Below are 54,975 nucleotides of genomic sequence, written 5' to 3' on the forward strand. Positions count from 1 at the left end.
GTGGACTAGGGAAGTTTAATTACCCAATGATGCTAATGATGAGACAGGAAACACCATATCATCTGAGGAGGGCTCCCAGCTGATGCCAAGCTTATTGAGAAGTCCATTTAAATAGTCCTCCAAGGGCAGGGACAGCATCAGGAAGCATCTATTATAATGTATATAGCTAACATCAAGTGATTCTATTGATTCAAGCATTACCTAAACAACTCTAGGTCACTAGGCAGAGTCCTCAGCCCAGGCATGGGCCTACTCAAAGCTTAAGCCACACCTGAGGCCATGGTAAACAATAGTAGCCCTACTGGCAGTTAACAATACAATGGTGAGCTGGAGCTTTCTGGTGCTCCATGTTTTCAGGAGCTGGAGGCTGGGCCCCAAAATATTCCATAACAGAATTATTTGGTCCCCCACAACAATTGTAGAACTTTAGGCACAAAACTCTACTTCCAGGAAAGTTTCTCCAAGGTCAGAACCCAGAGACAAAGGAAACCTTGCTATGGGGTCTGGCACTGTCCCAAGATTGAAGCAGAGCTTGATGGCACTGTCCACTTTTTACTACTTTAGCAGACACTTAGTTGCAACATGTAGGACAACATGGAGCTTTGCAGCAGGGTTAAAGTGAATCAACTCATAATGAAATGTGCATAGACAGCTTTGGCTGTCTTCTAAGTATTAGAGTCTAAAGGGACATAGAGAAGGGGTTGCCTTTCCTAGTAAGAGATGAAGGTGAAACCTTCAGAGGCTGCCCTGGTAGAGAGTATGGTATTTGATTGTCAGATTCCAAACACTGTAATATAGTTGTGTTGCAAACCCATCATATCCCCATGACTGGAACATAGCAAAGTCTAGACAAAGGCTATCTCCTCTTCAGAGCACAAAGATGAAAGTTGGAGTTGACACAATTCTTGGAGTCCAGGCACATCAGTCAGGATCGTCAGGTGCCACACATGTGATATTGTAGGATTTCTGTTTTCCATTGTATATCTGTCTTAGACATTCTTATCTTTCCTTGCTGGAGGTCTACTCCTCCCTTCTAGAATGGCAGGTGACCACTGTTCCATGACATGTTGAAGTCATAAACATGTAAACACTGTGGGATAAGCAATTGTTTGAATTACAAAGTCAAGAGACGTTGGGCTTGAAGAGTAAAAATTACTACCTGTCTATAAGAACATGGGCTTGTCACCTTGGGGGCTCCCTCCCCTGCAGGCGGCCGCTCCTGGAACTCTCATAAAAACAACAACAAAAAAAAACCGCTCCTGGGATAACCACAGGATGTCTCAACGACCTCTGTGAAAAGTTCAAACGCCCCAGGTGTGTCCACATAGTTTAACTGATGAGTAAATGTGTAACTTTGGGCTTCCCCTATTTCCTCCCTGGTCCTCCCCTCCTCCTTTGTGGTTTTTGCCTTTATGAGTGAATGTGTAACTTTGGGCTTCCTCTATTTCCCTCCCTAGTCCCCCTCCCCTCCTTTATGCTTTTTGCCTTTATAAGCTTGTCACAAGTTTGGGTCGGGGTTGAACTCCTCTGAGCCTCGACCCCAGCATGCTGGCTTGAGATCTCATTCAATTCCTTTTTCAATAAACTTCCTCGTGTGATTGCAGCAAGTCCGGTCTCGGTGCCTCACTGGGTGCTCGCTATTCCCGAGATTTGAGCGAGGGTCTCCCTTCGGGGGTCTTTCATTTGGGGGCTCATCCCAGGATTTGCGCGACCACCCAGGGGTCCTAGACCCACTTGGAGGTAAGAATTTTTGTTCTGTTGTGACTCTTTGTTTGTGGCCTGTTCAAAAATCTGGTGCGATCGCAGTTACGTTTTCGCAAACGCTCTTTAGAGGCCGCTCTCCAGGGGGAGGAGCGGAGTAGACGGGGGATAGACGTGTCCAGGTGTCCACCGTTTGTTCGCCCTGGGAGACGTCCCGGGAGGACAGGAGGAGGACCAGGGACGCCTGGTGGACCTCCACGGAGGTCGGGAGATAAGTTTTCTCCTTGACGATCTGTGTCATAGGGCCATTTCCCGGCCGCCTGATTCCTTTCGGAATTACTGGTTGACTCGAGGTCGACAGCTCGCTTTGCTTTCTTGTCTTTCTGTCGTGGTGATTGTTTTATCATGTATGTAATAGAGATAGACATGGGACAGACTGTGATGACCCCACTAACACTGACCCTGGACCATTGGACGGACGTTAAGACTCGGGCTCATAATCTTTCTGTCGAGGTCAGAAAAGGACCTTGGCGGACTTTTTGTTCTTCCGAATGGCCAAGTTTCGGTGTAGGATGGCCTTCGGGGGGAACTTTTAATCTATCTGTTATTTCCGCTGTCAAGCGAATTATTTTTCAGGCCACAGGGGGACACCCTGATCAGGTTCCATACATTATCGTGTGGCAGGACCTAGTCCAAAACCCGCCACCCTGGATGAAGCCTTGGACATCGGGAAAGGGACTGCCACAGTTGCCGCGGCAGCACGGAAAGTGCCTCCTTCAGATTCGCCGGCGCCCGCTCCAACAGCTCCTCCACGGATCTATCCTGAAATTGATGATGTCTCCCTTCTTGACCACCCTCCTCCCCCATATCCTTAACCCGTTTCTCATGCAGCCCCACAGGTCCCAATGGACTCCCAGCCGGCCTCCGTTTTTAAAGGGGTTTTTAAAGGAAAAAAAAAAAACCACAGCAGGGTGGTATGTGCCTTGGCTGTTCAGGATTGCATAAGAGTAGGTGATTTTATTCACTGACATGGGGGCTAGGGGAATTTCAAAATTGTTACTAACAGTAGCCCACAAGGACAGTTGTGATGAGCAGATGTTATTTACCAAAATTAGTCATTGCCTGACCACCCAGATGGGGGCACTTTATCCGGAGTATGCACAGTTTGGGTGCTCCTTGGAACTGCTTATGGTTCCTTGGCTGGACCTGAATCAGCCTTGTGCCCTGCAGGGAGTTTCTCAGAGTGGCTTTTTCTGAGGTCCATCCTCTCGAGTTTACCTTGCTCTTACAGTCATCATACACACCTGTTTGACCCAGGAGCTGGGTCAATTCACTTTGGAGAGAAGCAGGAGACATATCAATGAAGGAACCAGCTCCCCATTTTGGCAGCCATAACAGCTGAAACATGTACTTGCCTGACCTTGTCTTGGTCACTAGAAGGTCAGATGCCTGCCCCTTTTGGCAACCATGACAGTAACATGTGCTTGCCATGACCTTGCCTTGGTCACTAGGAGGTCAGATGCCGGCCTCATGACAAGGAACCAATCAGAAGTTAGCTGGTGGTGCTATGCTTCACAGCTCTGGGTGAATGATGTGCAGCAATGATGTGCAGAGCATAGCAACCACCCTGGGAGGGCCTATGGGCCATAACAATCAGTTGACCAATCAACACAGGCCAAACCCTCCAAGCCTGGAGGCACACCAATCCTGAGCCTGTGCGTACCCCTAGGCACTCCCCTTACGCTGCCCTATAAGACCTCTATGCAGGCACTTCGAGCAGTCTTTCCTAGCCATCTGCCATGGTGGATAGATGAAAGACCCGAGCTAACATTGGATTAGCTCATTAAACAACAATAAAGCCTCATGCAGTTTGCATCAAGCTTTCGACTCCGCCTGGTGATTGGGGTGACCGAGGTCCTGGGCTGAGCTCCTGGTGGTCTGAGCTCCTGGGGGTCTGAGCTCCTGGGGGTCTTTCATCATGAGCTGATAGCATACCTGGGGTTATGAAAGACAACAAACAAACAAACAAGGGAATACTGTTGAAATTCTAGTATAGTCCTCCAAAACTTGAAATATTTATGCAGAGTAACTTCATGGGAGTTAATGACAGGTGACAAATACTGAGATGGATTATGGAGTTCTTTGTAAATGTCAGAGTTGAACTTTAACCTTGTTCAGTGACTATAGCTTCTCTTGTGTCCCTGAAGAATCTCCTACCCTGTATGGATTCCAATGTTCACAGGAAAATTGTTTTACAAGCCGTGGAGTTGGATCCATGTGTGGGACATGCAGAGTGTCACTACAGATGAACATGGATTTTTTTTTTTTGAACATGGATTATTTATATGAAGCACTACATATTGAAACAAAGCCCAACTTCTACTCAAACTGTTTTACCACATTTTATTCATTCATGTTGTTTTTTTAAGTTAGTTGTTTCTGTTTTTCCTTTTGCTTTTGCTTTTGCTTTTTCATGTACAGACAAGGTCTTTAAATTTTCCAGTCCAGGTTTGGATTTGGTCTGTTTGTCAGAAGCCTCTGATTACTTAGAATCACATTTAGGCACACGAAAGCTGGTTTCAAAATCATCTTGAAAAGATACTTTTCTCTCCCATATTAGGGGATTGTGCAAATTTTACTTACTTGTCTAGACCCCCAGCCAGAAAATAGTGGCATGATTTTTTTATTAAATTTTATTTAATTAACGTTTTATGCATTTTATATAACAACCACATTTACACCTCCCCCAGGTCCCTATTCCCAGACAAACATCTATTCCCCCCCCCCCCCCCGTCTAATCATCTTCAGTCTCCAAGGGTTTCAACAAAGCATGACACACCAAGTATAGGTAGTACCTAGCTCATCCTCCCCCTGCATAGAGGTGGAAAAGGTAATGCATCATGGAAAACATGTTTAGAAAGACTTCTAAATATTTATGAACTCTTGGCCTTAGCTTAGCCTTTCCTCCAGTTAGTTCTTATAATTTAATTTAATCTTCCATTATTAATCTATGATCTGCCACATGGCATTTTTTTCCTCTCCACCATTCTGTATGCCCAACTTAGCCCCAGTGTAGCTGGTGTCTCTGGGCAGCTAGATTCATCTATTCTGCTCTCTCCCCGGAAACCTAACCTCTCTTCTCCTGCCTAGCTATTGGCCATTCAGCTGTATTAAACCAATCAGAGGGGCCTTGGCAAAGACAGATCTTCACAGTGTACAAAAAGATTACTCCACACATTATTGCTTCATCATTTTAAAGAACAACTGATTTAATGTGATTTTTAATGCTGTAGTAAGGTTAAGTTAGAAAATATGGTCCAGAAATGACCTCTGAGTCTAATATTTATGTCAAAGTCTTCACTGACATTCACACATATCCTGATGTGGATCTGGAGGTGAACACCAGGCTGAGTGCCCATAGCTGTTTGAAATCAAAACAGTAGCCATGTTGTTAAGAAACCACATTTTTTATACATTGTTTTTAAGTTTCCACAGCTTAAAACTATTAAGTTTCTTTTTCCTAAGCCTAATGTACCCTGTAAATCATGTTCCAATCAATAGTGAAGTTGTGACCCTGTGATGTATGGTCACTGTGTGTCTTATAAAAATAACCTGTGATGATTGTGCTTTTGCCTTAACAAAAATGTTTTTCGAGATAGCTTAATGATTCCCTGTCACTGGCCCCAGCACCAGCGACCAAAGAACCAGACCAGGCGAGTGTCTGAGGATTAAGAAGGACACAACTCAGGTCCTCATCGGTTTATTGCAGCCAGCAGCTTATATACAAAGGGAGATGGAAAAACACCACCTGCTAGCAGAACACACTCCCACACCCCCACCATAAACAAGGAAACCACAACCCCCGCCCACGGCCAATGAAACAAGAAGGGGATGGGGGCAAGGCATAATTTTTCAATAACAAGAAAGGTTCATAACAGGATGTTAGTGGGCAAAGCTTAGAAAAACAGGAGGTACTTGTGGTTATGCTAGAAAACAACTCACAGAGACCCTGTGGGGGTTGGGTACCCATAATTCCCCTCACGCATGATGGATTATTGAACATGAGCTTTTTAAAATTTCATCCTAACAGCCAAATATCTAGACAGCTGTTTTCTATGAACCCTAACACTTCCTCAAATGGGACCACAAAAGGCAATGAAGGTCTGCTCTCTGAATACTGACTTTGGAAGAAAAAGCCAACTGGCCACTTCCTGGTGCTCCTGTAAAATAAAGCTTGCTTTGGAAGGGACCAGACCCTCACCCAGCCCCAGGCTGCAGAAAAGATATGTGGGCCTCTGACTCAGCACATGTCACAAAGGAACTACCAACACCACCCCCCTTCAGTCTCCAGGATACCAGTTCCTGAAAACTATTGGTATCTATGTATGACAGGCCACCTGCAAAGAACAAGAAAAGCCATAGAAACCACAGAATGTTCCCTTCTGCAGAGAGCGAATGAGAAGAGCTGATAAACAAGTATTTCATGGGAAAATGAGACTTTAAAAAATTCCCCTAAATGTCAACCAGTCAGGCATCACTCGTACCTTTCCCCTACCGTTGATGTAACCCTGCAGTTTGTTTTTTCTTTTCTTTTTTTTTTTTTCTTTAAAAAGCCTAGCAGAAGAGAAGGAACTCACTCCCTCTGGAGACTGCTGCCTCAGCTTGCCCGACAGGTCCCTTACCCCAGTGGGATAGAAAAATAAACATTGTGCGTTTGCAACGGTCAGTCTGTCTCCCTGGTGTCTTTGGGAGTCTTCCCTACTTGGAAACAACCCTTTAATTAGACATTCCTGCTATTGGTTTTTCTCAGACCAACAGTTATCCAGCGGTATCCATTTCTTCCTCCCATCTTCTACTGCAGGTATCAAGACACAAATCCAGGAAGAGTAACTATCAACAGGCAGGATTACAGGAATTCCTTCGCTCAGACTTCTGGGAAATGTAGTTCCTGCAACTGTGACGTCACAGAGAGCCGTCCAGGAAATCGGGATCCAGTTGTCAGTCTCTACAAGTGGGTCTTCCTCAAAGTTGGGCGTGAGCCCTGCCCTGCTGCATCTCCTGCTGCGTCTCTGACTTGGAGGTTGGTCCAGGGTGCAGCCGCAGCCTGAGGCTCTGTGCGGGGTGCGGGGTGCGGGTTCTGTCTTGGAGGGAGCCGACCTGGGCAGGGGGGAGGGCGGAGAAGCTGCCTGGGAGGTGCTGGGCTGAACTGGCTGGGACATGCAAGTTTGCAGATCAGGACTGGGAGAGGGCGATGGGACTGTGCCCTGAGAGATGTTTCCTTAGGACGTGCAGCCCGAGTCTGCCTTGGGCTTCTGGGACAGGAGAGTTGCCTGGGAGCGTGGTGTAGATGATAGCGCAAGGTCCAGGACTGCAAGCCAGTGATGGTCAGCTGAGGTGACCAGGACTGCAAGCCACTGATGCAAGCTAACGATGGTCAGCTAACAGCCTGCTCCTGAGGTGGAGCTGGGAGCTCACTGAGCAGCTTTGGTGGGTAAGCAGGCTTTACTAGCTGAGCCATTCTCACATGGCTGCTGTCAGATTTTTCAGTATCTTAGAGCAAACGGGGTTTCTGACCCCTCCTGTACTCTATCCTGTCTAGTGTAAGGGTCTTGAGTCTTGATTGTGTTCATTTTCTCTGCCAGTTAAAAAATTAAGAGAGGAAATACCTGAGACCCAAGGTTTCACCGGTGTGGAATTCTGAAGGTGTGGAATGTATGTGTGGTGTATGGGCGGACATATAAATGCATGTTCTGTGGATGCATTCACTTTAAACTTCATCTGTCTTAAAAGGACCCTGTCCAAATGGGCTTATAGGATTTGTGTGTGTGTGTGTGTGTGTGTGTGTGTGTGTGTGTGTGTGTGTGTGTGTGTGTGTGTGTGTGTGTGTGTGGTCTTTCTTGAGCCTGGGTACAGTTTGAAATCATGTGACCACTTCAGACATGTCTGAAGAATCTTACTCAACTATGTAAGAAACATTTTAGCTCTCTTTCATGATGGGCAAAATCTAGATTTGTATCCATAGGCATACAATGCCTGTGTTAGGGTTTTTATTGTTGTGATAAAGACCTTGAAGAAAGACAGCTTGGAGAAGAAGGGGTGTGGGGCTGGAGGGATGGCTCAGAGGTTAAGAGCACTGACTGCTCTTCCAGAGGACCTGAGTTCAATTCCCAACAACCACTTGGTGGCTCACAACCATCCATTATGAGATCTGGTGCCCTCTTCTGGTGTGCAGATGTACATGGAAGCAGAATGTTGTAATAATAGTATTATTATTAATATAATAAATAAAATCTTACAAAAATAAGGGGTTTATTGTAGACTACAACTTCAGGTAACTGTCCATCCCTGAGGGAAGGTACGGCTGTAACCTCAGGCAAGAGCTGGAGCAGAGGCCACAGAAGAACACTGCTTACTGACTTGCCCAGCCTGCTTTCCTATGCCATATAGGATCGCCTGCCCAGGGTGGGTACCACCCATAGTGGACTGTGCTGTCTCATATCAATCACTAATTATAAAATGCCCTCCAGGCTTGTCTACAGGACAGTCTTAGGTAGACATTTTCTCTATTATGTTTCTCTCTTCTCAAATGACCCTAGCTAATGTCAAGTTGACAGAAGAACTATCCAGCCCATTGCATCTTGGTGTTTATATCATTAATAGTTTTAATTACAGTGCGTTATAATCCATTGGTTTTTATTTCAGGAAATGCTGTCCTTCTGGGACGTGGCCATTGAGTTCTCTCCAGAAGAGAGGGAATGCCTGGAGCCTGCTCAGTGGAATCTGTACAGGGATGTGATGTTGGAGAATTACAGCCACCTTAATTTCCTGGGTGAGGATCTCATCCATAATGAATTCTTTTTTCACCATCAACATATATCTTACTAACTTTTACTCTATCTCGTGGAACATTTCAACATCGAGTTTCATATTCTTAATTTTCAGAAAAATTAAGGTTTTTCTTTACTAGGAATACTTTTGGTTCTGGAGAGATGACTTAGTATATAAGAGCACTGACTGCCCTTCTAGAGGACAAGGGTTCAATTCCAGTAGCCACATGGCAGCTTATAGCTGTCTGTAATTCCAAGATCTGACACCTTCACAGAGACATACATGCAGGAGAAACACGAATGCACATTAAAAAATTAAATTATTTTTTTAAAAAAGAATCATTTCATTGTTTTTTTCTTTTTTTGTGTGTTTAACCTTTGTATATTGCATACATATTTCCTTCACTCTAGTGGGACTGTTAGAAATTAAATGTCATGAGACATGGAGTACAGCTGCTAATGAAACTGTTGCCGGGCGTTGGTGGTGCCCACCTTTAATCCCAGCACTCGGGAGGCAGAGGCAGGCGGATCTCTGAGTTTGAGGCCAGCCCGGTCTACAGAGCTAGTGCCAGGATAGGCTCCAAAGCTACACAGAGAAACCCTGTCTCGAAAAACCAAAAAAAAAAAAAAAAAAAAAAAAAAAAAAAAAAAAAAAAACTTTTTAACAATTCAGATTTAATGATTTTCCCCTTTACATGAAACAGAAAATCTGGATGTTGAAAATTCCTTTATGTACTGTAGTGATCCTGTCAGAAAACATTTATGGAACTGTCTGGAGTCATTGATTACATCCTCTCTTTCCTTAGGAGCCATGCAGTGGAAGGAACGTGTCAATTCCCAGTAGAAGAACACTCAAACAATCCTGTTCTCTTTTTCTATTTTTTTTCTATTTTTTAATTTCAGTTAGAAGCAAGATTGTTTTGCCTGTCAATTCCCAGTTCCCTCTCCCTCCCCTCTTCCCCTACCACACCCCCCCCCCAACTAAAAGTCTACCTATCACATACCCTTACTGCTCCCCAGGGAGGATGAGGCCTTCCATAGGGGATCTTCAGAGTCTGTCATATCTTTTGGGATAGGGCCTAGGCCCACCCCCTGTGATAGGCTGAAGGAGTATCCCTCTATGTGGGATGGGCTCCCAAAGTCCACACCTATGCTAGGGATGAGTACTGATCTACTACAGGAGGCCCCATGGATTTCTGAGGTCTGCTCACTGACACCCGAGTTCCTAGGGTCTGGATCAGTCCCATACTGATTTCCCAGCTATCAGTCTGAGGACTTAGAGCTCTCCGTTGTTCAGGTCAGCTGTTTCTGTGGGTTTCACCAGCCTTGTCTGGACCCCTTTGCTTATCACTTGTCCTGTTCCCTTTTTCTACAAACAGGTCTTGCTGTCCCTAAGCCACACCTGGTAAAGTTTCTGGAGCAAGGACATGAGTCTTCAGGAGTGAAGGCACAAGCACGAACCACCATGCCCCCAGGTGTGTAGGAATGAGGGGTCAGGGGCAGAGTTGAGGTCCAAATATCCCACAGAAAGGCAGGCTTTCCCATGTGCCTAGAAACATGATTCTATGGGAATCATTCTTTAGGTCTCCATGTCTTTCTTGTCAAAGCACATCTCTCAGATGTTTATGATGGCTTAAGTATCTTCTGCTTTGTATTTCCCCAACAGAGCTGTTCCTGTATTTACAGTGACCTCCAAGGATTTTCTTTTCATTGAGCCTCCATTGTAGTTTAAGTCTCAGGGAAAGAGAAGTCATTGCTGGTCAGACTGAGCGCCATTTCATCATTTCTTTGCAGAGTTGGACAGCCGACTTATGCTAAGAGGATCTCTATACTAAAGTGAGCATTGTTGGGTTCATGAAACCTAACTCACAATTGCATCACAGAGACCCAGGCATGACAGAGGCTCAACAATTTCAGTTATGAGGATGAGGACAATTTGGGGGTGGGGAGTTGGATAAAATCAGACAAACTGAAGTCACTGTGGATAGTTCATTCCCCATTGATCATAGGGAAGATTCAAAGCATTAACATATTATAGAAGAGGGGGGGCCTGGAGACATGGCTTAGAGGTTGAGAGCACTGGCTCTTCTTCCAGAGGTCCTGAGTTGAATTGCCAGCAACAACATGGTGGCTCACAACCATCTGTAATGAGATCTGGTTCCCTCTTCTGGCCTGTAGACAGAACACTGTATACAAAATAAATAAATAAATCTGAAAAAAAAAAACCCAACATATTGTAGAAGGGCTTTTGTTGGGACACTGGGTACACTAATTTAATGGATACTGTTTCCTTTTTTCAACACTTTTACCACCAGTTCTTCATCAGGGCCTGTCCATTTAACTAGGAAGATTAAGAAAGGATGACCAACAAGGTCCTCTGCTGTTAATTTAGTGATGCCAATCTAACCAGTTTGTGTACAGTGATTGTGTGCTCCTCTTTCATGGCAGTTAGTAGAGTTAGGTCTTTTAGTGAGTCGTAAGGTTCTGTCTACAGTGATTGAAAGCTTTGCTGGGTATAGTAGTCTGTGTTGGCATCCTTACTCTTTTACTGCCTGCAGAACATCTATCCAGGGCCCTCTGTCAATATTTAGAAGGCAGCAATGGCCAAAAACACTTAAGCCATTTGCCTTAGCCATCAGGGAAATGCCAATCAAAACAACTGTGAGATACCATCTTACCCCTGTACTGAAGATGAAAACCACTGATGACAGCTTATGCTAGAGAGGATGTGAAGAAAGGGGAACAGTCCTCCATTGTTGGTGGGACTGCAAACTTGTACAACCTCTGTGAAAATCAGTAGGGCCAATTCCCAGAAAATTGGGACTCAATCTACCTCAAGACCTTGCAATACCACCCTTGGGCATATGCCCAAAGGAGGTGCACACATACCACAAGGACATTTGCACAACTGTGTTCATAGCACCATTATTTCTAATAGCCAGAACCTGGAAACAATATAGATTCCCCCCAACTGAAAAATGGATAAGGAAAATGTATTACATTTACACAATGGAATACTTCTCCCTGGTAAGAAAAAACAAAAACAATGACATCTTGAAATTTGCAGGGAAATGGATCGAACTAGGAAAAAACCATCCTGAGTGAGGTAAGCCAGACCCAGAAAGAAAGACTCTATATACTAACTCATAAGTGGATATTAGACATAAAGCAAAGGATAACCAGCCTATATTCCACAACCCCAGAGAATCTAGGCAAAAAAGGAGAAACCTAAAAGAGACATACATGGGAAGGGGAAATAGACAGAGAAATCTCCTGTATCATGTTGAGAGTCACCTTATATGGGACTGAAGAAAAAACAAATTTATGGACTATTTCATTTCCACTAATATCACTACCGTTTTGTTTGATTTTGAATCTTAAACACTTTTCTTAAGATATATATGTTACTTCAATATATACATATCTATTAAACTTTTGTCATGATATTAATGACATTATAGAGTACTAATTCTAAAAAAAAAACTTCATCTAGCTTCCTGTACATGATTTCAGGTTTGAGTCTCTGCCAAGTTACTAGGAATTAAGTTTTTGTACTTTGCATGTACATAAAAAATGATGGTCCTTTAACCTCTGTGAGATCTGCTGCAAATGACATTTAAAATGTTTAAGTTACTTCCATGGAAGTAAACCTTTTCTAACAGTGACCACAGAGGTCTCCAAATGGATGATGTGGCTCCACAGTGAATGTAGGTGCCCTTGTATTTGGCATTTCATCTTGTTGTATTTTTTTCCTGTGACGAATATGAAATGTCCTTATTCATCTCTTTTGATTAATTTTACTTTGAAGTTAATTTGTTAGCTACACCAGCTTGTTTCTTAGGTTATTTGATTGGAAAATCGTTTCCAACCATTTCTTATGAGGTAATGTCAGTCTTTGAAGTTGAGATGTGTTTCTTTTGTGCAGTAGAAGGATGGGTCCTGTTCTCGAGTCCATTCTGTTAGCCAGGGTCTTTTTATACTTGAACTGAGACCATTTATATTAAGATATATTAATGACCAGTGATTGTTACTGGCCAGACAAGGAGTGTCAGAAAAATTGATAAACTGTAAGGTACAGAACAATAGCGGAGAGAGAAGAGATGGTGTTGATCATGCAGTCACTCATTCAGCATCCACACGAATAATGTAAGGCATGGATTCAACTGGAGAATTCATCCATTACCTCTTCAGTCATCATCTTTACTCTTAGAAGGAGACCCAGGGAAGGAGTCCCTGTCATATTTTTTGCTTTTTTCCCCCCTAGAATCTGGACCAGACAAAAATACCCACACCAACACGTTGGAGGTCCAGAAGGACAAGGTTGGGTTTTGTGTCAGGAAATACATTGGTCATTCCAGCATTCTAACCCTAGTTTAATTGGGTTTAAAAAGGCAAGTCCACAATTACATCATACCATATATACAAGCCAGGGACTTAAAATCTAAACTCAAGCAAAATAGAATTATTTAGGGCAGTTCAGTAACAGACTTTGTACTGAAAAAGTTCACACATTTCTAAATAACTAGGTGTGAAACCATTAGAAGAAACTAAATTCATACATGAGTTTCCCTTATGTCTCTTCCACTCATGTCAATGAAAGTGACTCCATTACAGTAGTTTATCTCTGGTGAAGATATCTTTAAAGTGTTTCTTTCTTAGATACTCAGTAATGAGGATTTAAAATGCATGCCGAGTACGTGTGTGTGTGTGTGTGTGTGTGTGTGTGTGTCCTCAAAGATTAAAACAGTAAGAATGAGTATGCACTTAATAGCTCACCAAGTTCTCAATTTTATGGGTTGAAAACCTTTTTTCTTTCAGATTTTTTTTATTTGAATTAGAAACAAGATTGTTTTACATGACAATCTCAGTTCCCTTCTCCCTCCCCTACCACACCCCCACTAAAACCCTACCTATCACATATTCTTTCTGCTCCCCCTGGATGGTGAGGCCTTCCACAGGGTGTCATCAGAGTCTATCATATCCTTTGGGATAGGGCCTGAGCCCAACACTGTGTGTCTTGGCTCAGGGAGTATTCCTCTATGTGGAATGGGCTCCCACAGTCCACACCTATGCTAGGGATAAGTACTGAACTACTACAGGAAGTCCTATAGATTTCTGAGGTTTCCTCACCAAAACCCATGTTCCTGGGTTCTGGATCAGTCCCATGCTGGTATCTCAGCTATCAGTCTGGGGAGCAAGAGTTCCCTAGTGTTCAGGTCAGTTGTTTCTGTGGGTTTCACCAGCCTGGTCTGGACCCCTTTGCTCTTCACTCGTCATTCTCTGCATCTGCATTCCAGTTCAGTTCAGTGATAAGTTGTAGGTGTTCAAAATCTTTTATTATCTTTATTTGTTTAATTTGGTATTAAGTTTGGAGGTATGTATAGCCTATAATCATTTGTTATACATTCCCTATGAATTCTGGTGGATAGTTAGAACACATTGATAAAGTACATAAGAAGAAAAGACTAGAATTTCTATTAGCTGTGCTCTGCTTTCAAGCTTTGTTCATTGTACCTTTACTTAGTGTTCAATAGCTGTTTTGTCTTATAAATACATAATTTTATTGCCTGGGGATGGTGGGCTACATCATTGGTCAAAGTACTTGGGAGGCAGAAGTAGTTGGATCTCTAATTTGGAGGCCAACCCTGCTTAGATAGTGGGTTGCAGGATAGCAAGGTCTACACAGAGAATCCTTGACTTAAAAAAGCAAAAACAAACAATAAAGGAAATAAGTAATTTTTTTCATCTATTCAGTGACAAATATGTTGCTTCAGCAAAATTTTGGCAATGGACAATTGAACCTGAAGGGTCTTTTTTGTTGTGGTTATGAATCAGTGTTTCAGGTATATATTTTCTTGTCATCCAAATAAAACATAAAATATTGTCTTGAATTTTGAGCTATAAATTTTTTTAGGCCATCTACTTCTTGTGCAGCATATCTTTTGTACTCTCCAAAATAAAACTCTATGTGGAGGACAAAAATTTTGTATTTAGATGGAGGCTGAAATTCAGTCACAATTAACTTTCTCTGGTCCCTGATTTTTTACTTTATAATTTCATGCATGTCGGGCTGTATAAAATCTCTGTTTAATGCACTTATTTCTGTTAGAAAAATGCACTTACAACCTACTTAGCTATTAAACTTCAAGTAGTATGTCATTCTATGTATGTTCCATTTAGTTGTGTCCTTATTCTACTAGAAGTGTATACAATTTTTACTTACAATATTTTATTAATTATGCTTAGTGCCTATAGGGTTGGAAATGTAACTGATGCCTCAATACATATGAGTAAATGTTTCCTTTATAAAAGATTAAGTCTGGAGAATATTTGTGAGCTTTTGTTCATATCTCAACTTTTGCTCAACAGGAGCAACTCCCAATGATTATAATGTTTACAACAAGACCATTGAGTGTAACTCAGTGAGTGTTCAACACCAGAGAATTCATACAAAGGAGAAACCCTACAAGTGCAAAGAATGTGGTAAGGGCCTTAGTTCTTATAAAATACTTTCTAAACACGAGAGACTTCATAGAAGGAAGAAAACTTACAAGTGTGAGGAATGTGGAAAGGTCCTTCGATCTTCTAAAACACTTTCTATACACCAGAGACTTCACACGGGAGAAAAACCCTACAAGTGTAAAGATTGTCATAAGGCCTTCAGTACACGCTCATCACTTTTTATACATGAGAAAAACCATACTGATGAAAAACCCTACAAGTGTGAAGAGTGTGGCAGATCATTTTACTATCCTTCAATGCTGAAGCAACATCAAAGAATACACTGTAAAGACAAGCCCCACAAGTGTGCAGAGTGTGGCAAAATGTTTTACTTCTTTTCACAACTTCAAGAGCATCAGAGAATCCATACTGGAGAGAAACCATACAAGTGTGATGAGTGTGGCAAATGTTTTTTCTCACCTTCATCCCTTAAACGGCATCGAAGAATTCACTGTGATGACAATCCTTACAAGTGTGAAGAGTGTGGCAGGTGTTTTATCTCATGGTCAGCCCTTAGAGTTCATCATACAATCCATTCTGGAGAGAAACCTTACAAGTGTGAAGAATGTCACAAAGCCTTTCGTTACCATGTAAGCCTTAAGGACCACATGGCAACTCATACCACAGAGAAAATCTACAAGTGTGAACTGAGTAGAAAAGGACTTACTAAGCCTGCTCTCCTCATTGAGAACAAGACAGCTCATACTGCAGAGCAAACCCATGAGGGTGAAGAGTGTGGCAAATGTTTTTTCTCATCTTCGTCCCTTAGAAAACATCAAAGGAATCACTTTGAGGACACTCCTTACAAGTGTGCAGAGTGTGGCAGGTGTTATCACTCAAGGTCAGACCTTAGAGAACATCAAACAGTTCACACTGGAGAGAAACCATACAAATGTGAAGAATGTCACAAAGCTTATCGGCATGTATCATCCTTTAGGAAACACAGGAGAGTTCACACCGGAGAGAAATCCTGCAGTAATGACTTCTCTTTGCAGTAACCCCCAACTTGGTTCTATCAATCTTCCTGTTTGTGTATGTCTTGCTGTTTGGCTAGGTTTCTTGCTCCTGATGGCCTCCTTCTATGGCTACTTCTCTCTTCCTCCACCTCCCTTTCTTTCCTTCTATACATCCTCTCTGCCTGCTAGCCCCGCCTATCCTTCTTTCTGCTGCCTTACTATTGACTGTTCTGTTCTTTATGAGACCATCAGGTGTTCTAGACAGAGAATCGCAGCTTCACGGAGTTAAGCAAATGCAACGTAAGGAAAGGGAACATGCCTTAACTTAATATTTCCAAACACATTTGTTCTACAAGGAAATGGTTTATTAGAGCTACAGTCTGTATGAAACAGAGACACACTCTCAAGAGTAGATTCACAAGCCCAGGAGTAAATAATACAGCAAAGACTCACTCTGTGAAGGGCAGATAGTATAGCAGAGAGAGACGCACTCAGGAGTAAACAGTTTAGCAGAAATTCATACTCTGAGGAGTTAATAGCAGACACATACCCACAGGTAATACTATAGCAGAAACACATACTCTCAGGACTAAATAGTACAGAGAGACTACAAACTTAGCTGCATTTCTCATTTCTCTCTTTTTAAACCCTGTTCTTTTGAACGTCAAAAAATTCACATGTGAAAATTAACTACAGTGTTGTGGAATATTTCAACTAGGAAAACATGTGTTTCATCTGTTTATGCCATGGAACATTACTTTAACTGTAAAGATGTGTTGTTGCTGGAGTTTTTCTTTCCATCCTGGTCCTGCAGCCGCTTTGCCCCAAATGAGCACACAGAGATGCTATATTAATTATTGAACTGTTGGCTGATAGCTAGGACTTCTTATTGGCCAGCCCTGTCTTAATTATTAACTCACTGCTAATAATCTAAGTATTTCCAGTTGGTCTAGTTTTACCAGACAAGACCCCTTAATCTTTCTTGGCCACATGGCATCTCTTTCTGCCTCTCCGCCAGCATCCTCCTCCCCTATCACCACCTATCTTCCTGCCTCTACTAGCCAATTAGTGTTTTATTCATCAACCAAGAAGAGCAAGATAGATACAGAAGGACATCCCCCATCAATGTGGTGCATGTATGTCTGCTGCCTTTGTTAATGATGGGAACTTTTAAAGATGTGTTGCATTTGTTTCATCATGCCTGCCTAAGGCACCTGATTGGCCTAATAAAAAGCTGAATGGCTGATCACTAGGCAGGAGACCGATAGGTGGGGCTAGACGGCAGGGACACTGAATAGGAAGAGAAACCTGGGCTGTAGGAAAAGGTGAAGATGACAAGGGAGGGAGGGACAAGGCAGGGCCAGAAGCCAGGCAGCTTCCAGACAGTCACAGAGACAGCAGCAATGCAAGTCTTACAGAGAAAAAGAAGGGTAAAGAGCCCCAAGGCAAAATGTAGATGAAGAGAAACAGGTTAAGTTATAAGAGCTAGCAAGAAACCAGCCTAAGCTAGGCTGAAAATTCATAACTAGTAAGTCTCCCTGCCATGATGTGGGAGCTGGTTGGTGGCCCAAGAGAAAGGCTGTGACACTACAGAGGTCATGCTCTTCTGTATAATTAGAACAGATATTCAGAACAAAACCTGAGACTTTCACAGTGGATTTGACACCGCCCTGCATATATATTACATGTGCCTACATGAAAACTAAAATCCATGATGGTGTTGGAACCTGGCAGTTAGTTGTCTATGCCCTCCTTCACAACCCATGTTTATCACTTGCTTTATATCCTTCCCCACCCCTAATATTCAAACTTGATTCTCTTTTCCATTTTACATGCTGTACCCGCATATACATCTCTTCACATTATGTCCATGTATTAGTGTCTAGATTGCAATATGATGATGAACATGCAGAGTATTTCTTTATATGATTGGGTGCTGTAGAATACTATTAAGGTGTGTTACTGTTGTTTATGCTGTATTTGCTTAACTGTGTGCCTGTCTAGAACACCTGATAGACTAATAACTGAATGGCCAATGGAGAGGCAGGAGAAAGAGTGGGGGAGCCTGCTGGCAGAGAGGATGTATAGAAGGAAAGAAAGGGAGGTGGGAGAAAGAAAAAGGAAGTAGCCAGAGAAGGAGGCTATCAGGGGCCAGCACCTACCTGCTTAAGAAGCCGCAGACGAAGAGTAAGATTGATAGAGAAAGAGAAAGAAAGGCCCATAGGCAAAAAGGTAGACTGGATAATGTAAATTAAGAAAAGTGTCAGGAAGCAGGTCAAAATGAGGCTGGGCTCTGATAGATAATAAGAAGACTCCATGTGTGAATGATTTGAGTGCTGGGTGGTGGGCCTCCCAAAGAGCAAAAATATAGGTTACTTCCATTCACAAGGAAATCTCCCTCTTGTGTTCTGAGGAAATTACTAACAAGGTCTGCAAAGACTCCAAGCAGGACAAAAACATAGACTCACATACACACAGCAAAGTGATCTTTGTTCAAGGTGCTTTGCTGACCACATCTTAGACATTTTTAACAAACAGAAATGTCCTTCACAGCAGCCTTTCTTTGTTGTTATCTATAACAAAATTAAAGCTGGAAGCATACTCTCTTTGCTATGTAATCTTGAGGTTTATTCATGTCTCTGTTTTCTCTAATGTGCATATGGCATTTACATGTTAATAAACTATTTTTAAGAAAACTCAGTGATGGAAGGCATGCGATGTATGGTATTGTTCTTTTGTTTAAGTTTCCGAGTGTGATGGAATATGAACCAAGAGATTTCATTAACCACGTGGAGTTTATTGAAGGGGAAGGGAAGAAGAGAAGGGGTAAGGGAGAGAGAAAGAAGTGGAGAAGAGGGGGGTGAAGAGAGAGTGAGAGGCAAAAGAGAGAGACAAAGAAAGAGAGCAGAAAGAACAGTAAGAGATTAAGAGAGTAAGACAGCATAAGTGGGCGGGGTCTGTCTTTTAAATGGTTCCTTTGCACCTGCTTGCAAACTAGTACTCATGGAACCCTGGGCTGACTAGGGTACTGCCTGAGTGCATTCTGCCAGGTGACAGGAGCAGGCCAGCATAATGCCTGAGTTCTTACATTCCCACCTCTTATGATTATTAAAAATGTGGGGAGTTAGGTGTGGCAGATTAGGGAATAGGGATGTCGAGTTGTCAAGACTACTTTCTGCTGACCTGGGGGGCGTTGACCATCTCTGGAGCACCTGAGAAAGCTGGGGTGATGCCATGTCCTGTGGTAGCTGGTTGTTTCATCACAGTCCAGGCTGTATGGAACTCCCTGGAGCCTCTTAGGCCTGACAAGATGCTGGCAGAGCAGAGTACAAGGTTAAGTTTAGGAAAAAATTTTGTCTTAGGTCGTGGTACTTGAGGGACAGAGGATCATAAGATGAGGGAGGGGTTCCTGAATGGGTCCCAAGATGAGGGAAGGGAGTTGAGTTACTGGGGAAAGATTGAATAATATCAGGAGTGAATCTGACCTGTTTGGGTGGGTCTAATTTGGCTCCCTGGAACTTACAAGAATCCTTTGAGTTTGTTAAAACATAAATTTTAAGACACATTAGCAGTAAGAATTCAGAAGCCAGATGCTGAGTGAAAACCTGCTACCTCAGAGAGACAAGGCCTTCCTACACACCAGGGGAGATATTCCAGGAGCTCCATTGACTCCTCTAGGAAAAACAACAGGAAGAATGCCACAGCTCAGATTCCAGACAAACAATAGACATAGTTATGACTCAGTAAAGGTTTCATGGAACATTTACAGTTACAGAAGAAAGAGACTCACTAATCAAGACATGTTTCAAACACACTGCTGGAAAAAACTGTTGGGGGTTTCTGCAAAGAGAAGTCCTTACTGCAGGGTTTCTCTGCAGTGTGAACTCTCTTGTGTCTCTTAAGGGATGATACCTGCCCAAAGGCTTTGTGACATTTGCCCCAGCCTTCGGGGCTCTGGTAATTCGTGGGTCCAAGGTGGACTAAGCCTGAAAATAATGGGCAGGAAAGAAAAGTGAGACCAAGCAGTTTTTCCTTGTCAAGGTCTGTCTGTTGACTATAAACAAGGGGTTTTTAAAGAGAAAGGAGGAAGCAGAGAAAGAGGAAGTGGGGGAGGAATGGGTGTTAATTACTCTCAGGCCAGAGCAGGTGTCTGGGAACCTAAGGGGTGGGGTGCTTGACTAATTGGCAGTTAGCTGAGCATGGAGGTCGCCAGGCCTCTTGCAAAGGAGGACTTTTTTATATCTAACCAGGGCTGGCTCCTGACAGACATTCTTCACACTTATATGGTTTCTCTCCAGTATGAGTAGTCTTGTGTTCCTTAAGGTTTGAGTGGTAATGGAAAGCTTTGTGACATTCTTCACACTTGTAGGGTTTCTCTTCACAATGAATACTCTGATGTTGCTTCAGCATTGAAGGACAGTAAAATGATCTGCCACACTCTCCAAACTTATAGGGTTTTTTTCCAGAATGATTTATTTGATGTTGCTTCAGCATTGAAGGATAGTAAAATAGTTTGCCACACCCTTCACACATGTATGTTTTTTCATCAGTATGATTTTTCTGGTGTCTAAAAAGTGCTGAGCATGTATTGAAGGCCTTGTGACATTCTTTACGCTTGTAGGGTTTGTCTCCCGTGTGAAGTCTCTGGTGTATAGAAAGTGTTTTAGAAGAACTAAGGGCCTTGCCACATTCATTGCACTTGTATGGTTTCTCCTTTGTAAGAATTTTCTGCAGTTTAATACTTAAAGAGTTACAATTAATGGTCTTCTTGTAAACATTATACTCATTGGGGTTTGTCCCTGTTTAGCAAAAGTTGAGATAGGAAAAAATTTAGGAAATATTCTCCATACTTAATCTATTAAAAAGGAAACAGCTACTCACCTGTATTGAAGCATCAGTGAGAAACTACAGTACATTTCAAACCATATGGGCACTAATCATAATTGATAAAATATTATAGGTAGAAATAAAGAATACTTCTACAAGAATAAGGGCACAACTAAATAGAACATTGACATAATGACATACTATTTGAAGTTTAATAGCTTAAGTAGCTTGTAAGGGCATTTTACTAACAAAAATAATAAATTAAACAATAGAGATGTCATACAATCGGACAGGCATGAAATTATAAAATAAAAACACAGGAAAAGGAGAAAGTTAATTGTGACTTTCCAAGTTTCAGCCATCATCTAAATACAAAATTTTTATCTTCCACATAGAGTTTTATTTCTGAAAGTACAAAAGATATGCTGCACAAAAAGTAGATGGTCTAAACATAAATTCCTAGCTCAAAAATTTAGAAGAATATCTTATGTTTCATTTGGAGCAAGAAAATATATAACTGAAACACTGATTCATAATAAAAAAGGAACTTCAGGTTCATGTGTGCATTACACAATTTTTTTTTTTTTTTTTGGAATATGTCAATCTTAGAAAGCACATATTTGGTGAAACTGAATGGCCAGGGATCTCCTTAATCATTTTAGTGTTCTTTCATTTGTTCTAAGCAAGGTGCAATACTGCAGAGAAAACTCCCCAGTTTATTACCATCACTTGTCACTTCGTATATTCCTTTTTATTTAAATTAATACCAATCTTATTTTACATGCCAATCCCAGTTCCCTCTCCCTCCCAAACTACTATGTCTCCCAACCCCCCATTCCACCCCATCCACTCTCCAGAGTGGGTGAGGTGTCCAATGGGGGATCATCAAAGTCTGTCACATCATTTGGGGCAGGGCCTAGGCACTCCCCTATTTATCTAAGGCTGAGAGTATGTCTCCATGAGGAATGGACTCCCAAAGTCCATGCACTAGGGATAAATCCTGGTTACACTGCCAGAGGTCCCATAGACTGCCATGGTCTCTCAACCGACACCCACATCCAGGGGGCCTGGTTTAGTCCTATGCTGGTTCTCTAGCTGTCAGCCTGTTGTCAGTGCAATATCACTTGCTCAGGTCAGCTGCTTCTGTGGGTTTCCCCAGCATGGCCTTTTTTTTTTTTTCATTTATTTAGCTCATAAATAAAGTCATGCACAATTATGATATACAATACAGTATGTTCACAATGGCATGGCTAAATTAAACCAATTAACATGTTATATCACACAAATTCATCATTTTTGTTTTGAGAACACTAAAGTATACTATCTCACAACTTTTAAAATATAGCATATTGTTATCAACCATATTTATCATGCTCTCAGTAGACCTCAAGACTTCACAGAGTCCATGCCTCTTGTCCAAATGCAGTTTTATATCCTAAAACCAATCGTTTCCCATTGTTAAAAGAAACACATTGAAGCCTAATAGCCACAATTCTGCTCTCTGTTTCCATAAGTTCATCATTTCTAGGTTACACATAAAATTGAAATTGTGTGACATTTGTCTTCCAGTGTGTCACTTTTTTTTTTTTTGTCAAGCATATAACTTTACTACTTACTAAAGATGAAATCAAATTTACATGCACAGGTGAGCACTAACTGAAGCGCCTTGGATTCATCACATATTTGAGTTTCAGTTAGCTTATATGTATTTATATAAAAAGAGCAATAACAGCAATATGTTATACATCAATAGCAACAGCTTTTCCAGGTTCTGCAGTCATTTAAACAAAATTGTAGAGACAGCCAGCACACTCCATTTAAAAAACAAAGAACAAAAAAAACAAAACAAAAACAAAAACAAAAACAAAACAAACAACAAAAAAGTAAAAAACAAAATCCCAGAAAACAGGGCAGTTCTGTTACTCTTGTGGTACTTGGCACCATTTTTTTTTTTTTTAAATTAGCTTCTCAGTCATCATCTGGGAGGAAACCATTCTGAGCAACATCAATAAAAATAGCTCTGATAAAGCATGGTCAATACTATGTATCATAAAGCAGGTCCACATATGAGTGAGTACATATCATTTGTCTTTTTGTGATTGGGTTACCTCACTCAGAATGGTTTCTTCGAGTTCCATCCATTTTCCTGCAAATTTCAAGATTCCATTGTTTTTTTCTGCTGAGTAGTACTCCATTGTGTAAATGTACCACATTTTCTCTATCCATTCTTCGGTTGAGGGGCATCTAGGCTGCTTCCAGTTTCTGGCTATTACAAATAATGCTGCTATGAACATGGTTGAACAGATGTCCTTGTTATATGAATGTGCTTCTTTTGGGTATATCCTAGGAATGGAATTGCTGGATCTTGTGGTAGACTCATTCCCATTTTCTTGAGAAGTCGCCATACTGATTTCCACAGTGACTGTACAAGTTGGCACTCCCACCAGAAATAGAGGAGTGTTCCTCTTTCTCCGCATCCTCTCCAGCATAAACTGTCATTGGTATTTTTGATTTTAGCCATTCTGACAGGAGTAAGATGGTATCTCAGAGTTGTTTTTGATTTGCATTTCCCTGATGACTAAGGATGTTGAACACTTTCTCATGTGTCTTTCAGCCATTTTAGATTCCTCTATTGAGAATTGTCTATTTAGTTCTGTACCCCACTTTTTAATTGGATTGTTTGGTGTTTTGGGACTAGCTTCTTGAGTTCTTTGTATATTTTGGAGATCAGCCCTCTGTCAGATGTGGGGTTGGTGAATATCTTTTCCCAGTCTGTGGGCTGCCGTTTTGTCTTGCTGACTGTCTCCTTTGCCTTACAGAAGCTTCTCAGTTTCAGGAGGTCCCATTTATCAATTGCTGACCTCAGTGTCTGTGCCACTGGTGTAATGTTCAGGAAGCAGTCTCCTGTACCGATTAAATCAAGGGTATTTCCCACTTTGTCTTCTAATAGGTTCAGTGTAGCTGGATTTATGTTGAGATCTTTGATCCATTTTGACTTAAGTTTTGTGCAAGGCAATAGGCTTGGGTCTAATTGCAGTCTTCTACATGTCTGCAACCAGTTATGCCAGCACCAGTTGTTGAAGAAGTTCTCTTTGTTCCATCGTATAAATTTGGATTGTTCATCAAAAATCAGGTGTTCATAGGTGTGTGGGGTAATATCAGGGTTTTCAATAGTCTACCTGTCTATTTTTGTGCCAATACCAAGCTGTTTTCAGGACTATAGCTCTGTAATATTTTCGGATATTAAAATAGAGCTTGAAGTCAGGGATGGTGATGCCTCAGAAGTTCCTTTATTGTATAGGGATGTTTTGTCTATCTTGGGTCTTTTGTTTCTCCATATAAAGTTGAGAATTGTTCTTTCAAGGTCTGTGAAGAATTGTGTTGGGATTTTGATGGGGATTGCATTGAATCTGTAGATTGCTTTTGGCAAGATTGCCATTTTTACTATGTTGATCCTACCTATCCAAGAGCAGGGGAGATCTTTCCATTTTCTGGTATCTTCTTTAATTTCTTTCTTTAGAGACTCAAAATTCTTATGGTACAGGTCTTTCACATTTTTGGTTAGTGTTACCCCAAGGTACTTTATGTCATTTGTGGCAATTATAAAGGGTGATGTTTCTCTGATTTCTGATCAAGAGAATACAAATCAGAAAGGAAGAAGTCAAGCTCTCACTATTTGCAGACGATATGATATTCTACATTAATGACCCGAAAAACTCTACCAGGGAACTCCTACAGCTGATAAACACCTTCAGCAAAGTGGCAGGATACAAGATTAACTCAAAAAAATCCGTAGCCCTACTATACACTGATGATACATTGGTGGGGAAAGAAATCAGAGAAGCATTACACAAATTTTGCTGAGACAACATATTTGTCACTGAGTAGATGAAAAAATGACTTAATTCCTTTGATGTTTGAGTGTGCTTTTTTAAAGACAAGGTTACTCTCTGTGTAGATCTTGCTACACTGGAACTCACTGTCTAAACCAGGTTGGCCTCACACATAGAGATCCACCTACTTCTGCTTCCTGAGTGCTGGGAACAGTGCCATGCCCAGACAATAAAATTATGTACTTCTAAGACTAAACAGCAATTGAGCACTAAGTAGAGGTACAATGAACAAGGGTTGAAAACAGGAAACTTGTATTGACCCATGAAATAGAAAGCCACAGAGCACAGCTCATAGATATTTTGAAATCTTACACTGTTCTTATATACTTTATCGATGTGTTCTATCCATCCACCAGGATACAGAGGGAAAGGACAATAAATGATTATAGATCATACACACCTCTAAGATAATACCAAATTCCAAACTAAAGAAAAAGATTTTGAAACCATAAAAGGTTCAGAACTTGGTGAGCTATTAAGTACATACTCACTGTTACAGTTTTAATCTTTGAATGTATATACACACAAAAGGCATGCATTTTAAATCCTCATTATTGAGTATTTGAGAAAGAAAAACTTTAGGAGGTATCTTCATCAAAGACAACTGTGATGGGGTAAGTTTCCTTAACATAAGTGCAAGTGACACAAAAGAAACTTATGTGTGAATTTAGTTTCTTCCAATGGTTTCACACCTAGTTATTTAGAAATGTGTGAACTTTTTTAACACTGCCAAGAAAAACCCTAAACCATTTAAATGCCATATTTCTGCAGGTCTTTGAAAGGTTTTAAGAATACCTATTCATCTCAAAAACATCTCTGTATATACACCAGAGACTTCACATGGGAGAAAAACCGATTCCTCCCCCACTTCCTCTTTCTCTGCTTCCTCCTTTCTCTTTAAAAACCCCTTGTTTATAGTCAACAGACAGACCTTGACAAGGAAAAACTGCTTGGTCTCACTTTTCTTTCCTGCCCATTATTTTCAGGCTTAGTCCACCTTGGACCCACGAATTACCAGAGCCCCGAAGGCTGGGGCAAATGTCACAAAGCCTTTGGGCAGGTATCATCCCTTAAGAGACACAGGAGAGTTTACACTGCAGAGAAACCCTGCAGTAAGGACTTCTCTTTGCAGAAACCCCCAACGGTTTGTTCCAGCAGTGTGTTTGAAACATGTCTTGATTAGTGAGTCTCTTTCTTCTGTAACTGTAAATGTTCCATGAAACCTTTACTGAGTCATAACTATGTCTATTGTTTGTCTGGAATTGAGCTGTGGCATTCTTCCTGTTGTTTTTCCTAGAGGAGTCAATGGAGCTCCTGGAATATCTCCCCTGGTGTGTAGGAAGGCCTTGTCTCTCTGAGGTAGCAGGTTTTCACTCAGCATCTGGCTTCTGAATTCTTACTGCTAATGTGTCTTAAAATTTATGTTTTAACAAACTCAAAGGATTCTTGTAAGTTCCAGGGAGCCAAATTAGACCCACCCAAACAGGTCAGATTCACTCCTGATATTATTCAATCTTTCCCCAGTAACTCAACTCCCTTCCCTCATCTTGGGACCCATTCAGGAACCCCTCCCTCATCTTATGATCCTCTGTCCCTCAAGTACCACGACCTAAGACAAAATTTTTTCCTAAACTTAACCTTGTACTCTGCTCTGCCAGCATCTTGTCAGGCCTAAGAGGCTCCAGGGAGTTCCATACAGCCTGGACTGTGATGAAACAACCAGCTACCACAGGACATGGCATCACCCCAGCTTTCTCAGGTGCTCCAGAGATGGTCAACGCCCCCCAGGTCAGCAGAAAGTAGTCTTGACAACTCGACATCCCTATTCCCTAATCTGCCACACCTAACTCCCCACATTTTTAATAATCATAAGAGGTGGGAATGTAAGAACTCAGGCATTATGCTGGCCTGCTCCTGTCACCTGGCAGAATGCACTCAGGCAGTACCCTAGTCAGCCCAGGGTTCCATGAGTACTAGTTTGCAAGCAGGTGCAAAGGAACCATTTAAAAGACAGACCCCGCCCACTTATGCTGTCTTACTCTCTTAATCTCTTACTGTTCTTTCTGCTCTCTTTCTTTGTCTCTCTCTTTTGCCTCTCACTCTCTCTTCACCCCCCTCTTCTCCACTTCTTTCTCTCTCCCTTACCCCTTCTCTTCTTCCCTTCCCCTTCAATAAACTCCACGTGGTTAATGAAATCTCTTGGTTCATATTCCATCACACTCGGAAACTTAAACAAAAGAACAATACCATACATCGCATGCCTTCCATCACTGAGTTTTCTTAAAAATAGTTTATTAACATGTAAATGCCATATGCACATTAGAGAAAACAGAGACATGAATAAACCTCAAGATTACATAGCAAAGAGAGTATGCTTCCAGCTTTAATTTTGTTATAGATAACAACAAAGAAAGGCTGCTGTGAAGGACATTTCTGTTTGTTAAAAATGTCTAAGATGTGGTCAGCAAAGCACCTTGAACAAAGATCACTTTGCTGTGTGTATGTGAGTCTATGTTTTTGTCCTGCTTGGAGTCTTTGCAGACCTTGTTAGTAATTTCCTCAGAACACAAGAGGGAGATTTCCTTGTGAATGGAAGTAACCTATATTTTTGCTCTTTGGGAGGCCCACCACCCAGCACTCAAATCATTCACACATGGAGTCTTCTTATTATCTATCAGAGCCCAGCCTCATTTTGACCTGCTTCCTGACACTTTTCTTAATTTACATTATCCAGTCTACCTTTTTGCCTATGGGCCTTTCTTTCTCTTTCTCTATCAATCTTACTCTTCGTCTGCGGCTTCTTAAGCAGGTAGGTGCTGGCCCCTGATAGCCTCCTTCTCTGGCTACTTCCTTTTTCTTTCTCCCACCTCCCTTTCTTTCCTTCTATACATCCTCTCTGCCAGCAGGCTCCCCCACTCTTTCTCCTGCCTCTCCATTGGCCATTCAGTTATTAGTCTATCAGGTGTTCTAGACAGGCACACAGTTAAGCAAATACAGCATAAACAACAGTAACACACCTTAATAGTATTCTACAGCACCCAATCATATAAAGAAATACTCTGCATGTTCATCATCATATTGCAATCTAGACACTAATACATGGACATAATGTGAAGAGATGTATATGCGGGTACAGCATGTAAAATGGAAAAGAGAATCAAGTTTGAATATTAGGGGTGGGGAAGGATATAAAGCAAGTGATAAACATGGGTTGTGAAGGAGGGCATAGACAACTAACTGCCAGGTTCCAACACCATCATGGATTTTAGTTTTCATGTAGGCACATGTAATATATATGCAGGGCGGTGTCAAATCCACTGTGAAAGTCTCAGGTTTTGTTCTGAATATCTGTTCTAATTATACAGAAGAGCATGACCTCTGTAGTGTCACAGCCTTTCTCTTGGGCCACCAACCAGCTCCCACATCATGGCAGGGAGACTTACTAGTTATGAATTTTCAGCCTAGCTTAGGCTGGTTTCTTGCTAGCTCTTATAACTTAACCTGTTTCTCTTCATCTACATTTTGCCTTGGGGCTCTTTACCCTTCTTTTTCTCTGTAAGACTTGCATTGCTGCTGTCTCTGTGACTGTCTGGAAGCTGCCTGGCTTCTGGCCCTGCCTTGTCCCTCCCTCCCTTGTCATCTTCACCTTTTCCTACAGCCCAGGTTTCTCTTCCTATTCAGTGTCCCTGCCGTCTAGCCCCACCTATCGGTCTCCTGCCTAGTGATCAGCCATTCAGCTTTTTATTAGGCCAATCAGGTGCCTTAGGCAGGCATGATGAAACAAATGCAACACATCTTTAAAAGTTCCCATCATTAACAAAGGCAGCAGACATACATGCACCACATTGATGGGGGATGTCCTTCTGTATCTATCTTGCTCTTCTTGGTTGATGAATAAAACACTAATTGGCTAGTAGAGGCAGGAAGATAGGTGGTGATAGGGGAGGAGGATGCTGGCGGAGAGGCAGAAAGAGATGCCATGTGGCCAAGAAAGATTAAGGGGTCTTGTCTGGTAAAACTAGACCAACTGGAAATACTTAGATTATTAGCAGTGAGTTAATAATTAAGACAGGGCTGGCCAATAAGAAGTCCTAGCTATCAGCCAACAGTTCAATAATTAATATAGCATCTCTGTGTGCTCATTTGGGGCAAAGCGGCTGCAGGACCAGGATGGAAAGAAAAACTCCAGCAACAACACATCTTTACAGTTAAAGTAATGTTCCATGGCATAAACAGATGAAACACATGTTTTCCTAGTTGAAATATTCCACAACACTGTAGTTAATTTTCACATGTGAATTTTTTGACGTTCAAAAGAACAGGGTTTAAAAAGAGAGAAATGAGAAATGCAGCTAAGTTTGTAGTCTCTCTGTACTATTTAGTCCTGAGAGTATGTGTTTCTGCTATAGTATTACCTGTGGGTATGTGTCTGCTATTAACTCCTCAGAGTATGAATTTCTGCTAAACTGTTTACTCCTGAGTGCGTCTCTCTCTGCTATACTATCTGCCCTTCACAGAGTGAGTCTTTGCTGTATTATTTACTCCTGGGCTTGTGAATCTACTCTTGAGAGTGTGTCTCTGTTTCATACAGACTGTAGCTCTAATAAACCATTTCCTTGTAGAACAAATGTGTTTGGAAATATTAAGTTAAGGCATGTTCCCTTTCCTTACGTTGCATTTGCTTAACTCCGTGAAGCTGCGATTCTCTGTCTAGAACACCTGATGGTCTCATAAAGAACAGAACAGTCAATAGTAAGGCAGCAGAAAGAAGGATAGGCGGGGCTAGCAGGCAGAGAGGATGTATAGAAGGAAAGAAAGGGAGGTGGAGGAAGAGAGAAGTAGCCATAGAAGGAGGCCATCAGGAGCAAGAAACCTAGCCAAACAGCAAGACATACACAAACAGGAAGATTGATAGAACCAAGTTGGGGGTTACTGCAAAGAGAAGTCATTACTGCAGGATTTCTCTCCGGTGTGAACTCTCCTGTGTTTCCTAAAGGATGATACATGCCGATAAGCTTTGTGACATTCTTCACATTTGTATGGTTTCTCTCCAGTGTGAACTGTTTGATGTTCTCTAAGGTCTGACCTTGAGTGATAACACCTGCCACACTCTGCACACTTGTAAGGAGTGTCCTCAAAGTGATTCCTTTGATGTTTTCTAAGGGACGAAGATGAGAAAAAACATTTGCCACACTCTTCACCCTCATGGGTTTGCTCTGCAGTATGAGCTGTCTTGTTCTCAATGAGGAGAGCAGGCTTAGTAAGTCCTTTTCTACTCAGTTCACACTTGTAGATTTTCTCTGTGGTATGAGTTGCCATGTGGTCCTTAAGGCTTACATGGTAACGAAAGGCTTTGTGACATTCTTCACACTTGTAAGGTTTCTCTCCAGAATGGATTGTATGATGAACTCTAAGGGCTGACCATGAGATAAAACACCTGCCACACTCTTCACACTTGTAAGGATTGTCATCACAGTGAATTCTTCGATGCCGTTTAAGGGATGAAGGTGAGAAAAAACATTTGCCACACTCATCACACTTGTATGGTTTCTCTCCAGTATGGATTCTCTGATGCTCTTGAAGTTGTGAAAAGAAGTAAAACATTTTGCCACACTCTGCACACTTGTGGGGCTTGTCTTTACAGTGTATTCTTTGATGTTGCTTCAGCATTGAAGGATAGTAAAATGATCTGCCACACTCTTCACACTTGTAGGGTTTTTCATCAGTATGGTTTTTCTCATGTATAAAAAGTGATGAGCGTGTACTGAAGGCCTTATGACAATCTTTACACTTGTAGGGTTTTTCTCCCGTGTGAAGTCTCTGGTGTATAGAAAGTGTTTTAGAAGATCGAAGGACCTTTCCACATTCCTCACACTTGTAAGTTTTCTTCCTTCTATGAAGTCTCTCGTGTTTAGAAAGTATTTTATAAGAACTAAGGCCCTTACCACATTCTTTGCACTTGTAGGGTTTCTCCTTTGTATGAATTCTCTGGTGTTGAACACTCACTGAGTTACACTCAATGGTCTTGTTGTAAACATTATAATCATTGGGAGTTGCTCCTGTTGAGCAAAAGTTGAGATATGAACAAAAGCTCACAAATATTCTCCAGACTTAATCTTTTATAAAGGAAACATTTACTCATATGTATTGAGGCATCAGTTACATTTCCAACCCTATAGGCACTAAGCATAATTAATAAAATATTGTAAGTAAAAATTGTATACACTTCTAGTAGAATAAGGACACAACTAAATGGAACATACATAGAATGACATACTACTTGAAGTTTAATAGCTAAGTAGGTTGTAAGTGCATTTTTCTAACAGAAATAAGTGCATTAAACAGAGATTTTATACAGCCCGACATGCATGAAATTATAAAGTAAAAAATCAGGGACCAGAGAAAGTTAATTGTGACTGAATTTCAGCCTCCATCTAAATACAAAATTTTTGTCCTCCACATAGAGTTTTATTTTGGAGAGTACAAAAGATATGCTGCACAAGAAGTAGATGGCCTAAAAAAATTTATAGCTCAAAATTCAAGACAATATTTTATGTTTTATTTGGATGACAAGAAAATATATACCTGAAACACTGATTCATAACCACAACAAAAAAGACCCTTCAGGTTCAATTGTCCATTGCCAAAATTTTGCTGAAGCAACATATTTGTCACTGAATAGATGAAAAAAATTACTTATTTCCTTTATTGTTTGTTTTTGCTTTTTTAAGTCAAGGATTCTCTGTGTAGACCTTGCTATCCTGCAACCCACTATCTAAGCAGGGTTGGCCTCCAAATTAGAGATCCAACTACTTCTGCCTCCCAAGTACTTTGACCAATGATGTAGCCCACCATCCCCAGGCAATAAAATTATGTATTTATAAGACAAAACAGCTATTGAACACTAAGTAAAGGTACAATGAACAAAGCTTGAAAGCAGAGCACAGCTAATAGAAATTCTAGTCTTTTCTTCTTATGTACTTTATCAATGTGTTCTAACTATCCACCAGAATTCATAGGGAATGTATAACAAATGATTATAGGCTATACATACCTCCAAACTTAATACCAAATTAAACAAATAAAGATAATAAAAGATTTTGAACACCTACAACTTATCACTGAACTGAACTGGAATGCAGATGCAGAGAATGACGAGTGAAGAGCAAAGGGGTCCAGACCAGGCTGGTGAAACCCACAGAAACAACTGACCTGAACACTAGGGAACTCTTGCTCCCCAGACTGATAGCTGAGATACCAGCATGGGACTGATCCAGAACCCAGGAACATGGGTTTTGGTGAGGAAACCTCAGAAATCTATAGGACTTCCTGTAGTAGTTCAGTACTTATCCCTAGCATAGGTGTGGACTGTGGGAGCCCATTCCACATAGAGGAATACTCCCTGAGCCAAGACACACAGTGTTGGGCTCAGGCCCTATCCCAAAGGATATGATAGACTCTGATGACACCCTGTGGAAGGCCTCACCATCCAGGGGGAGCAGAAAGAATATGTGATAGGTAGGGTTTTAGTGGGGGTGTGGTAGGGAGGGAGAAGGGAACTGAGATTGTCATGTAAAACAATCTTGTTTCTAATTCAAATAAAAAAAATCTGAAAGAAAAAAAGGTTTTCAACCCATAAAATTGAGAACTTGGTGAGCTATTAAGTGCATACTCATTCTTACTGTTTTAATCTTTGAGGACACACACATACACACACACACACACACACACACACACAAACACACACACATTCACACACACACACACACACACACACACACACACACACGTACTCGGCATGCATTTTAAATCCTCATTACTGAGTATCTAAGAAAGAAACACTTTAAAGATATCTTCACCAGAGATAAACTACTGTAATGGAGTCACTTTCATCGACATGAGTAGAAGTGACATAAGAGAAACTCATGTATGAATTTAGTTTCTTCTAATGGTTTCACACCTAGTTATTTAGAAATGTGTGAACTTTTTCAGTACAAAGTCTGTTACTGAACTGCCCTAAATAATTCTATTTTGCTTGAGTTTAGATTTTAAGTCCCTGGCTTGTATATATGGTATGATGTAATTGTGGACTTGCCTTTTTAAACCCAATTAAACTAGGGTTAGAGAGTGCTGGAATGACCAATGTATTTCCTGACACAAAACCCAACCTTGTCCTTCTGGACCTCCAACGTGTTGGTGTGGGTATTTTTGTCTGGTCCAGATTCTAGGGGGGAAAAAAGCAAAAAATATGACAGGGACTCCTTCCCTGGATCTCCTTCTAAGAGTAAAGATGATGACTGAAGAGGTAATGGATAAATTCTCCAGTTGAATCCATGCCTTACATTATTCCTGTGGATGTTGAATGAGTGACTGCATGATCAACACCATCTCTTCTCTCTCTGCTATTGTTCTGTACCTTACAGTTTATCATTTTCCCTGACCCTTGTGGAATAGAGAGTCACCCATGCTCTGAGGTCACTTTGATTCAAGGATCCTGGAGGCTGTGGGATTCCTCTGTACTCCAGACTGTGCTCCGTGAGTGGTGCCAACATCCAATGTGAGGCCAACATCCACTAGTGGGCGTGGGAAACTCCATGAGGACATTTTCATATTCATCACATAAAAAACCCATCATGATGAAGTATTAATTCTGAACATCTAATACCCCACATTCATTGTGGGGCCCCTTCATCCTTTTGGAGATCTCAGTGGTCTCTGTTAGAAAAGGTTAGCCTTCACTGTAAGTAACTTAAACATTTTAAATGTCATATGCAGAGATCTCACAGAGGTTAAAGGACCATAATTTTTTATGTATATTCAGAGAACAAAAAGTTAATTCCTAGTTACCCAATAGAGACTCAAACCTGAATCCATATACAGGAAGCTAAATGAAGGTTTTTCTAGAATTAGTACTCTATATGGTCATTAATATTATGACAAAAATTTAATAAATATGTATATATCTTAAAGAGTTTGACATAATATTTATACCATAAGAATAGTGCTAAATATTCAAAATACAACCAAAAGATTATGTGATTAGTGCAATAAAATAGTTGCTAAATTTGGTTTTTCTTCTATGCCTGATGAAGTAGCTCTTTTAACATGATACAGGAAATCTATCTATTTTCCCTTTCCAGGGGTGATCCATGTATGTCTCTTTTAGTGTTCTCCTTGTTACCTAGCTTCTCTGGGGATGTGGACTGTAGGCTGGATATCCTTTGTTTTATGTCCGATATCTACTCATGAGTGAAGATATACAGCGTCTATCTGGGTCTGAATTACCTCACTCAGGGTGTTTTTTTTCTAGTTCCATCCATTGGCCTGCAAATTTCAAGATGTCATTGTTTTGTTGTTTGTTGTCATTGTTGTTGTTGTATTTTAACCACTGAGTAGTACTCCATTGTGTTAATGTAAGAGATTTTTCCTTATTCATTCTTCAGTTGAGGGGCATGTACTTTGTTTCCAGTTTCTGGCTATTACAAATCATGCTGCTATGAACAGAATTGTGCAAATGTCCTTGTGGTATGAATGTGCCTCCTTTGGACATATGCCCAAGAGTGGTATTGCTGTGTCTTGAGGTAGACTGAGTCCCAATTTTCTGAGAAATCACCATAATGATTTCCACAGCAGTTGTACAAGTTTATATCACCACCAACAATGGAGGGGGGTTCACTTTTCTCTACATCCTCTCCAGAATAAGCTATCATCAGTGTTTTTGATCTTAGAAACAGGTGTAAGTTGCTTTGATTTGCATTTCCCTGATAGCTTAGGATGTTCAACAATTCCTTAAGTGTCGTTCTGCCATTTGCCTTCTTCTATATATCAACGGGAGGTCCTGGATAGATGTTCTGCAGACACTAAGAAACCAAGCATGCCAACTCAGACTACTATACCCAGCAAAGTTTTCAATCACTGTAGATGAAGAAAGCAAGATATCCCATGACAAAACCAGACTTAAACAATACCTATCCACAAATCCAACCCTACAGAAAGTACTATGGCAACGCCACTAAAGTGACAAACACCACCTAAAGATATGCTTTGGAATACAAACAGTCTGGACAATTTCAGGATGGCCAGCTGAGATGGTCCGGCTTCACAGACTACTCTAGTCAGGACTTGAGAAAATCCCTGCATTTTCCTGTTATGCTCAAACTGGACAACAAATCATACAGCTAGCTCACCAGGACTTGATAATCATCCCAATTATTTCTCAAGCTCCCATAAAGATGCCATCATTCCCAGAGAACAGGAAGTAGATTTAAGAACATGATACCCACATTCCCAAGAGGTGGAGTGGGTGGCCTTTGGTCATTCAATGGGTTATGAATATTTGTCATCATTTAGGGTGGTTTCATAGGAGTTGTTATTGATAATGGTCAGGAAAAAAAGCTGAACAAAGGAGATTAGATTCAGGGATCTTGTTTTGAAAAGAAAAAGAGGGACACTGATAATAATAATAGGAGAAAGGGTATATTATTGAATCTACTCAGGAAAAAAAGGGAAGATATAGATAATATAAGAAAAAGGGTAGAATATTTTAATCTATTAAAAAGAAAAGGGGGGATTTAGATATGATACGGTAAAGGGTCACATTCCAAATTTACTTTAAAACCAAAAAAAAAAAAAAAAACCTCATTTTAAATGTTTAACATTGATTTGGCTTTTGGATATTGATACAAATTTGAGGTTATTTTTGTTAGAGCATACTGTCCATACACTTCTACTCTTGTTCAAGGTATTGTACCTATGCAATTCATTTAACAATGTAATGAAAACTTCTAGTCCTTGAAATTTATTATTACAAACTGATTAGGATAATGAAGTGCAAGATTAGTAGTTAGTCACTTATTATAATCAACTTGTGGTCATGTTAGCTATGTTTTGAAGGTCAAACAGACATACTTTAGGCAGGTCACCTTCAAACACTTCGGAGATCTACAGAATATGGCAAGTAACATGTTATAATAACATAGGATCTTTTCTTTTTTGATGACAATGAGATATGCATATGCCTGGCAGCACCGTCTACGTCAGAGAAGATGGTGGGCATAAACGCAACTCCATATGAATTTACTTTCTTTGTAGCGAAAGTTAGCCACTGGGCAATAAAGTGCCTGTGTCTCAAGTGTTGATAGTATGCTGTCCAAGTCAAACAAGCAGGACACAAAAGAAACGACTGCCAAACTTTGCCAAGACAAGGTAGGACAGCCCTTCAGAATATCCTGCTTCACAGAAACTTCTATTAGATATGCTAGGCCTTTAGGCCTCCCCAATACTGCAGAGGAATCTTGGGTGACCATAGGGGTAGCCAGCTGTTTCTTTCATTTCTCACATTTTTGGAAGTTGCCTGAATGCACTTCTTACTTACTCAGGTAAGATTATTTCCATTTTTAGTCTCAGGTGGAGTTGAAGACTTTATACTTGACAGTTTTCCTTGCCATCAGATTCAGAAAATAAATTTACTACAGAGGTGTAAAGTGTATAGAGTTGAGAAACATTAAAAGTCAGTTTTGGTGTTACAAGATAGAATAGAAACTAAATTAGGTATATCATTTTGGATACACCAAGACAGGATAGATAATGGAGTATTTTCTCTGAATTTGTCAATTGTTAATGGACTAGACATTGGTGATGTAATTATTTCCTGTATACATTATTCATACATACTGTATAAAATTTTTCTCAGTTATAACCTCCTGTTTTATTTTATTCAAAAAGGGTGAACTATGCAGATATTTTGTTTTTGTTATGGCAGATGAAACTGATGTAGAGCTCAGAGGGCAGAGGTACCCAGTAGTTAACCACAAAACCAGCCAGTGGTGGAAAACACTTTCAATTCCAGAACATGGAAAGAGGAAATAGGAAGTGATATGGCTGAGCAGAGACAGGAAGCAATAAGGTAGGTAGAGACAGGTGCTTGGCCCTCTTTGGCCTGAGAATTTGTTAGAAGTAAGAAAACTCTCCAATGGCTGGCTCCTTTAGCATTTACTTCAATATCTGCCCCAGGTTTTTTTTCATTAAGACCAATTAGAATTCCTACTATATTCCCTTGCCTCAATTGATGACAGTATATTGTCCAAACTGGACCACAGGACACAAAGTGACTGCCCAACATTACCAAACAAGGTAGGAGAGTCCTTCAAAATGCCCTGCTTCTCAAAAATGCCTGTCAGATATTCTAGACATTTAGAACAAAGATGGATGCCCCAATGTAGCCAAAAAAAAAAAAAAAAAAATCTTTGCATGAGTAACTATCCATGCAGCCATATATCCCTGTTGTACAGTTCACCCTTCCGGGATCTTTGACAGAGTTAAAGAATAAAAGTTTTCCTTAGTTAAGATAACTAAGGTAAATTAGATATAAAACTTTTTTGACTCATGAAGATCAAACAGACAAAAAATATATTTTCTTTACATTTCCAAATATAAAAGAGCTAACTATGGTAACTGTAAAGCTTACTGGGTAACTATTTTTGTTCTATATACTTTTACTACATTAAAATTAAAACAAACCTTTCTAATTAGACAGAAAGTAGGAAATCCTGTGGGATAATCATTCTGCACACTGTGAAGATGTGCTGCTTGCACTATTAGTGAAAAGATAATTGACCCATGACAGGATTTGGGGGACAGAGAGAATCCTGGAAAAAGGAAGGGCAGAGCCAAAGAGGTCACCAGGATACAGAGGAAATAGAGATAAAAATGCCATCTGTGGAAAAGATATTGCCAGATGTCATGTTATAAATAAGAAACGTGGGTTAATTTAAATGCTAGTGAGTAATAAGTTGTAGCTATCAACTGAATACTTATTATTAATATTTAGTCTGAGTGCTCATTTGGGAGTGACTGGTAGGAGAGAGCTGATTGTGGTCCTGAAGAAAAAATTTGCCTACACTCCTCAACGCTACTCCCATGACAATTCTGGAAGCCAATGGAAATACACACTTGAAAGAAGTTTGAGAATCAACAAGACACCTTCAGAAGGGGCCACAAGATCCCTTCGTCCTATTAGACTTGTAATATTAGCCATAAAGCTTCCTATTGCTCTAGCCAAAGTGGCTACCCTAACTGGGTCTGAAACAAAACATTTTACTACCTCTGGTAAATATAAAAGTTTACAATTTCTATTATACGATGTGACTAGATATACACATATGAAATACAATGACTTGAAAAAACAAGACAAAACAACATCCCCCTCGCCCCAAACATGGAGACTTACAAGTCACTAAAAGAGCTAACTCTACTAACTGCCATGAAAGAGAGGCACACAATCACGGTGCCAAAACTGGTTTGATGGTCATCGCTGAATCAACAGCAGAGGACCTTGTTGGTCATCCTGTCCTACTCCACCTAGGTAAAATGGTGGTAAAAAGTGTTGAAAAAAGGAAAGAGCATCCATTAAATTAGTGTACCCGGTGTCCCAAAAGAATCCCTTCTGCAATATCTTAATACTTGAATCTTCCCTAAGATCAGTAGGGAATGAACTATTAAAAGTGACTACAGTTCGTCAGATTTTGATCCAACTGTTCCCCACCCCCAAATTGTTCTCATCATCAGAATTGAAACTGTTGAGCCTCTGTCATGTCTGGCTCTCTGTGATGCAATTGTGGGTTTGGCTTTATGAACCCAAACATGCTCACTTTGGTGTAGATATCCTTATGACATGAGTCTGCTCTGCAAAAGAATGATGAAATGACTCTGAGTCCTACCAGCACTGAGTTTTATTTCCCTGAGATTTACACTACAGTGCAGACTCAACAAAAAAAGAAACCTTGCAGGTCCCTGGAATTAGAACACAGCTCTATTGGAGAAATACAAAGCTGAAGAGATTTAAACCATCATGAACATCTGAGAGATGTGCTTTGACAAGAAAGACATGAAGAAAGACCTAAAGATGATTTCCCTAGAATCACGTTTCAAGACACACAAGAAAGCCTGCCATTCTGTGGGCTATTTGGACCTAACGCTGCCCCTGACTCCCTCATTCCTACACACCTGGGTGAACGGTGGCTGCTGCTTGTCTCTTCACATCTGAAGGCTCTTGTCTTTGTTCCAGAAATGTCACCAGGGGTGGCTTAGGGATAGCAAGTCCTGTTGGTAGAAAGGGAACAAGATTGTTTAGGTGTTCTTCTCCTGGGAATTGACATATCCCTTCCAGTGCATGGCTCATAGGGAAATAATGACACCAGACAATCAGTTCCATAAATATTTTCTGACAGGATCACTAAAGAACATAAAGAAATGAAAACATGAAATCTGAATTGTGAAAGACTTTCATTAACACCTGTACTCCATGTTTCATGCCACTGAAATTCTAACAGTCCCACTAGAGTGAAGGACACATATATCAAACACAGAAAGGTTATATTTTGAATTTTTATGTACACCGGTGCTTTGCCTGCATGTATGTCTGTGTGAAGTGTCAGATCTTGGAATACAGACAATTTTAAGCTTCCATGTGAGTGCTAGAATTGAACAACGGTCCTCAAGAAGAGCAGTCAGTGCTCTTCAGCACACAGCCATCTCTCAAGCACCAACATGATTAATACAGAGCCCTTCTTAATTTGTCTGAGAATAAAGGATATGAAGCTCACTGTTGAAATGTTACCATGAGATACAGTACAAAGTGAGTAAGATACATGTAGATGATGAAATAAGAATTCACTGTGGATGAGATCCTCACCCAGGGACAGAAGGTTGCTGTAATTCTCCAACATCACATCCCTGTACAGATTCCACTGAGCAGGATCCAGGCATTCCCTCTCTTCTGGAGAGAACTCAATGGCCACGTCCCAGAAGGACAGCATTTCCTGAAACAAAGACCAATGGAGGATAATAGACTTTAATTTAATTAAAGTCATAAATAATACAAATACCGAGAGCATTGGGCTAGATAGTTCTCCTGTCAACTTGCCATTAGCTGGGTCATTTGAGAAGAGAGAAACATAATAGAGATGTCTACCTAAGGCTGTCCTGTAGCCAAACCTGGAGGGTATTTTATAATTAGTGATTGATATGAGACAGCACAGTCCACTATGGGTGGTACCCACCCTGGGCAGGCGATCCTATATGGCACAGGAAAGCAGGCTGGGCAAGTCAGTAAGCAGTGTTCTCCAGGGGCCTCTGCTCCAGTTTTTGCCTGAGGTTACAGCCTTGACTTCCCTCAGGGATGGACAGTTACCTGAAGTTGTAGTCTACAATAAACCCCTTCTTCTCCAACCTGTCTTACTTCAAGGTCTTTATCACAGCAATAGAAACCCTAACACAGGCATTGTATGCCTATGGATACAAATCTAGATTTTGCCCAGCATGAGAGAAAGCTAGAAATATGTGTTACAGCCGGCCTTTGGTGGCCCAAGCCTTACTCCCAGTGCTCTGGAGGCAGATCGAGTAATATTCCTTAGACATGTCCAAAGTGATCACGTGATTTCAAACAGTACACATGTTCGATGAAAGACAAGGGGAAAAATCCTAAAGCCCAGCAGTTGGATGCGATCCATTTAAGACAGATGAAGTGTAAAATGAATGCATCCACAAAACATGAATTTAGTGCTATGTCCACCTATACCCCACACATGCATACACTTCAGAATCTCACAGGGGCGAACCACTAGGACTTGGGCTTTTCCTCTCTTAATTCTTTAGCTGGCAGAGAATAAAAGCACAATCAAGACGTCAAGACACTTACACTAGGCAGGATAGAGTACAGGAGGGGTCAGAAACCCGTTTGCTCTAAGACACTGAGAAATCTGACAGCAGCCACGTGAGAATGGCTCAGCTAGTGAAGCCTGCTTACCCACCAAAGCTGCTCACTGAGCTCCCAGCTCCACCTCAGAAGCAGGCAGTCAGCTAAACATCATTAGCTTGCAATCCTGGTCACCTCAGCTGACCATCGTTAGCTTGACATCCTGGTCACCTCAGCTGACCATCACTACCTTGCAGTCCTGGACCTTGCCCTACCATCTACTCCGCGCTCCCAGGCAGCTCTCCTGTCACAGAAGCCCAAGGCGGACTCGGGCTGCATGTCCTAAGGAACCATCTCTCAAGGCACAGTCCCATCGTCCTCTCCCCAGGCCTGACCTTCAACCTCCAGCGTCCCAGCAGTTCAGCCCAGCACCTCCAAGGCAGCTTCTCCGTCCTCCCCACCAGCCCCGGTCCGCTCCTTCCACGACTGACCGCGCACAGAGCCGCAGGCTGCGCTGCACCCCGGACCAACCTCCAAGTCAGAGACGCAGCAAGGCAGGACTCGCGCCCAACTTTGGTGAAGACACACGTGTGCAGATCAAAGACGAAAAAGGCTTTCCTGGACGGCTCTCTGTGACGTCACCGCCTAACGGACTACATTTCCCAGAAGTCTAGGCGAAGGAATTCCTTGAATCCTGCAAGGTAATATTTACTCTTCCTGGTCTTGTGTCGGCTTGCCTGCAGTAGACGATGGGAGGAAGAAACAGTGGGCTGTGAACGGATGAGACCTGCTTTGTGTTGCATTAAAGGGTGCAGCGAAGACCCAGCAAGATGTAGCGTCTGACTCAGCTCGTGTTGCTGAGTTTCAGGACTTCTGACCTTGCAGGAGCTGCCCTACTCACTTGGTGGTCAGTCACACTCCCAGTGGCAAGAAACCAATCAGAAGTTTGCTGCCGGGCTCTGGGCTTGATGTAAGGCGCTATACAATAAAGGTGGCACAACAGTGACATGCCTAGCATAGCAACCAGCTTGGGAGGGCCTATAGGCCATAGCAACCAGTTGACCTGAGACTGCTGCTTAACCCTAGACACTCTTCTTCCACTACCCAATAATCCCCCCTCACACACCCCCAACCTCCCTCCCCGCCCTGTTCAGGTCCCTAGTGTTCCCTCTCACTCCACAGCCATGTTGAATGGACAGGAGGCCCAAATAATGCAGTTAAATTGTTAATAATGATAAATTCATTGCTTTTGCATTGGAATGGGACTCTTGGTGATTTGGGGGTTCAGAAATTGGGCAAAACAGGCTGGACATCTGTTGGCCTGAGAGAAACCGATGGCACGAATGTCTGATTAAAGTAAGCTTTATGTTAAGAGATCACCAGGAAGTGGCCAATTGGCTTTCTCTCCCAAAGTCGGTATTTCAGAGAGCAGCTCGTCATTGCCTTTGTGGTACTTTTGGTGGGAGAGCTAGGGTTCATAGAAAACAGTTGTCCAGATAACTGGCTATGAGAAAGGATGAAATTAAAGAGAATTGAAGATCAATAATCCATTATGTGGGAGGGGAGTCATCAAGCTATAGGGTAAAACATTTTCATAAAAGCAAAAGCACAACCATCACAGGTTATTTTTATAAGGCACACGGTGAGCATACATCATGGAGTCACAACCTCAGCATTGACTGTAACAGGGTTTTGAGGAAGATGGGTGCAGGGGCTTGGATGGGACTACATGGTAACATTCCAGACTCTTGGGGTATATGGTTGCCAGTGACTGGAGTGAAGCTTCCACCACAACAGTTTCTTAACAACAATGTAACTACTGTTTTGGTTTCAAACAGCAATGGAGACTCAGTCTGGTGTTCACCTCCAGATCCACAGTATGACATGTGTGAATGTGAGTCAAGACTGACATAAATATTAGAGTCAGAGAGGTGATTTCTGGTCCATAGGTTCTGATTTTAAAAATTCACATTAAATAAGCTGTACTTCAAAATAATAAAGCAATACTGTGTGGCGTAATCTTTTTGTACACTCTGAAGATCTGCCATTGCCAAGGCAACTTCTGATTTGTTTAATCCAACTGAATAGCCAATAGCTAGGCAGGAAAAGACAGGTGGGATTCCAGGGAGAGAGCAGAAGAGATGATCCTAGCTGCGTGGAGATGCCAGCTACAGGCAGACCGAGAGTTACACATGTAGGATGGTGGAGGGATTTTAAAAAAGAAAAAATAAGCCATGTGGCCGCTTGTAGATTAATAAAGGCAGATTAAATTAAATTGTAAGCACTGGCTAGGGAAAAGCCTAAGGTATAGGTCAAGCATTCAAAAATACTAAGAAGTCTTGCTGAACCTGTTCCCCAGGCTGGATTAACTTGCCCAAGGGAAGGAGCTGATCCTAACAATTTATGTGTCATGCTTTATTCAAGCCCATGGGAGGCCTGCAACTTTCTGGAGACAGAGGGGTGGATGGAAGGGGAATAGACGGGGGGCCAGGGAACATGAAGGAAGAGGAGGGAGAGGAAAATGTGGTTCGAATGTAAAGTACATGAAAAATGTTAATGTAATAAAATTAAATTTTAAAAAAGAATCCTCCCTGTCATTATCTGTGGGTTGGTGGTCCAGACAAGTAGGTAAAATTTGCATGATACACGAACTTAGGAATTAATAGTATTCTCTTATAATTTATTTATTCTTTCAAATTTCATTTAACATTACATCTATAGTTCTTCCTCCCACCCCTCCTTTCACCTGACTCCCTACCTCCCCTCTAGAGCACCCCCAGGCCGCTCCCCCTCGTGGGTAAGGGCTCTCATGAGGAGTCAACAACTCTGACACAATAGATTAGGGCAAGTTCAAGCCCTTGCATGCATTAAGGCTGAGCATGGTTTCCCAGCCTAGGGAATGGGCTCCTGCAAGCTATCTCATGTACCACGTTTATAACATGGTCCTACTGCCAGGAGCCCCTCTGATAGTCCAAGCTTTACAACTGTGTCCCATATATGGAGGGCCTAGTTCAGACCCCTGAAGTCTGTACCGCTGTTGGTCTAGAGTTCATGATGTTCCATGAGTTTGGTTCAGCCGACTCTAGATTTCTCCATCATGATCTTGACCTCCCTTACTCATGCATTCCCTCCCCTCTCTCTTTGACTGGACTCCTGGAGGTAGCTCTGGTTCTTGGTTGAGGATCTCTGAGTCTGGTTCCATCCATTGCTGAATGAATGCTCTTTAATGAGAGTTGGGGTATTTACCAATTTGATTGGAGGGGAAGGCCAGTTCAGGCATCCTCTCTATTATTGCTAGGAGTCTTAGCTACGGTCATCCTGTGGATTCTTGGGAATTACCCTAGCACCAGGTTTGGAGACCCAAAGTCTCCAAAGAAGATTATGAGGCATCCGGTTCCCAGACGTGGTTGACGATGTTGACCAGTGAGTGAGATGCTCAGATGTGATACCTGCTGCCTGCTAGGACCTGGCCTAGTCTGTGGACAAAGCTGCTGGACACTGGAAAATTATTGCACTCCCTTTGCCTAAACAAAACAAGGTCAGTCTTTTCCATGTCCCTCTTCCACAGAGATAAAAAACCTCTCACTTTATAGTCCTTGTCACGATTGCTGATTTCTGCCTCCAATGCTAATGGAGAGACTTGGGTATGGCTAACTGTATATGGACTGGCTTCTAACTGGCTTCTGTTACTTTTTAGTAGATTCAGAAACTGTATAAAATTTACGGTTCTCAAATCTCTGAAAGTATTAATGGTTGTCAGCTTGACAGCATCAGACAGTCAGATCCACTATAGACTATAGTCAGCATATTAGCTGATAAAGTATTGACTACCTACTGTTCAGGCATAAGCTCAAGGTTTTTAGGTTTATTTTCGTTATCATCTAAGTATAAACTTAAAGGGCTTTTCATCAGGCCAAAGGCACCTCTGTCCAATCCATACCTGGCTCTCTGGACAGAAGACAAATGTACATGCTTCTAGTCAAAATCTGTAGTTTCTGCTAGGACTCAAAGTTATAAATATGTTCCTGCTGTTAAAACAGATATCCAGATATCTGCTTTTTTTCTACATTCTGGGTTTCAATAAATAAGTTTTTAACTTCTGTTCCTAGTTTAAACATGTCTTTAACAGGTTTCTGCTTCTGGCAGACACATTTGAGTATCAGTTGCTGACTACAGGCTGTTCATAAGTAGACTGCGAGCCCTGGACTTGCTGTGGATATGAACCAGACCAGCCTATGTGGACACCCCCTATCTCTGCAACAGAGTCTGCCAACCAGAAGCTCCTGATGGCGTCCCCATTGCCTAAATTTCCCTTTTGCTTTTGACTAGCATTTCAGCCTGCCTAGGTCCCAAACAATGCCCCAGAGTCAGCAGGAAGTAGCATGGAAAAGAATATGTCAACCATTTTCCCTTGTTGAAATACTAAGTCAAAAGAAAACTCCCTTACAAAGGGGATGCCAATGTCATTTCCCCAAAGAAATCTGTCAGCTAATAGCTTTCAGGGCCTGCTAACATTTGGGTCATATATTATTAATTCTCCGCCAGAAACCAAGGGATTGGTTTTTGATGAAAAGTCAAAGGGGGAAATGAAAGGGGGGAAATTAGTAAAAGTCTAAAACCCAGACTCCAAAGCCCAAAAAAGAAAGCTCTGAGTTCCCAAAAGGCAGCTCAGCAGACAAGGTTAAACAAAGGTCCACAGGACTCAAGTGATGGGGAATGTACTTCTCTGTATGTTTATCTTATTGATTTTTAAATAAAATACTGTTTGGCCAATCAGACAGCAAGTTAGTCAGGACTAGGCGTCAAAGAGGATTCTGGGAAATATAGTAGAGAAGTGGTGATCCAGGCAGGAAGTGACATAGCAAGGAGACTCATATTTAAGCGAAGGAGAAAAAGGAAGGGTCCTTTTCTTCCCCTTCGCATCCTCCAGCGGCAGGATGTGATCTACCGGCAAGGGAGGACGCCAACAAGGCATCCAATAAGATAAGTCTTATAAAATATATAGGTTTATGATAGTTAAGACTGAGCTAACAGATGAGAATCCTAGTCATTGACCAAGCAGCTTTGAACCTAATACAAGTTTCTGTGTATTGATTTGGGCCCTAACTTGGGTGGGCAGCTTTCGTAAAGCGCACACTGAGGCTTTGGCGGAAAGATTTATCGTAACACTCAAGCCCTTAGACCAGATATCACATCCCTAGAATGATATTCACATTCCTCTGGATAATTAAGAAACTCATTTCCTCTGCAGCATCCTGCTTGGTTGTAAGCATACAATCTTTTGTCCTGTCCTGTGTAACCACGGAAGTGTAATCTTGGGGCTTCCAGCCCTATAATTTTCCCTTATAAAAACACCCCTCATTCGTAAGTGGGTACTTCATTTGTTCCCAAACAAATGGGGTCCTTGCTGCAGCTCATATCCTTCAGTCAATAAAGAAACCTTTGTCCTTGCATTCAGTGAGCCATCTCCTTGTTGGCGGGTTCCTTTGGGGTTCTGAATTCTGGGCACAACAAACATATGTAAGATGGTATCTCAGATGCATTTTGATTTGCATTTCCCTAGTGATTAAGGATGTTGAACACTTCCTTTAATGTCTTTTGAGCATCTGAGATTCTTTTGGTCAGAATTCTCTGTTGAGCTCTGTATCCCATTTTTCAATTGGGTATTATTTTTTATTTTGATTTTTTTCTTGAGTTCTTTATACATGTTGGAGATCAGCCCTCTGTCAGAGGTGGGGTTGGGCAAGGTCTTTTCACATTCTGTAGGTTGCCATTTTGTCTTATTGACAGTGTCCTTTGCCTTACAAAAGATTTAGTTTCAGAAGGTCCCATTTATTAATTGTTGTTTTCAGTGCCTTACTACTGGTATTATATTTAGGTAGTGGTCTCCTATGACAATGTGTTCAATGCTACTGCCACATAATATTCCCTCACCACATAATAATAGCACAAAATATACAGAATAAAGAAGGAATATTAAGAACTGCAAAAGACAAAGGCTAAGTAATATATAAAGGTAGACCCATCAGAATAACATTGAGACTCTCAAAGCCAGAAATTCCTGGACAGACATTATGCAGATTCTAAGAGACCATGGATGCCAACCGAGACTACCATACCAAGCAAAACTTTCAATCACCATAGAACGAGAAAACAAGGTATTCCATGACAAAATCAGATTTAAACAATACCTATCCATAAATCCAGCCCTACAGAAAGCACTGGAAGGAAATCTCTAACCCAAAGAGGATAGAGGTATTCAGCAAAGCACAGGCAATAGATCAGCAAATCCTAAATCAGCAAATCCTAAAAATGGGAAACACACACACCACCACTAAAAATTACAGGAATCAACAATCACTGGTCATTGATATCCCTCAACTCACCTATACAACGAAAGAGGCTATGAGAGTGGCTACAAACATAGGATCCTTCTTTCTTCTGCATACAAGAAACACACCTCAATTTCAAAGACAGATATTACCTCAGAATTTAAAAAAAAAAAAAAGGTTGGGAAAAGACTTTCCAATTAAATGGACCTGAGAAGCAAGCTGGTGTAGCAATCATAATATGTAACAAAATAGATTTCAAACTAAAGTTAGTCAAAGGAGATGATAAAGGACATTCCGATTCATCATGGGAAAAATCCATCAAGATGAAGTCTCAATCCTGAGCATATATGCCCCACATGCAAGGGCAACTACATTCATGAAGAAACATTACTAAAACTTATATGGTACATCAAACCACATACACTGACAGTGGGAGATTCAACACCCCACTCTCACCAGTGCACAAGTCTGCTAGACACAAAAATAACAGAGAAATAAGGAATCTAACAGAGGTTATTACTCAAATGAACTTAACAGAATGTTCTATAGAACATTCCACCCAAACACAGAAGAATATAACTTCTTCTCAGCACTCCATGGAACCCTCAATAAAGTTGACCACATACTCAGTCACAAAGCAAATCTCAGCAGATACAAAAAATTGGGATAATTCCCTGTATCTTATTGTATCACCATGGACTAAAGTTAGAATTCAACAACAACACAAATTCTAGAAAGCCTACAAAATCATGGAAACTAATTAATCCCCATCTGAATCATCCCTGGGTCAAGGATGAAATAAAGAAATGAAATATTTCCTAGAATTCAATGAAGATGAATGTACAACATGCCCAAACTTATGGGGCACTATGAAAGCAGAGCTAAGAGGAAAGTTTATAGTATTAAATACCTACACAAAGAAGTTGGGGAAATTCCACACTAGGGAATTAACAGAACACCTGAAAGCTCTAGAACAAAAAGAAGCAAACTCATCCAGGAGAAGTAGACAATAAGAAATAATCAAATTGAGGGCTGAAATCAATAAAATAGAAATAAAGACAACAATAGAAATAATAAATGAAACAAAGAGTTGGTTCTTTGTGAAAGTAAAAAAGATATCCAAATTAACCAAATGGCATAGAAAGAATATCCAAATTAATAAAATCAGAAACAAAAAGGGGGACATAACAATAGATACTGAGGAATTCCAGAGAATCATCAGCTTATACTTCAAAACCTGTATTTCACAAAATTGGAAACTTTAAAGGAAATGGACAGTTTTCTGGGTAGGTTCCACATACCAAAATAAAATCAGACCAGATGAAGTATTTAAATAGTCCTATAATGCCTAGGGGAATAGAAGAGGTCATTAAAAGTCTCCCAACCAAAAATAAAAAAAACCAAAACAAAACAAAAAACACCCAGAACCAGATGGCTTAAGAGTAGAATTTTACCAGAATTTCAAAGAAGAGCTAACTCTAATACTCCTCAAATTGTTCCACACAATAGAACAGATGGAATTTTACAAACTCATTTTATGACACTATAGTGGGAGGGAGAACTATGGATGGAATGTAAAATGAAATTTAAAAGAAAAAATAAATAAATAATTTTTAAAAGATGCTTTTCATTCCCATGTTCGAGAATTGTGGAAGTTTTACTTACTTGTCTGGACCACCAGCACACAGATAATGACAGGGATAATTCTTTTTTTCAAATTTAGTTTTATTTAATTAATATTTGTTCATATGCTTTACATACAAACCACATTTTCCCCTCTCTTTTTGCTTCACAGTCCCCAACCACTATCTATCCCCCTTTCCATCTACTCCTCTGTCTCCAGAAAGGCGCAGGCCTAGATGGGAAGATGACAACATAAGAACACATCCAACAACAGGAAAACCAATACGACACCACCAGAGTCTAGGGACTCTACACCAGCAAGACCTGAACATCCCAACACAGATGAAGCAGAAGAGAGCAATCTTAAAAACAACTTCATGCAGATGATAGAGACTCTAAGAGAGGAAATAAGAAAATCCGTCAGAGAAATGGAAGAAAAGACAAGCCAAAAGATACAAGAAATCAAGAAAAGCCAAGGAAATACAATTAAACCACTGAAGGAAACAGTTCAGGACCTGAAAATTGAAATAGAGACAATAAAGAAAACACAAACTTAGGGAATGCCAGAAGTGGAAAAGCTGAGTAAACAATCAGGAACCACAGATGCAAGCATAACCAATAGAATACAAGAGATGGAAGACAGAATCTCAGACACTGAAGACAAACTACAGGAAATAAACTCGTCAAGCAAAGAAAAATCTTAAGTACAAAAAATCCTTAACACAAAATATCCAGGAAATATGGGACACTGTGAAAAGACCAAACCTAAGGATAATGGGTATAGAAGAAGGTGAAGAAACCCAACTCAAAGGTTCACAAAACATATTTAACAAAATCATAAAAGAAAACTTTCCCAACCTAAAGAAAGACATGCCAATGAAAGCACAAGAAGCCTACAGAACACCAAATAGAGTAGACCACAAAAGAAATTTCCCTTGTCACATAATAATTAAAACACCAAACATACAGATTACAGAAAGAATATTAAGAGCAGCAAAGGAAAAAAGCCAAGTAACATATAAAGGCAAACCTATCAGAATTACACCAGACTTCTCCATGGAAACTCTGAAAGCCAGAAGGACCTGGATAGATATTCTACCAACTCTAAGAGAACACGGATGCCAGCCCAGACTACTATAGCCAGCAAAGCTTTCAATCACTATAAATGGAGAAAACAAGGTATTCCACGACAAAACCAGATTTAAACAATATGTAACCACTAATCCAGCCCTACAGGTTGGAAGGAAAACTACAACCTAAGGAAATTTACTACACTTACAAAAACATAGGCAATAGATAAACCCACTTCATGAAAAAGCAGGGTAAATCCACATAAAATACCACTACCAAGAACAAATAAAACACAAACAAGAATAAGCACTCGATGGTCCTTAATTTCCTTCAATATTAATGGTCTGAGCAAACAGTAATTGCAGCTATCTCTTTGGTTTCTCAAGGACTCTCTTTTGCCAACTATTGCTACATTAACTGGTGGGATAGCCTGTTCTTATCTTCATGACCCCAGGGCAGGGTGTCCCTCTGGAAATTCTTGGTATTTAGTTAGGCTATCTTGTGGTCTTGTTAGGGAGTTATTGTGGCCAGCTAGGAAATTCCAGGGATTCGAATCATTGTGGCCTTGGTTAGATTTCTAAGTCAGGCCGCCCTGCTTTTAGTGTGGGAGTTTATCCTAAGCCTCCTTATTTTATTTCTTTGTTAATTTTTTAAGTCCTTCAGCTATAAAGTTAGAATTCAAAAACAACACAAATTGCAGAAAACCTACCAACTCATGGAAATTGAACAACACACAATTGCACCATTCCTAGGTCAAGGAAGAAATAAAGAAATTAAAAACACCCTAGAATTCAATGAAAATGAAGACACAACATACCCAAACTTATGGGACACTTTAAAAGCAGTACTAAGAGGAAAGTTCATAGCTCTAAGTGCTCAAATGAAGAAACTAGAGAATAGTCACACCAGAGAGTTGACATCACAGCTAAAAGCTCTAGAACAAATGGAAGCAAATCACCTCAGAGGAGTAGACACCAGAAAATAATCAAACTGAGGGCAAAAATCAATAAAGTTGAAACAAAGAAAACAACTCAAAGAATGAATGTAACAAAGAGTTGGTTCTTCGAGAAAATCAGCAAGATGGACAAACCTTTATCCAAACTAACCAAAAGGCAGAGAGAGAACATGTAAATTAACAAAATCAGAAATGAAAAGGGGGACATAACAATGGACACTGAGGAAATCCAGAGAATCTTCAGTTCATACTTTGGAAACCTGTACTCCACAAAATTGGAAAATTTAAAGGAAATGGACAATTTTCTGGACAGATATCACTTACCAAAATTGAATCAAGAACAGATAAGCAACTTAAAACAGACCTATAACCTCTAAGGAAATAGAAGCAGTCATCAAAAGTCTCCCAACCAAAAAAAATAACCCAGGCTCAGATGGCTTCAGTGCAGAATTCTACCAAATATTCAAAGAGCTAATACCAATACTCCTCAAATTTTTCCACAAAATAGAAGCAGAAGGTTCATTGCCAAACTCTTTTTATGAGGCTACAATTACCTTGGTAGCCAAGCCCCATAAAGACACAACTTAGAAAGAGAACTACAGACCAATAAGCCCTCATGAACATAGATGCAAAAATACTCAGTAAAATACTGGCAAACTGAATCCAAGAAGGTATCAGAAAAATCATCCACCATGATCAAGTAGTCTTCATCCTAGGATGCAGAGTTGGTTCAACATTTGAAAATCTATCAATGTAATCCACCATATAAACCAACTGAAGAAGAACAACTACATGATCAAATCACTAGATGCTGAAAAAGCCTTTGACAAAATCCAACACCCCTTTATGATAAAGGTCCTGGAGAAATCAGGGATAACAGGAACATACCTCAACATAATAAAAACAATATACAGTAAGCCAAGAGCCAACATCAAACTAAATGGAGAGAAACTCAAACCTATTCCTCTAAAATCAGAAACAAGACAAGGTTGTCCACTCTCTCCATATCTCTTCAATATTGTCCTTGAAATTCTAGCTAGAGCAATAAGACAACAGAAGGAGATCAAGGGGATACAAATTGGAAAGGAAGAAGTCAAGCTTTCACTGTTTGCAGATGATATGATAGTCTACATAAGTGAATGGAAAAACAGTGCACTCCTACAGCTGATAAACACCTTCATCAAAGTGGCAGTATAGAAGATTAACTCAAAAAAATCAGTAGCCCTACTATATATGAATGATAAATGTGCAGAGAAAGAAATCAGAGAAACATCACCCTTTACAATTGCCACAAACAACATAAAATACCTTGGGGTAACACTAACCAAAAAAGAAAGACCTGTATCTTAAGAATTTTGAGTCTTTAAAGAAAGAAACTAAAGAAGATACCAGAAAATGGAAGGATCTCTCATGTTCTTGGATAGGTAGGAATAACATAGTAAAAATGGCAATCTTGCCAAAAGCAATCTACAGATTCAATGCAATCCCCATCAAAATCCCAGCACAAATCTTCACAGACCTTGAAAAACAATTCTCAACATTATATGGAAAAGCAAAAGACCCAGTGTTACAATAAATCTTTCCGCCAAAAGCCGTGGAGCCCCACCGCCACATATGCGCTCCACCCCAGTCGCCAGAGCTCTGCCTGATGTGTGATGAACAAAATAATACAGAGACATATTAGGTACAAAGCAGCTTGGCCAATGACTAGGATTTCTCATCTCTTAGCTCAGGCTTATTTATCATAAATCTATATATTTTATAAGACTTATCTTATCAGAAGCCTTATTGGCATCCCTCCTTGCCGGTGGATCACTGCTAGAGGAAGAGTGGAGAGGAAAAGGGGACACTTCTTGTTTTCTTTTCTTAAATATTAGTCTCCTTGCTATGCCACTTCCTGTCTGGATCACCACTTCTCTACTACATTTCCCAGAATCCTCTTTGACTCCTAGTCCTGTCAAACATGCTGTCTCATTGGCCAAACAGTATTCTACTCAATAAGATAAACATACAAAGAAGTACATTCCCCATCAACCCAGGATAGCCAAAACAACCCTGTACAATAAAAGAACTTCAGGAGGCATCACCATCCCTGACTTCAAGCTGTACTATAGAGCTATAGTCCTGGAAATAGCTTACTATTGGCACAAAAATAGACAGGTAGACCAAAGGTATCCAGTTGAAAACCCTGATATTAACCAGCACAACTATGAACACCTGATTTTTTAGAAAGCTAAAGCTATACAATGGAATAAAGAAAGCATCTTCAACAAATGGTGCTGTCATAACTGGATGCTGGCATGCAGAAGACTGCAGATAGATCCATGTCTATCACCAGACACAAAACTTAAGTCCAAATGGATCAACCTCAACATAAACCCAGCCATGCTGAAGTTATTAGAAGAGAAAGTAGGAAATACCCTTGAATGAATTGGTACAGAAGACCACTTCCTGAACATAACACCAGTAGCACAATGAGATCAACAATTAATAAATGGACCTCCTGAAACTGAGAAGATTCTTTAAGACAAAGAACACAGTCAGCAAGACAAAACGACAGCCCACAGATTGGGAAAAGATATTTACCAACCCCACATTTGACAGAGGATTGATCTCCAAAATTTATAGGACTCAAGAAATTAGTCTCCAAATCACCAAATAATACAATTAAAAAGTGGGGTACAGAACTAAGTAGACAATTCTCAATAGAGGAATCTAAAATGGCTGAAAGACACATAAGAAAGTTTTCAACATCCTTAGTCATCAGGGAAATGCAAATCAAAACAACTCTGAGATACCATCTTACACCCATCAGAATGGCTAAAATCAAAAACACCAGTGACAGTTTATGCTGGAGAGGATATGGAGAAAGGGCACCATTCCTCCACTGCTGATGGGAGTGCCAACTTGTACAGCCACTTAGGAAATCTGTAGGGCGATTCCTCAGGAAAATGGGAATCAGTCTACCACAAGAACCAGCAATTCCACTCTTAGGTATATACCCAAAAGAAGCACATTCATACAACTAGGACATCTGTTCAACGATGTTCATTGAAGCATTATTCGTAATAGCCAGATACTGGAAGCAACCTAGATGCCCATCAACTGAAGAATGGATAGAGAAAGTGTGGTACATTTACACAATGGAGTACTACTCAGCAGAAAACAAAACAAAACAATGGAATTTTGAAATTTGCAGGCAAATGGATGGAACTAAAAGAAACCATTCTGAGAGAGGTAACACTGTCACAGAAAAACAAACATGGTATGTACTCACTCATATATGGATTTTAGACCTAGAGCAAAGGATTACCAGCCCACAATCCACACTGCTAGAGAAGCTAGGAAACAAGGAGGACCCTAAGAGAGACATACATGGTCCCCCGGAGAAGGCGAAAGGGACAAGATCTCTTGAGCAAATTAGCAGCATGGGGGCAGGGGAGAGGGAACTAGGAGAATGAGAAGGGGAGAAGAGAAGGGTTGAGGAAGACATGATGGGGCAGGGAGGTTGAGTTGGGGGAAGAACAGAAGAGAGCAAGATAAAAGATAATATAATAGAGAGAGAGACATTATAGTTTTAAAGAGAAATCTGGCACTAGGAAAATGTCTGGAGAGCTACAAATGACACCAACTAACAATCTAAGCAACAGAGGAGAGGCTACCTTAAATTCCATCTGTTGATAATGAGATTGATGACTAATTCATATGCCATCATATAGCCTTTATGCAGCAGCTGGTGGAAGTAGAAGCAGACACCCACAGTCAAACCTTGAACTGAACTGAAATCCAGTTCCAGAGAAGGACGACTGATGAGCAAAGGGGTCTGGTGAACCCCACAGAAATAGCTGACCTGAACAAGGGAGAGCTCTTGGTCCCCAGACTAATCACTGGGAAACAAGCATGGGACTGATTCAGACCCACTGAATGTGGGTTTCAGTAAGAAGACCTTGGAAATCTATGGAATCTTGGAAATCCTCTTGTAAAGGATCAGTACTTATCCCTGGCATAGGAATGGACTTTGGGAGCCCATCCTACATAGAGGGACACTCCCTAAGCCTAGACACACGTGTATTGGCCTAGCCCCTATCCCAAAGAATATGACAGACATTGAAGGCTGCCTATGGAAGGCCTTACCCTCCCTGGGGAGCAGAAAGGGTATGGGATAAGTAAGGGTTAGTTGAGGGGGGCAGGGGAAGAGGAAGAGGGAGATAGGATGGACATGTACAATAATTGTCTTTCTAATTAAAATAAAAAAAGAAGAAGAAAAAAGATTCAAGCTTCCAACGGGATTTAATAAAGCATGACACATGAATTTTGTTAGGACCAGCTTAACAGACTCACTATGAGGTTAGGAAGAAACCTGGTGCTAGGGTAATTCCCAAGAATCCACAGGATGACCGTAGCTAAGACTCCTAGCAATAATAGAGAGGATGCCTGAACTGGCTTTCCCCTCCAATCAGATTGTTAAATACCCCAACTCTCATTAAAGAGCATTCATTCAGCAATGGATGGAACCAGACTCAGAGATCCTCAACCAAGAACCAGAGCTACCTCCAGGAGTCCAGTCAAAGAGAGAGGGGAGGGAATGCATGAGT

At 40.9% G+C, this 54,975-nt stretch overlaps 2 protein-coding genes across 4 annotated transcripts; one reads left to right on the forward strand and one right to left on the reverse strand.

Annotated features, from left to right (window-relative positions):
* The first annotated feature begins 6,621 nt into the window (after positions 1-6,621).
* Positions 6,622-17,097, forward strand: LOC100755127 (zinc finger protein 58-like). Of its 3 annotated transcripts, none has more exons than XM_035440637.1 (5): positions 6,622-6,781; positions 6,985-7,192; positions 8,404-8,530; positions 9,908-10,003; positions 14,898-17,097. In XM_035440637.1, exons 3-5 carry the CDS (start codon positions 8,407-8,409, stop codon positions 16,025-16,027), a joined length of 1,350 nt encoding a protein of 449 aa, XP_035296528.1. In that variant the 5' UTR covers positions 6,622-6,781; positions 6,985-7,192; positions 8,404-8,406; the 3' UTR covers positions 16,028-17,097. The 3 variants fall into 3 exon arrangements, with proteins under 3 accessions (XP_035296528.1, XP_035296529.1, XP_035296527.1); XM_035440638.1 differs by having other exon boundaries at positions 6,985-7,188; XM_035440636.1 differs by lacking the exon at positions 6,985-7,192 and having other exon boundaries at positions 6,634-6,781.
* An 11,464-nt stretch (positions 17,098-28,561) lies between these two features.
* LOC113833951 (zinc finger protein 58-like) lies at positions 28,562-39,521 on the reverse strand. Its single transcript, XM_035440644.1, has 3 exons — positions 39,398-39,521; positions 38,708-38,805; positions 28,562-30,678 (listed from the first exon to the last, which is right to left on the reverse strand). Exons 1-3 carry the CDS (start codon positions 39,519-39,521, stop codon positions 29,635-29,637), a joined length of 1,266 nt encoding a protein of 421 aa, XP_035296535.1. The 3' UTR covers positions 28,562-29,634.
* Positions 39,522-54,975: the final 15,454 nt, after the last annotated feature.

This window comes from Cricetulus griseus, chromosome 2 (genome assembly GCF_003668045.3).
Source record: "Cricetulus griseus strain 17A/GY chromosome 2, alternate assembly CriGri-PICRH-1.0, whole genome shotgun sequence".
NCBI classification, from domain to species: domain Eukaryota; kingdom Metazoa; phylum Chordata; class Mammalia; order Rodentia; family Cricetidae; genus Cricetulus; species Cricetulus griseus.

Bases quoted from the DNA above. Each gene is read 5' to 3' on its own strand.
- LOC100755127 (XM_035440637.1), top strand. From the start codon at position 8,407: ATGCTGTCCTTCTGGGACGTGGCCATTGAGTTCTCTCCAGAAGAGAGG. The intron at 8,531-9,907 runs GTGAGGATCTCA...TTCTACAAACAG, and splicing joins CAGCCACCTTAATTTCCTGG to GTCTTGCTGTCCCTAAGCCA. The intron at 10,004-14,897 runs GTGTGTAGGAAT...TTTGCTCAACAG, and splicing joins ACGAACCACCATGCCCCCAG to GAGCAACTCCCAATGATTAT.
- LOC113833951 (XM_035440644.1), bottom strand. From the start codon at position 39,521: ATGCTGTCCTTCTGGGACGTGGCCATTGAGTTCTCTCCAGAAGAGAGG. The intron at 38,806-39,397 runs GTGAGGATCTCA...TTCTACCAACAG, and splicing joins CAGCAACCTTCTGTCCCTGG to GACTTGCTATCCCTAAGCCA. The intron at 30,679-38,707 runs GTGTAGGAATGA...ATTCATACAAAG, and splicing joins CAGCCACCGTTCACCCAGGT to GAGAAACCCTACAAGTGCAA.